The 66752-nt window shown below is 39.7% G+C and overlaps 5 protein-coding genes and 1 non-coding gene across 9 annotated transcripts; 5 read left to right on the top strand and 1 right to left on the bottom strand.

Annotated features, from left to right (window-relative positions):
- Positions 1-4980: 4980 nt before the first annotated feature.
- trnae-cuc (transfer RNA glutamic acid (anticodon CUC)) lies at positions 4981-5052 on the bottom strand. The gene has a single exon. It is a non-coding gene; the product is annotated as a tRNA-Glu (tRNA).
- Positions 5053-5303: 251 nt separating this feature from the next.
- On the top strand, positions 5304-22709 carry LOC128376697 (nuclear receptor coactivator 7). 3 transcript variants are annotated; one of them, XM_053336487.1, is made up of 17 exons: positions 5304-5315; positions 6276-6465; positions 12275-12423; positions 14366-14427; positions 14519-14626; positions 14710-14811; positions 15788-15913; positions 16149-16333; positions 16785-16939; positions 17722-18318; positions 18453-18624; positions 18774-18921; positions 19057-19182; positions 19301-19453; positions 19932-20027; positions 20161-20234; positions 20694-22709. In XM_053336487.1, the coding sequence occupies exons 2-17, from the start codon at positions 6428-6430 to the stop codon at positions 20827-20829; spliced, it is 2427 nt and encodes an 808-aa protein (XP_053192462.1). In that variant the 5' UTR covers positions 5304-5315; positions 6276-6427; the 3' UTR covers positions 20830-22709. The 3 variants fall into 3 exon arrangements, with proteins under 3 accessions (XP_053192462.1, XP_053192461.1, XP_053192460.1); XM_053336486.1 differs by lacking the exon at positions 5304-5315 and adding an exon at positions 5474-5724; XM_053336485.1 differs by lacking the exon at positions 5304-5315 and adding an exon at positions 5474-5771.
- Positions 22710-24762: 2053 nt separating this feature from the next.
- On the top strand, positions 24763-26551 carry LOC128376699 (adenosine 5'-monophosphoramidase HINT3-like). The gene is made up of 4 exons (XM_053336489.1): positions 24763-24848; positions 25342-25459; positions 25808-25877; positions 26222-26551. Exons 1-4 carry the CDS (start codon positions 24780-24782, stop codon positions 26373-26375), a joined length of 411 nt encoding a protein of 136 aa, XP_053192464.1. The 5' UTR covers positions 24763-24779; the 3' UTR covers positions 26376-26551.
- Positions 26552-28214: 1663 nt separating this feature from the next.
- On the top strand, positions 28215-30380 carry LOC128377222 (adenosine 5'-monophosphoramidase HINT3-like). Its single transcript, XM_053337132.1, has 5 exons — positions 28215-28350; positions 28475-28592; positions 29363-29432; positions 29658-29784; positions 29897-30380. Exons 1-5 carry the CDS (start codon positions 28264-28266, stop codon positions 29942-29944), a joined length of 450 nt encoding a protein of 149 aa, XP_053193107.1. The 5' UTR covers positions 28215-28263; the 3' UTR covers positions 29945-30380.
- A 5858-nt stretch (positions 30381-36238) lies between these two features.
- Positions 36239-60500, top strand: ppp1r13bb (protein phosphatase 1, regulatory subunit 13Bb). Of its 2 annotated transcripts, none has more exons than XM_053336548.1 (18): positions 36239-36533; positions 36792-36955; positions 45166-45313; positions 46288-46407; positions 47185-47255; positions 50923-51024; positions 52407-52581; positions 52739-52938; positions 53063-53203; positions 53384-53576; positions 56152-56282; positions 56405-56849; positions 57562-58364; positions 58454-58591; positions 58686-58819; positions 58937-59103; positions 59252-59451; positions 60089-60500. In XM_053336548.1, exons 2-18 carry the CDS (start codon positions 36947-36949, stop codon positions 60128-60130), a joined length of 3219 nt encoding a protein of 1072 aa, XP_053192523.1. In that variant the 5' UTR covers positions 36239-36533; positions 36792-36946; the 3' UTR covers positions 60131-60500. The 2 variants fall into 2 exon arrangements, with proteins under 2 accessions (XP_053192523.1, XP_053192522.1); XM_053336547.1 differs by having other exon boundaries at positions 53063-53227.
- A 3902-nt stretch (positions 60501-64402) lies between these two features.
- Positions 64403-66544, top strand: LOC128376669 (tubulin alpha-1B chain-like). Its single transcript, XM_053336449.1, has 3 exons — positions 64403-64538; positions 64627-64775; positions 65501-66544. The coding sequence occupies exons 1-3, from the start codon at positions 64418-64420 to the stop codon at positions 66479-66481; spliced, it is 1251 nt and encodes a 416-aa protein (XP_053192424.1). The 5' UTR covers positions 64403-64417; the 3' UTR covers positions 66482-66544.
- Positions 66545-66752: the final 208 nt, after the last annotated feature.

Here is a 66752-nt window from a genome sequence, read left to right as displayed (position 1 = left end):
GTGGCCATCACTGAGGGGCATCGCTCGTATATGAACCTACAGAGAATTACCACCAGACTCTGCAGTTTTTCTCATCTTTACGGCGCTTTATAGTGAATTTCAGCTCTTTGTGATCTGCCCAGCTGCAATTTTACTGTTTTGCTTCAGTCTCACTGCTCTCTTAGCGTGGTTTTTGGCCGCACTGTGCAGCTGTTTTTCAAGGAAAAGCTCTAAATACCCACTGTACACTACACGCACAGCAGAAACGGTTAGCAGCTAGCTAGTGACCATATACAGTGTCAGTACCAGTCAAAATGTTGACACACATTCCCACACTTTAGACTGCTACGTACCGTACTGGAGCATTTCATGGCTAAAGAGCTAGATATTTCCCTCAGGACTCAAAAGAGAGCAAAAACAGAGGTAAAGGAGAGTGATACTGGGCTAAAATTCACGACTGCAGATAAACGATAATGTTGCTCCGTAACTGTTGGATGTTTATGTAAGCAACTGTTTGCTAACTAGTTCAATTATCAACTTGAAAGGTTGTTGTTTGTCTGTGTAACTCAGTTAATGCAGGTTTAAGGAATGTCCTTGCTGGTGAAGACCTTAGTAATGTGTAAATGAGTTCATAGCAAACAGTTAATAGCACTGTCAAAAGCAACAAACAATGTAGCTAAATATGTGTCACTCAAACTGTAACATCAAAAATAACTGTCTTTGTAAATGTTGTAATGTTTATCTATATTTGCATACACAGAGTTAGTAGTATTGAAACTGTTTTGAATGATGAAGTGATTATGCTAACCTAACATTAGCAAAGTGCAACCATGTCACACTATGCGCCCAAAACAAATTCCCCTTAGGGGACTAATAAAGTTTATCTTATCTTATCTTAACTTATCTTATCTTATCTTATCTTATCTTAAGATGTAACTTATTCTTTAATTTGATGTATATTGTATTCTTTTGGTCAAATGTAATTTTAAAAATACTGTTCAATTTGATTTAAACAGCATTTTGTTAGGTCTAATGTATTGACCATATAATCTTCATGCATGTCTCTACATAATTAATATTTTGTCTGGTGTCACTCATTTTATCTAATGTGTAAATCTCCACTTAGCAACTCAGTATGTATGTATGTGTCATGTATGTGGAGGTCATGGCACCCTGCCAGGTATTTGCACTAATTAGTGGCCCTAATTCTGTATTAGTCCATTTTGAGTTATGATTCATGATTCAAACATTTAGCCATTACTGGTCAAATCATATGTATCTGTTTATCTTCAGCTCTGACATTCGCTCCAACAATAGAAACAATTTAAAATCAACCAATATCAATGAAACATAAAAGTGGAACAAGCCAACCATAAAGATCAGAAAATAAGTGAAATCATTTCACATATGGAAAAGGTAACAAAACATTTATAGGAGATTTATCATATTTTATTTCAGCTACCTTTTGAAAGAAAATTGACCTTTCTACCTATTTTGTGCCTTTCCCTTTGATGCAAAGGCTTGTAAATCTGTCAGCGCAGATAGCTGTTGCAGGTTATAAGTGGGACTCTCAATCCTGATGGGAATTCATGTAAGCAGTTGCTGTCATTAGCTCTATTAATAACAAAACTCTCAAAGATTTTGTGTCCTAATTGGCTGGTTGCACAACATCTGTCAGCATTTATGCGTCTTCTTATAAACAAAGAGATAAAATAAATGTCTTATGGAAGATTTTTCTCATATAGCCACATTTCTTTAGCAGGTTTGGTTCATTAGAATGAGCTCATATTTCCTATCAATTATTATTTGTGTGACATATCCGTTTTCAGTGTTTAGGTTTGCAGCTTCTTGCTGCCACGGCGTACTTGACGTTATCAGTGGTTGTAGTCTAAGCCAGAAGTGTATGACGTCTAAGGAAAATGATTTTAGATCTTTCCAAGGCCTGTCCTGGGTCAGACCTTTGTGACTACAACTGTTTAAAAAGATATAAGCATGATAACAGCTTTGTTTTCTTAGCAAAACAAGTTAATGAACAAAACGAGGAAGGAGTTGAACTGCTGTTATCTCTTTAATGTCTCATTCAAACCTCTTAGTTAAAATGTCATCATGAAAATCAACTGATTATTAATGAAAAAGTCCTGAAAATGAGCCTCATCCTTTCTTTTGTTCCTATCCTCTTTTTGCTTTTCTGCTTAGCGTCTACAACACAAATTCCTCTGTGTGTTTCTGTGTGTGTGTAACTTTGAACTCAAACTGAATAGCATTGTAGCAGTGATATTAACATAAGAAACAGCCAATCTAATGCTACCAGGCTGTTTGTGGGCCCTGAAAGGACAGTTCCATAAAAACTCTAATATCAGAGTCTGAAATTAGACTAGCTGTACACAGATCTTATATGACAGCGAGACCAGAGACACTACAGATTTGATGGACTATTATTATAGTGCTGTCTGAGAGCCACATCTTGAAAACATTACATAGTAAAAAGTCAAAAGGTTACTGGAGCTCATCCTTGGCTTTTTTAGCACTTTGCTTTTTCGGGCAGCCTCAATGTGATTTTCTTTTCTCTGTTTATGTGTTAAAAGAAATTTTCAAACTTTCATTCAAAACTGGTAGAAAAAATATTTGCAATCAGGAAAGGGAAGCGTAAAAGGTGACATTTGGGAGGCAGTCATGGCTGTCCTGCTGCTGAGCCACATGGTTATTTTGATGGTCATGAAGGGGGACGATGATACCCAGAACCACGGGGTCCCTGCCAACACAAACCCCACTCCCAACCAAACAGTCCCCCACAATCCTTTGCTTCAAATAGGGCAGGGAAAGGACGGGGGTGGAGCGGTTGATGAGAGTCTGAACAGGCTGGAGGAGGGACACACCGGCGCCATGGCGATCCCTTAGACAACTTATCTCCTCTCTCACAATGATAGCGCCTGTCAAAATAAATGCCAAGATACATAGCCAGCCAGGAACTGGTTAACTCCTGCTCCGTCCAATCAGAGGGCCTGCTGCTGCCGGCGTCTGTCTTTCCCCACCTTGGAGGGGCTCACCGAGAGACCCAAGTTCCACAAATACACATTATCTCTCATTGCACTTTATCTCAAACAACTTCAGTTCAAATAGGCCTACAAAACAGTTTCTACATTACATTTTTGACATTAAATTACGTTCAGGTCAATGCTACAGATTTGTAGTGGAGAGTAGACTAGTAGACTAGTGTGTGCAAACTGAAGAAACATTACAATATAAATGTTAAAAAACACTTAACAGTCTTTCACTCATTAACCTTAACTCAGCGTGAAATGCCACAGTGACAATGACATCACAGACACAGTTTTGGCCACAGTTTGTTGGTGTTTTCTCCTAAATTGTGAAGGAAATTTGATAGATATTACACATTTCTTGTGATGGACACTGTTTTAATGTGCAGTATCCTTTATGTATGGACTCCTTCTGTGTGCTTGATACAACAAACCCACTTACACAATTTGTCAACCTATTCGTTTCACCATGTGTTGTAAAATGACGCCACCTAGTGATACAATTAAAAGCAAAGTCAAGTGAAGCATTTATTATCTCATACAGTACCAGTCAAAAGTTTGGGCACACTCTCATTCAAGAGACTGGGAAGGACTTTTAACTGTATCTTGTGTCTTTGCACCATTAGCAGCGACAGCCCATAGCTGACAAAAACTTAAGGAAAACCTTTGTGAGTGCAATAAAATGTCAAATGAGACAGAGCTTCTGTTCCTAAATGCAGCAATTATACTGACTTATAAACAATGCTTCTATGAGTCAGTATCATATTTCCAGATACCCCCCCCCCCCTAATGTAAACAAGGGTGAACTTACCTACATGTTGGACTATCAGCAAACAGCATGTCTACCAAATATGTGCAGTATCTGTATGCAATAAGAGAAAACACATTAAACTAAATCATTTTCCACTTAGCTGTATGTTCTTAAAGATTGCACTGATTTTGCCTCCTTGTGATTATCTATGTATGCGTTCAAACGAAGTGTGAGGGACACTTATGTAATGGCCATTTTAATTATTTTCTTTGTCACAAAACAAAACAAGTGAGTATTTTTTTCTATAACTTTTTGTCAGTCTTTTGAAAATATGACTAAATCTGGTGGGTCGAAACTGTACACACAGCAACTACAGTGCAAACTAATACATCATCAGGAAAGAGAAACTGTAATTTAACTTGGTGAGATTGCCCCTTACATCTTGTCAGTGCTTATGGTTTACTACAGATGGTAACTTGTCTGTGCCTACATTTATGAGATATATGGAGGAGATTTTGGAGGTCAGACATAACAAAGATGGAGTTATTTGGCCACAATGACAAGAAGTGGGTTTGGAGGAGACAGGATGAGGCATTTAACCCTATGATCAGTGTGCCTACTGTCAGATATTTCATTCTCTGGGCTTCAGTGCATTCAGAAAGTGGACAGCTGTAAGAAAAAGGAAGATTACCTCTGAATTCATTGGAAAAACACCAGACCATCAGAAAGAGCAATCGTTTTCAACAGGACAACCATCAAAAGTATATCTGGGATGGCAAGATCAAGCTAAAATTATGATTTTGAATTTACCTTACCCAAGACCTGACCTCACTGAAAATATGTGATTATTATATGCAATTTTTTTTTAATTCTGTGATGGAAAAAATACAGATGCAGAATCATCTCAAGGCAGATATAATACAGGCCTACCACATTTCCGTATTGACACCTTCAGGTCGCAAATGCTGGCCTACATTAAAACAAAGTTAAACGATGAGAATGTGGTTTAACCTTGTAGAAACGAAAGCGAAAACTTCAATTGTATGCTACTTTGCCTGAAGGGCACCACACGGCTGGTTTGTAGCACGACGGTCACAAGAGGTGAGGCCAATGTTGGCGTATTAATATTTCACCCGTCTGTTGTTCGGTCCGATTAATTGCGCCAGATTTTAGGGATAAGTACAATTGACAGCAAGAAGAGAAAAACAGTAGTTCCCTGACCGGGAATCGAACCCGGGCCGCGGCGGTGAGAGCGCCGAATCCTAACCACTAGACCACCAGGGAAGGATGTCAATATATTGAAGTCAAAGGTATTTAAAATAAACTCAATATGTCAATATATTAAATTGTATACTATAATGCTTTTTATCGACCAAGCTAACGAATTTTAAACTTGGCTAACGTAGCTTACGTAATGTAGCTACATTTCTATCTTACAATTAAGCTAGAGCTCATTTGTGTTTTTACAGTGCACATGACACCAGAGGGCGTAGTAAAGGGAGGTTTCATTTCCATGTTAACACTAGCAGGCTGAGGATGCACGCAAGGTAACGTTATGTGGGAAAATGTATTTTAGTTACCTGTTTTTTAATGTCAAATTGGGCGTTTAAGTGCATCGTTACACTTGTGGTGTTTGGCATAGCGTCAAGCCCGAGAGCAGGCAGCTGAAATACCATAGTGTAAGAGAAGGGACTAATGAGATTTCCTTACCATCTCCGCCAGGTTGCCATTGTCTTGTAAACAAAGTGGCTAGCTAGCACGGTTAGCGTCATCTGAGAGACTGGACCTTGGTCAGTGTGTTTGTTTCGACCTGACGGCAGCACAGAGAGGTTTAATATTATATCGTGTCGTCTCCAAACGCTGCACCTCAACAAGACGCTGAAAGCTGCGTTGTGCTCTGGTTCATGGAGGAGTTCCCACAGAGCAAGCTTCTGAAAAACTGAAGAGTGTAGCTAGGTGGGGGTAACGTTGCTTTAGGATATGTGAGCCTTTCCTCTGTGGTGGTGAGGCATACCTATTATATAACACTTTCACTTCATATGTGGATTAACCACAGTACCTTCATTTCTGTTCATTCTTCTGTGCGACATGCGTGTAATTGATTGTTTCGTTTCCCCTAATCCAGGGATGGTACAGCTAGCTGGTAGTGTAGCCATGATGGTCTATATGTTTACATCAGATGTTTTACTCAAAAATGATGCTGCTAATATTAGACTGCACTATTTTGACAGAGCATCATTACATAATGAAGCACATATTTACTGGAGCAGCATTAACTATGAGCAGATGTGTCTTTGCTTTGCAGCAGAATGGTGCATTTCCATCCTGTTGGTCTGCCATTGTCAGCTGAGTGGCCTCACATGCTTATTATAGGATGCTTTCATCACCATCCATTTAGGCTGATGAGGCTTCACCATCGGTCATTGGGTTTTTTGCAGTCCTAGTGAGTGTTGTTGAGTGAGGCACCCACGGTGAACCAGCTAATCCCTTCTCTATTTCCTCTGCAGGACAAGAAAGAAGTGCCAGAGCGCAGCGTGAGACCTGATCTTCACTAAGTTGTGTCTGCTGGCTTAGACACACTGAGTGAGTCGGTGGGAGTGTGTGTGTGGATGTTTATATGGGTGTGCTTGACTGCACGCAGATTTAGGACCCTGGCCTGATGGAAAAGAGAGACAGGAAGCCGGGATATTTTGCCAGGTAAGGGACTGAGCACTCTGAATTTGTGTCATTTGATTTTGTTATTTGTCATGCTTGGAACTGATATTTAACTCCAATGAATCGTTTTCTTTTTAATCAGCATTTTGTGAGCTTAGGCGCGTTTCCACTGCAGGAACTGTGCCTCCATGGACCGCACATATAACTATTGAGTAAATTAACTGAAAACACATATAGATTATGGATGGACTTTCCAGCTGCTAGGTCATATTCTGACAAAGATCATTTATCAGCAGCACTCTAATACTGTTGTAGGATTTGCCATCATATCCCATTTTCAGTCTGAATTGATATTACAGAGCAATTACAGTGTCTGGTTTCTCTTCAATGATTTTTTTGACTGTATTAGCTGATATGACAGCTTCAGTTAACTCACATCCCATTACCATGCAGTTCAGTGAATGGCATCAACTAGTCAGTTTAACAGGTGATTTTCCAACAGATATTGTTACATATATCTGTTGGAAGGAGTGTTTTGGTTGTTTTAATGTGCCTTTCTTTTTTTAATCTCTCAGCACACGGATCACATATTGCATCAAAGTCCAAAATCTTTTTTATGAGAGAGGTTTACTCGTGCGTTGCTTGTTAAAAGTCATATTTTAGTTTTTCAATTATGGTGAATGCTCATTTTTGCTCGTGACAATCTGCTGACAAGGTGCATTAACTAATTATTTTTTCCAACCGTTTTTTTTTTTAAATCAGAGACAAGCACTCTGAAGTCACCTTTCTCTGCACTGCAACCCTGTGACACAGCTTCGTATAACATGGGTCATGAGTGACGGGGATGATGTTGACTTTTAAATTGGACTGTGAAACATGATAGCAGGAAATGTGTGGAAATAAGCTTGTCACAGCTACGGTGCTTAAACTAAAAATCTGCAGGTTGTGAACAAAGAGCAGCCTCCTCTCTCCCTTTCTTTGACGTCAACCCAGATGGGGTGTGTCATAGTACTGAATGATTGACTTATTAATAACCGCTGGCAGGTGTTCATTTGTGAATAATGAAAGTGGATAAACAAGATTAAGGAGTGTACTACTGTGTAGTCTGGATGGAATGTATCTAAAAAGCATAAATGACAATTCAGAAAAAGTGTTAAGGCATAATGCTTTCAAAACCTGAAGAAATATTTAACATAGGACCATAGCCATATATACACACTAGCTGTAGATTTATGAGTGCTACTGTTCCAGTCAAACATAAAGGATTCTAGCCTGGATTTAAAGGTTGTCAAAGTTGGAGCAAAGACAAACAAAATCTCTGTGGAAGTTTGATCCAGGTCTGTGGTGTACAGTAGTATAACAGATTATCAGAAATGTATTTAAGATGCTGACAGATTTATAGACAAGTAGCTTGCAAGATAGTGCCCACACCTGAGATCTGGTGCAATGTGTTCAGTTTTCTTGGTCTTTTTCAGGACTTACGCAGCAGTAATCTAAATGAGCTGAAGTTTTTTTTTGAATGTTAAAGTGATATAACCAGCAGGATATGAAACCATGTGTTAGTTTTTCTTAATCCTGTTTGAATTTGGACACAGTGGTCAACATTGCAAATCAGTGACCAGGGATTTGCTATTAAACGAAACTAAGTCAAACCCAGGATATGGCTTGACCATGCGGTTGATATGTGGAATTGTGGCCAAGGTGTGATAGGAGGGTCAGTTAGTGGTTTAAATGTTCATCTGCAATCCTTCTGTAGTGGTCCCAATAATATTTACTGGTAAAGTGTATTGAAGTAGCATTACATGACATGGTTAAAATACATTTAACTCAAAGGAAAGAGTATAAATGCAGCTACAAAAACAAGACTTTGCACTCATATCATGTTTTATCTGAAAGAAAACTTATTTTTAATTTTAATTCTAACTATTCTAATTATCTCTTAACTTCCTCTATTCTTTCATCTATTTCACTGTGGACATCTCTTGTTTTTCACTCTGCATTGAGTGTTTTGTCAGGGTGATGTTATTTAGGGTGAATTAACTGTGCACTCTTCCTCGTGCCTCTCTGAACCTTTTTTCTACCTCTTTTTCCTGCTCAATGATCATGGAGGTTGTGGATGAAATTGTAAATTTAAGGTTTGAAAGCAGTTTGGGTGCAAATTCAGGAGGTTCATCTCTGCGTGGTTACCGCAATTGTGGTCAAATCAAGCGCACCTGCAGAGCAGCTGCCCCACTCTACACTGACATAACAGCTACATGAGTCACATGTTTACCAGCGAGAGTTGTTTGTTAATGCTGTTCTTCATATTCTGTGATGTGAAAACATCAGAGAAATAAAAAGCTTGCGTCCTGGTATTAATTCAATTATAAAACCCAAACACACACTTCATAGTATGGGAGTATCCTGTCAGGTTAATTTATATATAAAGTTGATTTACTACATCAAGATATATATCCATATCATGATGTAGAGTTGTATACACTGTGATAGAAGGTTTTTATACATATAGCACTGAGTCCTAATAACACCAGACACAAACATGTTTAGATTTTGTAACTGAAAATTGGTCAACGATTGCTTTTGTACAGATCAGCCCCCCACCCCCACCCCCACCCCAGGTACCTTTTTATAATCTGAGTTGCATGAACCCACTCAAAACCAGATAAATGAGTTGAATTATTATCACTTGATAAGTGCTGCTAATGACAAATATGGACTTGTGATGGATGTGAGATAATGCAGTGAAGCCTAATGGGCATGTCTCAGCTTACTTGCTCAGGATGTGCTTAACAGCCAGGCACAAACCTGCAATTATCTTGTTTTTTGTTGATTTGATCAGCTTATGTTGGAAGCATAAACTGGAGAAAGAAATGACTTGCTAATGGCATCGCATTTCAGTAACTCTCTAATTATAAGGCAGGCAGTACATTATGTTTAATGGGATGCAGGCTTTGGGCTGAGCTAGGGAATGTTTTGGTGCAAAGGTAGTGTGCAAACGTGGGAATGAGCAGCTAGACAACAGTGGAAAAGGTGCAAGATAAATAAAGAAGGCAGATTTAAACATCTACCAAAGACTGACAGCCACAATATACCTTTTTTATGGAGAGAAAGTGAACATGTCAGGAAGGAAAATTAGCCTTATCTCCCAACACAGCTACTGCTGCACAACATGGAGCTCTCCTGCTTCTTGCACCACATGCTGCGTTGCTTCCTGACAAATAAAGCAAAGGTCACTGTGCAGCACTCACATGTAGTGTCATGCTTTTTATTTTTTTATAGCAGTGAATCACAGTAAATTTAATTAAGATTTTCTGACACTGATTAACAGGAAATACTTTTTATGTCAAAGGGAAAACAAATCTTCCCAATAAATTGAGCACAAATAAAAGACTAACGTGTAAAAGCATTCACTCCTTTTATTTTGACACATCTGAACAATCACTGATGCAGCCAGTTGTTTTTAGAAGTCGTATAATAAATTGAAGATGAGTCACCGAATAGTCCCAAGACACTAAAATTACAGCAAATACAGTGAAATTACAAACAATATAGCACAGCTGTAAATTAGCTGGTGGTGCACAAACACTCATGTGAGAAGGGTAACAGAGCGAGAGGCCATTAACAGGTGTGTGTAGCAACTCTTAAGGAGCTCAAGGGCTCCATGGCAGAGATGGAAAGACACTGCTCATGAAGCTGCTGTTGCCTTAGTGAACCACCATTCACAGTTTTATGGCTGTTTTTAATAAGAAAACGTACATGATATGATAGAAGTGTTTGCTAGAAGATATGGGGGAGACTCTGAAACACTGTGGGAAAATGTTCTCTGGTTCTCTGGTCTAGCAGATCTTACACAATTTAACAGGGAGGAGTTGTAGTGTTCACATACGGACATGGCTCAAAATTAGCCAAGGGTTAGGGTTAGGGTTAGGGTTCGTAGGTTTGTTTCACTCACCAGCCAAAAAAGCAATAGTAATATATTGAGTGATAGGTAACATTTGAATATTCTCTGTTCATTTGGCCAGTGCACAGAGTTAAATGTGTTCATTTTGAACCACAGACAGTCAAGGTACCTGCTGCCAACCCTTTATATCAGTTTGATGTGATCTATTTTCAAAAAGCCTACTAGCACCCACTATGATCCAAAGTTCTAAAATGTAAACGTTATTAAACACAATAAAACATAAGAACTGTTGGTGGTAGAGCTGCAATGACTGGTCGATTAATCAATTAGTTGATTTGACGAAAATGAATCTGCAGCTATTTTGATAATCGAATAATCGTTTTAGTTTTAGTTTTTTTGTTTCTCTAATGTAATGATTTAATACTATTCTTTGCCGTGCTTCATATTAAACTGATTTATCTTTGATTTTTTTTTTTTTTTTTTTTTTTACTGTTGGCCGGCCAAAACAAGACATGGTAAAATATCACGTTTGACTCTTGTAAATTGTAACAGTCATTCTTCTCTACTGTCTGACATTTTACAGACCCATCGATTGATCGAGAAAATAATGTGCAGATTCATTGCTAGTGACAGGAATATTTATTTGCAGCCTTCAATGACCAATATAATTACTACACTAAAATCACCATGGTCATTTGTCTGATCATGGCACTACCTCTTATCTTTTTTTCTCAAGCACACACTGTTGTCAGCACTGTTTTGGTAAAAAATACAATAAAGCCAAATCTTGTAGAGGAAGAGCAGTTCAGCAATTTTTATTCTCTTGTTACTCCCGTCTTCTCTGTAATTGTGCCAGGAAAAGATGCACTGGCTACAAACTGAAGGATCAAACAGAGGAGATGAAGGGAAAAAGTGGAGAAAGTGATTGGGAGACCCTGAAAAAAAGCCCCAGAGTGAAATAGACAATGTTGTTGAGAATGTGTCTGCAGATTCCTGAGCTCACTAACAGATGTGCGCTGCATCAGTTGAAGAAGGAGCGTGACTTGAGGCTGTGGGAGAGGCCTGAGCTCTGTCTGTCTGCAGCGTTATCGTCCCACTCTTGCCCTTTTCCATTAAGGCACTTGAACACTTAAAGGGGTTTTTTCTTTTCGTTTCCTCCTTTTTCTGCCAACGCTACCCATATCCATCGCTGCGTTTGATAAATCAATTTGACCTTATCTTTTCTTAACATACTCACACACACTCTTAAGGTTTCAGTGTTACTCAGTGAGCATGCATAATGTAAGTGCACCACTAACCTGTAGGTCCACTGCACTGTGGCACCTCAGCTTAGTTTGCTGCAACACCCCCCCCCCCCCTTTAATGAACCCCAGCAGGGTCTGGAGACACTATTACATCATTGTCTTACCTATCAATTATTAAACAAGAGGTGGAGCACAGAGAGGACAGGAGCCCTCTGCCCACTCAGCAAGGTTAAGGGAGAAAAAAGTTCATGCTCAATGTGCTAACATGGAGCACCTGGACAAAAGGTCAGTCTGTTGCACTTTTGATGCTGTTAGACAACAAACAGACATGAATCAATCAGTCAGTCTTTATTGAGGAACTGGTTTGGTTGAGAGCGAGACAGTGTGTGAGAGAGAGAGGGAGAGAAGAGGGAAGTAAGAGTAAATAGCATCAAAAATAATAGGATGTGTGCTATCTGGTGTTTGTTTGTAGTCCTGGATTGAGAAATACATGTTTATTGGTGAAAACACTGTCTATCATTTCTTTTACAATAAAAAGCCAATTCTGAACAGTCTGTTGTAAAATGTACATGACATCCTGCAGGAAGTTAATGACATTTTATGGTAAAGTGTTATCTGTAGCATTAACACAAGTTTAATTGTGTACATGTTCACCCTTCTTAACGAACAAGTGTTCACAAATGGTTCTCCTCTGGCATCCCATCAGGCTGAAGAGGCGGAGACAGCTCAAGCAGAGCCAATCAGAGAGGAATGTGAATGAGCAGAACGCGGCAATCATCTCGTGTCCAGACGACAGCGACCCCAACAAGAAGACAGACCTGCAGAGAATAACAGCAAAGACACCTGCAGGCTCAGGTAAGCCCTGCATGAAAATATATAGCAGTTGCTTTTCTTCCATTAAAAACGTATTACTGCAAGTTAGAACCTTATTTTATTGATTTACACAAAGAAATACCATCATAATGACCCAACGTTTAATAAAATACCCAATTTTGTTCAACCAACATTTGATAAGGTAATACTGGGAGGTCTCAAATCTAGAATCTAATTAGAAGCTAGAAAGCATCACATATCTGTGGTTCTTGCTCTACAAAATGACTCGTTATCAGAATGGTTTCAGATAAACTTTTCCCCCTGACTCGGGGGTCCTCTGTTTTTGGACCCATTTGCAGTGAAACGACCTCAGCAGCTTTAAACAGGAAGTTGCATAACCCTTTATCCTGTACTGTTTTACAGTTGAGGAAATTTCAGCTGCTGTAGGCGCAAAGATTGGGAATACCAACAGCTGGGACTGGTTTTAAATCACAGCAGAAAAGACTATGAAGCTTTCAATTAAATACTCTTAAGCTAGAATACAACAACATCTTTGGTATTAATATAACTCTTCAAGGTGGATTTCTCTTAAACACACAGAAAATGTGTTGTTGGAAGCCAATAATAGTGGATTCATATTGACTGAATTGTATTGTTAAACAGTTCATCAGTTCATCAGCACACACATAAAGTTCACATCAACCTTGAAAACATTTGGAACAACTCATTTAATCTGACACTTACAAAAAGGTCACCCTGGTGAACATGCACAATTTCACCATGAAAAATGTGAGTTATCTTATTATAAATAGTTAATAAACCTACAATTGAATTTAAATATTCCCTTTAAAGAAAATGTCCAAAAATGTTTGTGTATACTGTCCATTATAGTTATTAGAAACAAAGGAAATATATGAATAAAGAAAGAAAATCTGAGTCAGCAGGTCATATTTTTAAGAAATGAAGTCGGCCAAGGAAATTGCAATCTGTGCATCTAAAAAAACAAAAGAGATCATCATACCTAGCAGCAAGGTTAGCCACACCTCTGATAAAAAACCTGATCCACCCTGCAAGTCATCTTCGTCGTACGCTACATTATGTGAGTTCAGTTCATTGTATCACGCTGTCATGTGTCACTGGGTTTGTTTGCAGCATATTGACAGTGATAATCATCTCTCATCACAGTGTGTGCAGTGGGTCAGCCAGCTGTTTAAACTCTGCATTTTAATAAGACCACACTATTGTTGCTCATAGCTCATCATATAAAACATGATGTTGTGCAGTGTAATAATTATAATTCACATAAAGATATTGCTGTCTTTCCTTTTTATAATGATGTTGTGTCGTAGCCAGACAAACAACACATAACTCTCCATGTTGTGTGTACTTTGAGATAAAAGACCGTAGCCTGCAATCCCTGAAAGTAAATTACCTTTCACAGCCTCGTACAAGCTCATTGAATTAGCTCCGGCGTTCATAAACATGACAGTGGTCTCGTCTTTGATGCAGAGTACAGTAAAGAGCGGACAGAGCTGGAGTCTGGCTGTCTGATGCTTTGTCATGCTCTCCGTTTCCATGGAGGAGGCTGCGGTGTAATGAACCAGTTAGGGAGTGGTGCGCTAATAGCTTCTGTGTTCTTGGCAAGAAGAAAATGCTGACTGCGGATCTTGTCTACTACAAGGGCCAGACTGCGAGTGTGTGTGTTTGTGTGTATTATAACCACGTCTATATGTGTGGGACAGTGTATTTCAGTTGACATAATAACAGGGGCCAAACAATCACTGGCGCTGAATCACAAGGCAATTAACTGCAGGATATTTATAAGATCCTCTCTGTCGCTTGATAAGATGTACACATTTGATGTCTGAATCATTATGTTAATACAATTTAAACAGTATTTTCATTTACCAAATATTCACTTTATCTTATAATAGAGATGATGAGATTGTTGTACTATTTTTCTCATGTATTGTTTTTCTCTCAGATGATGGATGTAAAGAAGTTAAGAAGGAGAAGAAGAGGCCACCGGGCACAGTGGAGTTCATTGTGAGTAACGATACCTTGCTGCTGACTAATTAGCAGAGAGGTGGTGGTTGCATCATGTAGTATTTTTAAGGACACATCTATTATGCTACAGGTGGGACCTAATGATTCCCTCAACAGCATCGCACTCAAGTTCAACATCACCCCAAACAAACTGGTCCAGCTGAACAAGCTCTTCTCCCGCAGCGTCTACCCCGGTCAGGTGAGAGCACTGTCCCAGCCGCATTATGCTGTTTCACCGTCATCACTATTCATCTGACAGCTGGCTCTACATCACTGTTACAGAAACTGTTTGTGCCTGATGTGAGCCAGTCAGAAACAGACTTAAAGTCTCCCAGTTCCTCTGGTCCCGCCTTCACTAATGGTTTGTCTGAGGAGGCATCACATGTAAGTCAAGGAACACACACACACACACACACACACACACACACACACACACACACACACACACACACACACACAAGTCTGTCACCATTATCTCTTCAAAACTGCTCTTGACTGTGAGGCAATTATGTAAAGTGAAGCAGAAGCATTTTTTAATTCCACTTTTGATTTAAATTCTGCTCTCTTCCTTGCTGAATTACACATCATCCACTGTATGAGTTTGCAGTTTTTAACATTTATTTGTTATTATTTTTTATATATTTCATTTAGAGCCCAACTACTGAAGGATTTTTGGTGCTAATTCCAATATTAGGGAGTAAAACATTCCAATGATCATTGCACATGGGATGACATATATCTGTGATAGGCCGATTTAGGTTGATAATATTAACTGACCAACATATCAGCCAAGCTTTTCACATAAAATTGACAATTGCACATTTACAATTCAGGATAAGGAAAATGTATATACACAATTTTAAATAACTGAAGAACAAAAGAGCTGAATGAAAAATTAAAGAGGGGAATATAATCATTTTTTTGTAAAAGTTTGACAAACAGGCTGGATATTGCACACAATTTTGTTCACTTACATTCACTTACATATATACCATTACCCACACATATACAGTGTGTTACGTGTGTGTGTGTGTGTGTGTGTGTGTGTGTGTGTGTGTGTGTGTGTGTGTGTGTGTGTGTGTGTGTGTGTGTGTGTGTGTGTGCGTGCTTGCGTGAATGTACATGCTAATTACAGAAAGCAGTCACATATTATGTTACCAGTCGGTGCATGAATATATTTGCTTGAGATTGTTTGCAGTTATTTGATTCATGTTTTTTTTAATTAGTTAAGGCCAAACACTGACAAGAACTAAAACAATTCAATTTATATTTTAAACTTACAACAAGCTATACTAAAGACATAATCAATAAACCAATAAACATTGTCACTTTTCTGATCTGTCTTTGTGTCTTCTTTCAGGATGGTATTCCAAACTGCAGGTCAGCAAGGTCGATTCGGCGTGAGCTCTCCCCGAACTCAGAGGACGAGAGCCCGGCAACGGTTAAATTCATCAAGATGAGTTGTAAATACTTCACTGATGGAATGGTGAGGAACTTTGAAGATACGATGTTTGTCCAGGATAGTTTAAATTAAAGCTGTTAAACCTGTTGTTTAATGAGAGATAGGAAAGTCATTTATTTTAGTATGATATTAACAGTCTATAAATGACTGAATGATGAATGGTGACCTATTTGTATCGAACAGGTACCAGTCTTTATGCAGTGTGTGTGTTTACCCTCTCATCACTTCTTCCTCTCTGTGTGTTATTTTAATCTTGCAGGGAGTGGTGGGAGGCGTGCTGATCGTCACCCCCAACAACATCATGTTTGACCCCCACAAGTCAGACCCCCTGGTCATTGAACACGGCTGTGAGGAGTACGGCCTGATCTGTCCCATGGAGGAGGTCATGTCGGTGGCGCTATATGATGACGTGTCCCGCATGAAGCTCAAAGACGCTCTGCCGTCGTAAGAGCTTCTAACCTTTTGACTTTTCTCACTTCCTGCTTTTGTAACTGTTCTCCTCACTCGGCTCCTCTTATTCCTCTTTTCTTGTTCCTCCTTCCAGTTTCTAGCTATCATGTTCATGTCTTATAAACAATCAATTCTTTATAACAACTCGTTTCAATTTCAGGAACTTTACACATTTGTCTCTTTACCACTTCCATCATTTTATGCAGCACATCTTTTAAAAAATGATTATTTTTCATTTAAAGTTTTTTGTTTGTTCCTCATCGTTCTTTCTGTTTTAAATCATTTTGTTGTTTTGACAACACATTTGTTGTTGTGTTTTTTGAGTTGTGTATCATTCTGTACATTTATCATTTATTTTGGACCTTTTTCTTTTTTTCCCCCCCTTTCTTTTTCATTTTCATCCTCATTTTCGGTGCGATATGTGTGGTACTTCATGACCACACAGAGACCTACCCCAGGATCTGTGTCCTGTATACAGGCCCGGTGAGTGGGAGCAGCTGCCATCAGAGCGAGACCTCAACCGCTTCAGTCGCTATGAAGCTCTGGATCCAAAGCGACCCATCGTTCTGGACGAGATGGAATCAACGCTCTGTGAAACTGGTAAGATGTCCAATAGTGACACCTACTGTACGAAGTTCAAAATGATGCACCTCCAAATGGTGGCAAATCTGTGTTATTAGACATAACACAGATTTGAGTCCATCCACAACCAGCTGAAACAACCAACACTTTTTGGATGGTTTTTGGTTTTTATGTGTCTGGTTAATGGCTGATTTTTAATTTTCTTTTTTCACTTTACATCTCTATCACTGATTCTCAGTCATCCATGTTTATCTTTGGCAGATTTAAAAGCTTTTTTTCCCACATTCCAGTGTATTTATCCACATCGATTGACCCACAATTGATTATAAAATAAATCTGAAAAAATTAAACAGCAACTAATGTGATAAATAATTAATTAATCAATTGTTGAAGTAAGTTTTCTAATGGAAATACATCAAATATTCACTGGTTCCAGCTTCTTCAATATTAATATTTGTTGGTTTTCTCTATCTTCTCTCATAATAACCAGAATAACTTATGAACTGTCGTTTGGACAAAACAAGCAATTTGACAGATTACTAGTTAATTGACTGAAAAAATAATAAAATAATTAGGGCACAAAATTTACCAAATGCTGGCAAAATATACAAGTGGCTGATAGTTTTTCTTCACTGCCAAAAAACAATGGTAATTTATTGAGTGGCTGGAAAAATGTTAACATTCACTAGTCATTTGGCTCATAAACAAAAATGTAATTTTGCAGCCTGAATATTGGGGGTAAAAGGAATGAAAATAAAATTTTCTGTGCTGTTTTATGTTCCTAATGTCACGAAACACAGTGGGTGAGCAGACAGAAAAGTCTCCGTCAGATGAAGGATTCACAGAATTGGAGTCGACAGTGACTGGAAGCACTGAAGAGGCAGAGGGAACATCCTCAAAAACACCCAACATTGTCAGCGGGGACCAACAGGACCAACGAGGACCAAGCTGCTCAGGCCGGGGAGACCTCCAGTACAAGTCGGCACTTTGTCAAACTAAAGGGAAGCTGGATGACGATGAGGATGAAGGCGTAGCTCAGAACAGCTCCATAGAGGACGGAGAGTCAATCCAATCATCCTCAGAGACTGAAAAACAGAGTGACTTGCATGATAAACCTACAACCCAAGAGGTCACTGAAACCAAAGATATCAAAACGAAAGGGACCCAAGAGCTGCTAAATGGTGTAGATGATAAAATAATCTGCGCACCAGTGGACCAAAACAAGACGTTGAGTCTGAAGGAGGCTTCGGAGGTTTGTGGGGAATCAAGTCCTAAGAGGCAGAGTCCAGACAGACCAGCAGAGGGGGGTGAACTCAGTGAAGAGGAGAGACGGAAGAAAAGCTACGAGGCAGAGATGAAGTCATGGCTGTTGGAGAGGATGCAGGCTCCAATTGAAGGTTGGAATACTTAATTTATTAAAAAACAAGATTGTACTTCATATTTTAGATTTGGAGCCACTGTTGGAGGCTATAATAAAGGAATACAGCATTAAATGAATCAAACTCTCTGTTTTTCCCCCAACTCTGTATAGACATGCTTTTCTCATCAGAGGAGAAGAGTAAAAACCCACCCATGTTCCTCTGCTTCAAAGTGGGAAAGCCAATGAGGAAGTCCTTTGCCACGGGGATAACCTCAAGTCCCGCCCACTCATTCGGGGCGCGGGGAAAACAGCCGGAGTACTGGTTTGCTGTGCCACAGGAAAGGTGAGATAAAACAAATGCATACTTAGACACACAGCAGTTTTTTTTGATGCGTACGAAAAATCAGATTCCAAACAGGAAATCCACAAGACTCCTGGTTGTCTGCTCTTTATGCTTTTAACCTCTCTGATGTGTGTGTGTGTGTGTTGCAGGGTGGACCATCTGTATGCTTTTTTCGTCCAGTGGTCTCCCGATGTGTATGGAAAGGAGGCAAGAGAGCAGGGCTTCATCGTGGTGGAGAAAGATGAGCTGGACATGATCGACAACTTTTTCAGTGACCCGGCGTCTTGCAGCTGGGAGGTGAGTTCAGTAGAAAATCAGGTGACATCATACAATAAACACTGCAAGGTGTGTTTTGCTTACATTTCTAATGCCTCTTACATTGTAAAGTATCTCTTATCTTAATTTGTTCTTATATCCTTGTTGTGCTTCTAGATTATCACCATTGACGAGGCAAAGCGTAGGCAGAGTTTTGGCAGCTGTGATGGAGACTTGTCTGTAGATGCACTGCCTGTACTCAGTGACACCAGTGATCTGATGCAGGACACACACATTGAGAAGGTGAAATTTTAAACACACTTACAAGCAGTATGTTCCTAATCACATAAAACAAGTCATTTACTGATGATGACGAGTTATACCAAATGCTTCTTAATCTGATCATCTGTTTGTTCTCCAGCTGGCCTATCGCCTGCCAGCCCGTGTGCAGGGTTACCCGTGGAGACTGGCGTACAGCACTGTGAAACATGGCACCAGCCTCAAGACGTTGTACAGGTCCCTGGTAGATTTAGACAGCCCTGTGCTGCTGGTCGTCAAAGACATGGATAACCAGGTAGATGCTGTTCAAATGAAAGTACTCTGTAGCCGTCAATGAAAACCAGAATATGAGTTAGATGAGTTAAAACTTCATTGTTTTATCATTTTTTATAAACAAATAGATTTCCCTGCATCCTAGAAGGTTATAATCAGATGCAATAGGAATCACAAGTTACATAGTTGTGGTGTTTCTCATTTGCAGGATTTAAAGTAAATTAAAATCTCTGATAAATCTCCCTTTCAAAAACAGGAAGTAAACAACATAATCCAACATGTCTGTCACTGTGGGTCCTGGATCCTTGATTTACTCCCTAATTATTTATTTTGAACACATAGTAGCATGTTTCAATGATGAGCAGCTTTACTCCTGCACCTCCTTGACCCCGACCAAGTCGCATAACAACAATGATATCAGAATAATTTGAATATTCCTGTAACCATAAAAACAGTACAGGACTCGTTCATCCCAAAACTGAATCTGACTCTTTCCACAGATATTTGGGGGGTTCTCGACTCATCCCTTCAGAGTGAGCGAACACTGCTACGGCACAGGAGAGACGTTCCTCTTCAGCTTCTGTCCCGAGATCAATGTTTGTGTTTTCATTGTTTTAGAGCTCAGTGTTTAAAAGTTACCATGATCCCAGAGAATGTACTGAGATATGCAACTTTATTCTCACATGACTGGCTTAGTTAATCCAGACATTGTTTTCTGCCTGTTTTCAGGTTTACCGCTGGACAGGGGAGAATTCGTACTTTGTGAAAGGCAACACTGACTCTTTGCAGATGGGGGGAGGAGGGTGAGTAGATTGATCAGCTTGTTTATTGTGTTTTTTTTATGACCATGTTCAGAGTTATTTCAATCATTTAAAACCTTTTGATAAGTAGACTCAGGTTTCCCATCCAGTACTGCACACATTCTTGTGTATACTCACACTAAGGAAGATCTCTGAGATTTCATTGTTAAAACTTGGTGGAAACAATTAGAGAGAAAAAAAGCTGAATTGCAGAACCACTCCAATGAGTCACGACAGAGGACAATGAGGGCAGAGTGTAATTTCTGGTAAAGTGAGCCATTGACAAAATGAGTGAAGGTTGGTTAGCAGCCATTCTCGCCGATTTAACAATTTCCGTGCATCTACAAATCCCCAGGCTTCAGTAAGTGGAGGTCTGCCATTGTCTGGTATTGTGAGACTACTTCTTATCCAAACTTCCTGTTCTATCCCCCCCCCCCCGACACCTTCCACTCTTCTCTGCAGTGGTCATCTGGGTCTGTGGCTGGATGCCGAGCTGTACCGAGGCACCACCACCAAATGCGCCACCTTCAACAACCAGCCGCTCTCCGCCCAGCAGGACTTCAACATCCACAGTGTGGAAGTCTGGACCTTCGAGTAGCGCCACCAGCTTCAGCTACTTACTCTATATCCACTCTCTGCAACCACAATCCTAAACCTTCAAACACCCCCCCCCAAGTCTATTATGCACCACTTGGAGGCAAGCGTAGCTACCCGAAATTACACTAAATGTTGTGTGAGAGAAGACAAGAAAGCAGCCTGTCAAGTTTTTACTTGACTGCAAAACAGGAGGGAAAAGTAATCACTCACATTTGGAAGGTGTGATTGTTTTCTGTGATTGTTGACTGCTTTGTCTGCCTATCACAATAAGGGTTTGACCCACTGGTATGTTTGCCAGTTCATGTCTGGTTCGTCATCCCTACAAAAGGTGGAAATGTGAGAAAATGTCGCTCTCAGTTCATTGGCTGCCTTAGACACCCGACAACACCTCCAGCTTTTCCAGCATGCAGACTGCCTTACCACCATAAGCTTATGAGAAGAGGAGGGATGAAGAGGAGGGACAAAGAGGGAAGGCTGCTTTTTGACCTCATGGCTGTGAGGGCTTAAAAAAAAAAGTCAGTCTGCTGATGTAACTGTCTTGAGTTAATCCCCCAAAAAGTGCTGGTTTTAAGTGTGTATGAAAGAACAAGGGGTCCCACGATGCTGTCAGTGTATTTGTGCGGAAGTAACAGTCGATGTAATTTGTATGTTTGGGAATGTACAAGATCATGTACTGATATCCGTACAGAAGAATATCTTTTTATATCACGCAATGACCTTGAAACTTGAAAGAGGTTTGAAATCGCCAGGGAGGATTTTAAAAGTAGCGAGTTTGAGGTCGTCAAACTTTAATCCTCCACCATTTAAATCAAGTTTAAAAATGCGGGGGAAACTTAATCGTTTACAAGTGTCGCACTTCCTCCGAAGGCCATCTCGTTTTTTTATTTTGAGTTCTAGACTAAATGAATGAATAACTATGTCTCTCCATAACCTCATCATGTTTTCATTCCACGTCCCACCACTATCCAAAACAAACGGTGAAGCCAGGAAACACGCAAGCAGAAAAGTTTGCAATGACCAAATATGTTTATATATGTTGTGATCATATTTTTAGATATTATTTTAGATTTGTTTTTAATTTTTACATTTTTATTTTTACATTTCTGTTTTTTTTACAAAGAGGGTCCATTTTTTTTTTTTTTTTTTTTTAATGGTTGTACTTTTTATAGATATGTTTTGCGTCAAGAGACAGACGCTTTCCAACAAGCACTAGAAATGACTGATGTCGTCAGGATTGAATTCATTTCTGACGCTCTTCTGACTCGTTTTTAATCTCTTTTTGTTCATTTGTCCTCATCAGAGTTACAGCCAGTAAAAACAAAAACAAGATGTCACTTTGCACTACATAATTAACAGACAGTTCACGCTGTGTTGCCGCCCCCGCGTAATTTGAGCATTTTTAAAATAGTTACTGAATGTTTACATCACCACTATAAGAGGGAAGCTGCCTGTCCAACCACAGGTCAGCCTCTGCATCACTTTAAATGGGTGGAAAAAGGGATAATCTGTTGGTCTTTATTGCACTCTGATATGCCACTAACTAAGAAAATTCAGTTCTACTAACATGGAAAAAGAAATGTTCCTGTATGTCCTTTGTATCTGATACAGGCTTTGAAGCGCATGAATATGACATTCTGCAACTGTTTGACACCATTGTTATGATACCTGCCATACTGTTCACTAATGCCAGTTATCATTAGCTTCATGTGAAAACGAGCTCTGTTGTCTTTAGCTATTCAGTGTTGTAACTGTGAATGCTCCCTAAGTATTATTTCATGTGAATCCAAAACTGCTGTGTTCTGTGATATCACTAAGGATCTATTTATTGTTGTTATTGCAACCACATTTAAACCTAAATAAATGTTCAGTATATACATGTGTAAAAATGGACAGTGTTGTGTATATTCAGCTTTCATTTTTAAGCCTTAAATGGGGTTTAATATCCAGATGATCCAGTTTACTATTCAGACTTTTAATATTACTATTACCATTACATAATGATGTTATTGTAGGGTAGGGTGGGGTGGGGGTGGGTGGGGGGTGTCATCACTCCTTCCGAGGCTCTTTGTTGAGAGATGAAATAGCCTACTACATGTTATCTCAAAGGGCTCGCAAAGATGATATACAGTAACTGACTCACTTCCAGCTTTATATTAATTTAAAATAATACAGCAGACTGCATGCAAGGAGAAATTGGCGAAGAGGTGTTGCTCTCTTTAATCTGTTTTCAGGCATCGCACAAGCATTTTGGTGCCAATGAATTACTGAAAAGGATTGAAACTATCAGGAGCCTTTCACTCTGTGTATTAGATTTCACTTTAATGTCAGATTTCTGTGGGTTTTGCATCCCAATGTAAACATAAATTCACACACAGCAAAAGCCAAAACAATATAAACATTTATTTTAATCAATTATTATTAAGGCAAACTAAACAGATTATGTATTTTTTCTGAAATGCCAATTTGACTGACAAGTCTCTTCTGTCCACTGTGTTTGGTGAGGGGGCATTTAGGAAAGCAACAAGTAGCTCTTCAGAAACAGAAGCTCTTTATCAGGTTTACAGGAACAGGTGTTGTCCAGGTCTGATTCATTGTCAATAATATGTGTTTCCTCTTAACTTGACCTGCAGCTCACCTTGTTCCTCACCCAGCCTGTTATATCTGCTGCCAGAGGTGGAAAGTAAGTGTATTTACTCAAATACTGTAATTCAGTGTCATTTTGAGGAACCACTGGACTAAACTAGAAGTATATAAAAGAGTTCAAACTAGCTCCACTTCCAGCAGTTACACAGTAACATGCAGCTTATACACTGGTGCTTCAGTAATGATCTATAATCACATCACATAGTAGCCTAATATCAGCCAGACCTTATAAGATAATAAGATCTACATGTACAAATTATTTTTTCTGTGTGTTATCTTCCATGAGATCAAACAATACATTCTTCTAAATTAAATGAAAACTTTCATCAAATTTAACAATAAAATCACAAAGGTTTTGCCAGAATATCTTCACAAATGGGCAATGCCAAAATAAATGCACAATAGTTTCTGGACATTTGTGACAAAAACAACAACTCACATCAATGTCTCCTTTAAATCTCTTTTTAAGCTCATTTTAGCTGGAAAGACTTTATGAGTTTAAAGGAAGTATCTTTATTGGTGATTAAGTCAATTAGAAGCCAGGCCTTATTCCACAACATGTCATCCACACATTGATTCCAATATGAGTTCTCATATGGTAATGTAGTAATATCTGTTTGGAACAGAGCTGTTATAAATGTGTTGTTTTGACTACAATAACTGGAAAAACAAGTTTTGCCTATGGGAGTGTATGTTGGAGATAACCATGACACTTGTTGCACAGCATACAGACTCCAGACTAGAAGGTATTGCATCAAAGACTTCTGCATCATCCCCATGTGTTACAGGGATATATACTGACAGAACTTCTTCATAAGTAAAGAGAAGTATTAAATAACTGATCAACAAGCACAATATTATTTTTGAAATCAATATTCCAGAAAGAGAGATTTGTGTTAAAATGTCGTCGTTATTCCATATAAAATAGACCTCTCCCCTGACCCTCCCACCAGGTCAGGGGAGAGGAAACAGCTGATGAAACATGCGGTAAAGTTTGATGAGTCAACCGGCTGTCATAACATTTCAGGGAATAACAGATCAGAGCTATAAAAAAAGACTATATAACTGGTTAGTAGCTAACGTTTAACGCTGTCTGTCTTATGATAATGTGTTGTACTTGTACCTAAATTTAACCATAACCTAAAACCTGATCTCAGCTGTGGAGGAGGAGGAGGAGGAGGAGTTACGGGAAACACCCGACAGACTAACCGGAACACTAACTAATAGACTCAACACAACACGAGCCGGCAGAAGAAGAAGAAGATGGCCAAAAACAAGATCGCAAACATGAGAAGAAGCAAATCAGACATGGTTCCATCGTGTATGTTCTGTTTAATTGCGCATGGCTATGACAAAAAACCGGAAATCGTCCAAAAGGTAAAGTTTGATAAATGTATTGTGTCAAGATGCGAGTTTAAGGTAGCCTATAAAGTAAATGTAACGGGATAGGTTTGTTCGGTTTGGTTGAGGTTAGACTAGCAGATATACGTTTCACAAAAAAAAACTGAATAACAAAATTGGTTTTACATGACTAAACTTAACGGTACACTTTCTATTTCACTCCATTATTGTGTTCAACTCGGGGGGAGTTTAATAGTGGACAGCTTAATAACAATGTCATAACAATAAACCCTTACTGAAAGTTGTCCATTATGTTAGAAATTCAACAAAAAGGCATTTAAATGACCATTATCATATAACAGTGTGGTAGTCAGGGGTAACGGGGTTTCAACAATGCTGAGTTCAGGGACCTATCGTTTAAGTGAATGCCTGTGTGTGTTTATATGTGTGGACTATCATAGGCTACTTTAGGGGACATATTTCATTTTCTGTGTGTGTGTGTTCTAATCATTTCTGTCCCCTCCAACAGAATAATGAGCTGGTGTGTTTCCGGGATATTAACCCTGCTGCCCCTCATCACTACCTGGTTATTCCCAAAGAGCACATATGGAGCTGTTTCTCAATGCACAGAGGACACATCGACCTCGGTCAGTCGGGCTATCAGAGATGAGTACCAGCTACTGCAACCACTACTGGTACTACCAACTGCCAGTCTTGCTACTGCTGCTTTTTGCTATTTCTAATTTCTAATTTATACTAACCTTTTACTACTGCTGATATTATTGCAACTGCTTTTACCTCTGTTTACAACTACAAAAATACATCTGCCACATTTTCTCATGATGTTTCTTAATTACTTATTACTTACTACTGCTACTGTTTCAATCTGATAAAACGACATTTACAGTACCTCATGTTGCCTATGTAAATGTACATATTTCATTTCTTTATATAAAAGTATTTATTGAGGAATAATGGAGTCATGTATTCCACAGTTGAAAGGATGGTTGAAATGGGGAAAGCTGTGCTGCGCGACCAAGGGATCACTGAAATGAAGGACATAAGGTAGAAACAGGAAGTGTCTGTATGTGTTTGTCTTTAAATGAGCAGATGTGCATATTGATATTTCCCTCAGATACTTGACAAATTAGACAATTGTTCAAAACCGTTTTTAACTGTCAGGGGAGGATGGGGGAGGAGGGGGGGGGGGTTCCTTCCTGAATGTGTGATGTGTCTGGAAGTGTATAACTAATGTAAACTATCTGAGTAGAGCTTGATGGTAGAGGAACACAATCACTTTGTCAATAATCAGAGGTTGTTTTATGCTGACAATGTGATTCCCTTCTCCACAAATTTCTAAAACTACACTGTGGCTCGGTTGTCTTGTCGTCTTGTGTTATTCTCCTCAGGCTGGGGTTCCACCAACCTCCCTATATCTCTGTAAATCATCTCCACCTCCATGTGATCGCCCCCGCCAGCCAAATCTCAAAGTCCCTGGAGTATAAATTCATTCCAGAGACAGACAGTTTTGTCACCGTGAGTGCTGAGGATTTTCCTTATTAATTCTTTTATACAAATGACATTAAAGGTACTATAGTATTATCTTTGCAAAGGCTTTGACATTTTTTATGACAATGTAGAAATTCAAAGTCATTCTTCTGTTGGTGCCAACAAGCTAAACATCATGTTAATGTGATAAAGTGACTTCCTTGTGCATCTTACTTTCATCTTGACAGTGTCTGTGTGCCCCATGCTATCTTACATTTCTATAAATGTTTTATCTTTGTAGGAAAGTCGTCTACGGGATCGACTAAAACATATTCCTCCTTCAACCCACTCCTTTCTGGGACGCTGTGTGCAGAGCTCTCACAAGAGTCTTTGAATTGGAGACACTACAGTGATGACCGTATTATAAACAGACATTTGAAAGAGGAGAAAATATATCCGGAAAATGAAATCCTGCCAAAAGATGGACACTTATTATTGCACTACATCATATTTTGAGCAATTTGTATTTATTTGTGGAAAGTATGCATTTAGAAATAATAGTGTGTGTGTGTGTGTGTGTGTGTGTGTGTGTGTATAGGCCCATGTGGGTATGAATGTGGACAAAGTGTTATAACAGAATAATGAAATGATTGCATTGTGCATCACGATGGTGTGTTCAATGGTTTGGAAATCTTGTAAAATAAAACACATTATTTTGCTATAGAGTTTTGTGTATTTTTGTGCATAGATTGAAGAGATTTTTTGTTTATTGCTCCAAAACATGTTTTAAATATTCAGACATAGAAAGTGTACAGGAACTAAAATACACAGATCTTAGCTAAAACAAAACCGCTACAATTTACAGGTCTGATACACAATTTCTTTACACTGCTGCTGCAAGTTAAAGATTTTCTTCTCAATCGGTTTCTGAAACAAACCAAAAGCCATAACTCAGTTCTTAGTGTTTTATTATTATGTTGGACCAAAAGCATGTGTAATTTCCATTTCAACACAGGTCGGAGCTGAAATTTCAAACATCTGAGAGTTGGGTAGGGCTGGTAAACCAACTAATGGACTGTGGGACAAAAAGTTGTTGGGCCCCATTATCCACCCAACTAATTAGGCTCCTACACTGGGACACACATTTATTTAAGAATATGTACACATACCTTAATATACTGAAACTATAAATGTGTTAAAACAAGATTTGACACAGGACCCCTCTCAGAATCACGGCTTCAAGATTAGGTTACAATTATCACCTTCAGACCCATATTGTGTCAGTTTCTGTGGGTCTTCAGTCGTGCATATTACCAAAAGAAATTAAATGGGGAGGATATTTTGGGGCTCTATTTGTGCAAAAAGGGTTGAAAAGTTGATCTGAATTTGATATGAACTTCAGCAGCCCGAGTTAGTCATCAAGTGGATATCTGCCACATTTACAGGCTTTATAACATCAAATTCCCTCTTTGTGTTTTCTCGGACAGTGTTTGCCTGTTCAGCTGTGGTAGTAATAAAAAAGGACTTTGGCACTAAGAAGACTGAAATGTGGAAATAGCCTATAGCTATCGACTTAATTTGACTCATTTGGACAGCTGAAGCTTCATGTTAGCTTCAGATAACCTTAAATTGACTTTTGCACTGCAGGGCCGTTGATGTTGTCCCATCACTTGAATTGTGAGTCAATTATGAAGGGAATTTGTAATGGTAAGTATGCACAAGATGAATGATCATGGCAAGGAAAACCTAATTCGTTAATCTTTAATTGTGAACCCGTCCCTTTAAGTCAATATCTGAGTTTCGAGCTGTAAAACTTGGACATAGGAAGTTACGAGGATCCCATGAACGCAGCAGTAGAGCGGCTCGATGAGCTCTGTCTCCGGCTGGTTGTCCTTCATTCCTGTCCGGAGACACGCCCAGGTAGTAACAAGCTCTTGTAATAGACACACTTATTAAAACACTTATGTCGAGTCACGACGCTTCTGAGACTGAAGACTGCCTTTTCTGTCAAATAGCGAACAACCAGAGTGATACAGAAATCCTGCTGAGTGTAAGTAGAGACTCGAGTCCTCACTGTTATCAGCTGTAAACCTCTGCTTCTCACCCTGCTGTCTGTCTGTCTGTGTGTGTGTGTGTGTGTGTGTGTGTGTGTGTGTGTGTGTGTGTGTGTACAGGATGGTGAACTGGTTTGCTTTCGTGACGTGAAGCCTGGTGCCACACATCATTACCTTGTTATACCCAGGACGCACATTGACAACTGCACAATTCTCCAGAGGGACAACATACCTTTAGGTAAGAGAGTCCCAAACTCAAACTTAACTAAACCTAACTTCTTCTTTTTTTTTTAAATTATTGGGCTACTTGTCTGTCAGTGTGCCTGAGTGCTCAGACCTTCATGTTTCCCAGTAACCTGAGAAGAGATGAGTCAACACTTTTTTATTGATTAGGGGAAAATACCATCCACTCTGAGAGGTTACATTAGGCTATTTCAAAATTGTATTTCATATTTTTCACTGAATGAGGCAACACATGGACATCAACTTTACTGGTTGGGCACAGTCTTGCCCTGGTGGGCATATTCCCACATCTTACCCTAACCCTTAGTTTTTTAAAAATGTTACTGTTAACTGTATTGTAAATTGGTGTGATAATGGCACCTTTAAGCCATTCTTTATCTCTTGAGAGGTTACCATACATCTTATACATAATGCAGTGACATTAGAAGGCGTTGTCTCTGCTTTCAACAGTTTGCACAAAATGATCTGAGTAAACTGACCCAGGAAACAGGAATAAGCTGAACTCTTCTTCTCTCACATAACTGATACAGTGAATGGCACCATCCAGTAATTATTATATAATAACAGTATCAATAAATATTACTCTCCCTGAGACAATTGAAAACAGATTTCCAACCAAATGTTTACCTGTCTTTTATGGACTTGAAAGAATGAATAATAATCTATCCTTTGATATTTTTACACAGTGTACTCTTGTTTTGTTTTTTTAAAGAAGTTTTTAGGCAGTATTAATGGACCACATTGATGTGAATTGTTTGTTGACAGTGGAGCGGATGGAAGATATGGGAAGGAGGATACTGGAGAAGCATAAAGTGACCGACTTCAAAGATGTCAGGTGAATCAATTTACTGCCATGAGATCACCCAAGTGGTGATTCATGCCATTTCAAATGCAGCAGATAGAATCATAAAATGAATGTTCTGTTTTTTTGCTTCACAGGTCTTTAATGGGTCATTTTTATAATTTAAAAAAATCATTTATTTTCAATTTTTTTGTTGATAAGTTGTAATCCTCTAGTCTTCAACAGTTCTTCATTGTCTGTGTGCGTGTGTTTGTGCAGGATGGGGTTTCATCTGCCTCCTTTCACATCTGTTCCGCATCTTCACCTCCATGCTTTGGCTCCAGCCAGCAAGATGAACCTCAAGGCAGAGCTTCGCTATGGGCCGCGGTCATGCTGGTTCATCACAGTGAGTGATACAGTTTGATACAGTCACCTTTCTATAAAATTCATTTCTTGTCACTTATATATTACTGTCTCCTTTGTGAATACTGAACGAATACTTGTTTGATCTGTTTCAGGTAGACAAAGTGCTTTCTCAGTTGAGGACTCACAACAAGGTCAAATGAGAAGATACAAAGTGTCTGAAGGTGCTTGTTGGCTGTTATCTGCCTCACTCAGTGCAATTTTGACTTTACTTGGAATTTTTGATGGAAGCTGTAAAAGTACAACCTTCCAAAGAACTACTTGAAATTATTTAAACATGCTTTAGGGTCCTGTCAAGTGTCGTGATGTGTCATCGGACCACCAATGAGTTGAGAATTACAGCACTCAGGATACTTATTTTTCATTGGAAATATAAACTTTTATGACTACCTGATCACACAAATCTGTATAGTTTGAAAACCTCATGAAATGAAGCCATCAATAGGTACATTTTAACTATGTTATATCTAGTATTCATCAGGAAAGATAATTTGCACATTTATGCACAAATCTCATAAACCTGTTTACACGCAGGGATAATTTTTATTGTATTTGCACTTCTTTGTTTGTATGTATGACATGAATTAATTAACCTATTGGTATACAATAAGGTCATATATGTACATTGAATAATATAATATGTATGAATAAATATGAATAAAAGATCTTCATAAACTCAAAACAATAATCTCTGACAAATTTTTAAGGGTTGCTTCATTATTTTTTTGCCTTTAGTAATCACAGGGAGCAATGGATCCTAATGTACACAGAATTCATTATGAGAGCACAAAAAACCCAAACATTAGGTTAGAAAACCTTGTATGATTATGTTAGCTGTGTTAGGACCTGAATACAACAAACAATAATATATATTGTAATTCAATTATTTACTTTATTACCCTCAGGATTTGCATAGTTTCCATTTCATTATTTTACTCTGGTTAGTAGACTTACATCTGCAATAACTGTTTTTGGCCACTTGGGGGCAGCAGAGACTAGCTGTGAACACAAAACTGACATCATCGCTTAACTTTCATTTCAACGCATGTTTCTGGTTAGCTGGAGATTTCCAAAAACTCCTGAAGGCAATAGTTGGCCCTTAAGCTGCTAAAGTAAGTATAGATAAATTGCAACTGGAAAACCAAAGCAATGAGCAGAAAGTCTGAAATACTCTATCTGGGATTTTTATTTATATATTTATTTTACAATTTTTCATGTCTGTCGTAAAACATCAGTGAGCTGCCCAAATGAACACTGAAATAAATGTTTGTTTCTGTTCATACTGACCCATCAGACGGTCCCTTCATAATGCACTTACAATAAAAGTGATGGGGGCCAAAACCCACAACCTTAAGTTAATCTGAAGCTAATATGAAGCCTCAGCTATTTAAATGAGTCAAATCAATACTATACTTTTCAAATAAATAAATTTATTTCTTGCCAAAGTTCCCCCTTTTTAATTTTTTTAACTATACATCCAATGCAGCTCACCAGGAAAACACTGTCCGAAGAAACAAAAAGAGAGAATGTGATGCTAAAAGACTGTAAATGTGACAGGTAAACTTTTAAATACATTTTTGCACAAAATGACTGTGTAGACACACTGTGGATTTTGTCCACCATCACTTTCAATGAAATCACATTGCAAGGAGATCTTCTTATAGCCAGTATGAACAGGAAGAATAATTACAGACAGGAAACCTCTTTCTGGTTATATGGGCACCTCACAGACTTGATTTTTTCCCTATTAAATCACTCCCTAACAATTTCAGCCACTTGATGTCACTAGTGTAACTTGCAACTCTGACAGTAGCAAGTTCGATGGAGGTAGCAGAGTAGAGGACTACATGACCCACACACACCAAGCGCAACCTTTAGCTCTTTGCCAAGAATCACTGGATCATTTTTCTTACTCATTTAAAAACGACAATGCAGGAAACATGATAAAACTTAAACATGATGACATTTCCTAACAGCTTTGTCCTCTACTTCCCTGCTCTGCTGAGTTTCTTAAAATCTGCAAAGTTTATTTCTGTCTATTACGTGTTATTTTCTGACCCATTATTACATTATAACAGGGAGGTTATAACTGTAACTGTTAGCCACTTCTGTTCAGTTACAACAAACTCAACCAGATACCACAAAGACAAAGGAGCTACTGCATGATTTCCTCTAAAGCAGTTGTTCATAAACATTCATATTTGCAATTTCACAAGATTAGTAACCAAAAAAAAGTTGGTAAATATATGTCTTACATCAGAATAATTTTTTAATAATCTACAGCATTAATATTGATAATTAGTAATATTGATGATAATTATATACGTGCTTAAATGTTCACAACATCCAATCAAACAGTAAAATTCTCTGTAAAAAGAAGAGAGAAACTGAGCTAAACTGGGCGCAAACCCCACTGAGCTGGAACGAGGCAATAATCTCAGTCTATCTGTTCCTAATGTAGATTACAGATTATTTACTTCCATCATGGCCAGGCGATTAGATGAGTTCTTACCCACATTGATACATAATGATCAGACAGATTTTATGCAACAACAAACACGCATATATACAATCAACACGATACATTATGGATCAGATGCAAAAAAATAATGAAAATGCATTTGATTTGGTGAATAGGAATTTTCTTACATAGTTATTTGGTTTAAATGACACAATTATTCAAGCTATACAGGCAACACATGAAAATCCCACTGCCAGTTTAAAAGTAAATGGATATCTATCGCATTTGTCACTTTTAAAAGAAAATACATTCTAAAGAGATGTAACACACAACATTACAATATGGAAATTATGGAAAAGGGCTGGTATTTAAGCAGCAATCTTATGTTCTATATCTCTGTGTACAGTGCATGCTTATATGTTGCCAGGAAAAAAAAGTTCTTTTGTTATCATGTGATGGTGGTGACAATGCAGGAGATTGAAAAATAAAATCTTCAAAGCCTTGTTTCATCATGAATTTTCTAAAATGATGAAGAGGGTTCCCAAAACTATATAGAGTCATCAACAGCACATCTGATCCTGGAAGAAGTTGTCATTCAGCATTCATAGCAAAGAACAACATTTCTCAGAACAAGTGCTTCTCCAGCTTGCCTTAATTGAAATTTATCCAACTACTACTATTTAGCCGCTGATTTATGTTAGTCTTGTCTCATCAAACCTCTGTCATTCTCAGGGATAAAATCTCTGTAAGGGGGGGGGTCCAAGAATGTCAGGCGATGCTGGGTGTTGTATGAGCCAATAATGGGAACATGTCTACTTATACCATTCTCAGATATTACAGCACACATTGTTGTATTGCCACAACATTGTAACCTGTAATATTTGGCCATGTCTCCTGCCTTTCACTAGATTGAAACCAGATCCATCCACACAACACAAGGGGGCTTTAACTTCCTTACAGTTCCATCACTGTCTAAAAATATCAAATCAATTTTACTGCAAAGTATAAAGTAAAAGTTTCTTCTCTGAAACTTCAATAAGTATATACAGCCATATATAGTGTAAGTATATACAGGCCATAATAAAAGAATACCCAACACTGGACAATATATTGTACAGTTGTTTTATGGTCATCTAATGTCTCTTTAACACTCTATCTATTGCAGAGATGCTGACAGTGTTGATCTTTTAAAAAGACACCATTGTCCTCTAAAATTACACTCTGGGTCTTTCTCAGTCTGATACTATTATTTGATGTCACAATGCCGCAGAGCTCTTGCTCTTGCTGAGGTGTAAAACCTGCTCTTCTGTCAGCAGCACAGGTAGTCGTCTAGTCTGACACACTGGAACTCAGAAATAGATCATATTACTGTATTTGTACTGTACTGTAATGCAGTGTACTGTGTGCCTCATGTATTTCTTACAGCTTGAGTTTCAGACATGCATTGACTTTTAGTTACTGTATTGCTGTAACTGGAATACTGCAACATGAATAATTACAGTACTAAGTGAGTACATACCTTTTTTCGCCCACTGAATGTTTGGATAATTAAAGACACTGTTATGTTTTCATTACGCTACACTCAGCGACCTCTCGCACCTCTGCCATTGTAAGGCCATGGTTAATTACATGGTCCTCAAACATAAGGACTAGCTTTCTCAACTCACAGTCTTAAGAGAGTAATGGGTGCCAACTCAAAAAGCAGAAAGGATTTTGCTGCCCTGCATCATTAAATAAGTGATGTACACTTATCTGGAGTGCTGACTTCTCCATCTGTTATTTTTGTAATTACATGGTCCACAATTGTGGTCATATTTAATCTGGGAGCGCTCTAAGTCCTTGTACACTTTTGCCTCTTCATCTGTTTTGCTGTCTACCACTCACCATGCATCCTTACTCCTCTTCCCCTTCCTCCTCTTCCATGAGGAGGCAGTTGCATCTGTTCATTGTTTACTTGGCCAGGTTCCTCCATGTTCAAGGACTGCAGTGATTCTGTTGCGGTCAAGCTCTGTAAATAATTTTAACAATATCCACGCTCAAGAGTAGCACTTGTCACCTAACTTTACAGGATGTGTGATTTGGTTGATGTAAGCTCTGAGAACAATCCCCTTCGTTAGTGATGTTCAAGTTTCATCTAACAGGCAATTTACCAATAGCAGATGTTACAAAACTTCCATGTCAGTGCTAGTTATGGAATATATGCCTGACATATTTTGACAATAGAGTGGATTATTGTGCATGTAACGACCTACTGAAAGAATTGCTACATGATTTGAAGGGCACAGCTATTCAACTGAGAAGCACAGAAGCAATTTGGTAATTGGTGGTGCAAATTGCAGACAATTGTAGTTATTGGTTTGCATAGATGTGCTACAACATTTGCAATTTTAGCACTTAAAATCTGTTGTGAACAAGTGACTGGCACGTGGAGCTTCTCACATGCTTTGAAAATATGAATTATCATTTGAGAATTGGGCCAAAACTATTGATAAAAACTGCGATAGTAATTATAATTTTGATGTGAACAGTTTTTTCCCCCAGAAACTTTCTTTACTCACAACAAAGAGGTACAACAAACAATTGTCATGTAAAAAAGAGAAAGAAAAACTGTATTAACAAGAATCGTAATTGAGTAATAAAATGCACTTTCTTTAATATACCAAAAATCTTCTAAACTTTTTTATTCACATCTTCAGTTGAGGTGCTATGCTTCTTGGGTTCAACAATAAACCGATGGAAGCAGGTTTGGAGCCAAATCATTTTGATTTGTGGATGTATAAATGTACCGAGAATGATCCAAAGCTGAATTGCTGGGTAACATTGTTATTCATCCTACTGAACACAAAAATCATATCAAATATATCTTTAGTACTATTTTTTTATTTATAAAAAAACATATATTTTTGTTATATATTGTAATAAGGGTTAGGAAGCTTACTTTGGAAATGTAATAGGTTACGGATTACGAGTTACTCTATTTAAAATGTAATAAGTAATTTAACTGTTTCAATTACTTAATCAAAGTAATATAACTAACTATATTTGATTACTTTTTGATTACTTTTCTAATTTTCTAACACATTTTTTCAACTGTTGGGGTAAGTGTACCCATTAAGAACACCAAAATCTAAGTTCAGGTGTTTTTCATGGATACTAACATGATTTATCAGGGAGATCATTTCTTATAAAGCAAGATTTATCTCTCATTTGAATATGTATTCATTAGTTCATGTAGATTTTGGAATATAAAATAAAGATATTTTATGAAAAAGGTCAAAAGTCTGACATGGGCTTTATTGGTACTGTGACACCATTTAAGCCCATGTGTGCTCAAAATAAACCCATGTCATGATTTATTTACAAAATATAAACAACATATTGTTTCCAAAGAATTAAAAACAACAATTCAGTAACATGTTAAATATCTAATAATGAGGAAAAAACCCTACTGAGGAAAATCTTCCAGGTCTGACTTCAGATGTACCCCATTTGTAATCTACATTTTCATAGGCTATGTTACTGTAATTGAACTACACATTTCTTCTCAGTAAATGTAACAGAGTGAAGCTACAGAGAAATACAGAACTACTTAACACTGGTTACACAGTTTAAAGCATTTCTTTCTGAAGTGTCTGTACCTGCATGTTTTATTCTAATGATGATCAACATCTCCAATAAAAATGTGAGATGACAGTCCATTAAAAGCTAAAGTGAACCTGTGGTAGCTGCATTAAACACGGCAGTATATTGTGTATGGGGTGCAGGTTGATGAGCTGCTGTCCTAACCATCCTAACATAGTAACAGCGGGCGGGGACGTTGGATTCTTCACATTCTACGTTGATGTGACACTCTCCCTGCTGTGGTGTAACCCCGCCCATCCCGCTGTGTAACCCCGCCCTTCCCTCCGTCAACAACTGGATTCCAGATATTTGTATTTTCCAGCCTGGTTAGCTAGCCAACGATGAATCGCTGTGTTCGTAGATAAAACACGTTTATCAACCTGGATGGACACTTACTCACTTTCATTTTCCTGAGAAACACTCCATCGACAGCTTGTGCACATGTACAACCCATGCAAGCTCAAGAAAGGACCGACGAGAGCGGAGAGATCGCCCTTTAGCCGCCTCTGAAAGCAGCTAACACGGCTAACAGCTCACCGAGAGGACGCTAGCTGGCTGGCTGGTTGACAGTTGCTTCGGTCAGCTACGTGCCTTTAACTGTACAGTAGCTGCTATTTAGACGGTGAAACAATGAGTCGCCTCTGACATTGGTGAGTATAATAAGTATGTCGTTGTTCAGTAATAGAGAGCCACAGCATTTCATTTTGTTTTGACTCGTTTCGGCGTTGCTTTGCGAGCAGCACTGGAGCTGGCTAACCATCGGCTTGTTTGTATCAGCAGAGAGCCACGCCTGGGCCATTTAAACCCAACACTCATTTGTAGCTTGATAACAGAACATGTTACTTTGGCGACGCTCATAGTGTTCAGTTTTATAGCCCTCTGATGAATTTCTCTGTTTTGGTTCACAGAGAGCACTGAGGCCCAGTTGGTTGTCACATTAGAGTAACCAGAGCCCATCACTAGCAAGGTGGGTCTCTGTTGACTCTGCCATTGAAGATTAGCGGGGGAGCCGTGAGCCAGCTTGCCGATGCACCCCTAGTTTTGACCTGTCAGAGCTGCCAATATGATGCCGGTAAGTGCACACTAATCCACCCCTTGTTCTATCTTAAGCAGATGTCATCACTCGTATCATTGAGGTTGGGTTAATCTAGATTATAAATCCACCCTCCCATGTCTAAAGGTCAGTTCCTTCACTTTCACTCATTGGACTGAACAGTGTCTCCACAATCAAACTTCTAAATAGGTATTTTCTCCTTTTTAAAACGGTAAACTACACCTCCTCTTTTCATCCACACTTGTTGGAGTTCCTCATTCGCATGTGATGGTTCAGGAAAGATTGATGCACTTGAACGCTTCCTTCACATCTAATCTGTACAAATCTATTCAGCTGTAGTTGATTCCCCTCAAGAAATGTAGAGATTTGCTTTATCTGGTTGTACAGTATCTCTGTGACATGAGTATGTAGCTGGAGGACTTAAATTTTTCACGTTGATGATTGCTCTGACAGAAATGTCAGGAAGGCAAAATATAAACAGTGCCTGTCAAAGCTTGATGGGGGAGGATCTGAAGTCTAAATGCTATTAATGCACAGGACAATATTATAACATAAAGATAATATGTGTGTGTCACCGGTTGAAGATGTAATCCTTGTTACAGTAGCACATTTGCAGTATTGAGCAAGTAAAATGGGACATTTCTGTTGAAGTTGCCATAATGAATAATGAATTTCTGTTTTAAAAGACATCATTTGGAAATAGAATGATTTCTACCCGAGTAGGTCCAGCAGGTATTGGGTCATTTCTATATCAAGAACACATATTTTCATCCTGTTGTTTACCCTGTTGTTATTGTTCAAGACGCACAACGTTGCAGAGAATAGAAAACCTGAATGGTAACCCTGTCCCAATAGCGCTTTGTTGGGACCGCTTTTGTTAACGTTCATGCTGAGAATGCAGTGATGAATTGTGGGAACGTGATAACCCCTTTGGCCTTCAGGGAGGGGAACATGTAATTCAGACGCAGGGTGAGTTTACAGTGGGTTCAGTTAGGTGTCGTCATAAGCGGAGGTGAGTCATTCTTAGCTAGTTATTTCTCCAGATGATCGTGCGTTGTTTAGAAATGCAGCATAACATTTAAGTTGTACCTTTTCAGTCCTGCAAACTGCTTCGTAAGCACGTCTTCAGAGTGGCTTTAAGTTCCCGGCAGCACAAAGTAACAGCATATTTGCTGCGGCCGTGGACTCCACGGGATTGACTGCGACGGTGGCCTCAGTGGACGTTTGTACCCCGTGGCACCAACAAGGCTATCAGAGTCAAAGAGCCAGTGGAGCAGAGAGCAGCCCCGTGCTGGGTTCTCGCGTGACTCCAGTAGCCAATGAGACCTTGGCAGATCTAGGTCTGTGTGGCTGCGTCGACTAATGCCCTGTTGTTAAGGGGAACTTTTGAGCTGAGTAGATTGTCAAGTGGCATTAATCTCACACAGTGGAGCTGGGCAGAACGTGACTTACAGGAGAATTAAACATTTGCATCTTATTGTTGCTTTCCCATTTTCGGAAGTGGTTCAAAACGACACGCAGTTATAGCATAAAGCACTCAGCCATTAAAAAAAGGAAAATGTCAGAAATTGAATGGATTTGACTGTTAGTGTTGAGCCCTTTTCTGAAACTCACTGTAAACAGATGAAAAGAGTCCGTTATTGATTTATTTAAGAACTCCCACCTGTTCAAGCTTGCTAGATCTCCTCCTGTTATGGGTTGAACAAGTATACATTATTAATAAGACTTTCTTAATGCCTTCCTCTAATGCTTTAGTCAGCTTTCAGTCAAAGGGACATATGTTTCCTTTAGGCAGCAGATGATTCCCATGGTTCTCTCCATAACAGTTTATTTGTTTCTGTTAGTAATAAATAAGAATAACTTGGGACATTCAACAACATTTCAGCATTTCTTATTCAGCTTTGGGAAAGTCGGGCTGATTGGACTTTTCAGTTTGTTCCACATCATTTGTCACACCATTTCCTCATCTTTCCTCTGTATGGTTCACTGCCGTTTTTACCCAGATGGGCAGTTATTTGGCATATTTGAGCTGCATCAAGAATGTCAAAGACAACCTCATCATGTCCCAGTGAACGTTAGCCGTAGATTTAGCTGCTGCTGTACGGTCGTCGCTCTCCAGCCGCTTTGTATGTTTGTCTCTGAACAGACAAAACAAAATGAGATCATGAGTCATCAGATTGTTTACCTGGAAGCTGCACACATTTGAGCTCGTCTTGGGTTTTAATGAGTTTACTGTTCATTAGACCTGCAACGATCAATCAGTTAGATGGCAACTATTAAATTAATCACCAACTATTTTGATGATGGATTAAACGTTTTGAGTCATTTTTCTCTCATTCCAGCTTCTCAGATGTTCTCTTTTTCTAGTTTCTTTAGTCTTTTAAAACAGTAAACGGAATATATTTGGTTTTAGACTGTTGTGATCGACATTTTTCACCATTTTCTTGACAAAACAACATTCATTAATCAAGAAAATAAAAACAGATGAATCGATAATAAAAATATAGTCGTTATTATGTTTATATGCATTTTTGTTATGTTATGAGTGCAGAGCTCGTCTCTTAAGCTCGTCTTATACCACTGACTTAAATTTAGTAGGGCTGAAATGACTAGTTGATTAATACAAAAATATAGGCAACTGATGATTGATTGATTTACTTAATTGATTTTATAAAGTAATGCCAAATGCTAAAATTTCACTGGTTGTGGCATCTTTGGGATTTGTACAAAACAATTTAAATATGTCGACTTTGGGGCGTATTTACAAAATTGCGGGAAGTTGTGAGGGTCACTTTTCTTTTGTGTTCTCGGGTAGAAATATTCTACTAAATCTTTTTTCCTTCATCATGGATACCTCTTTGTGAGTAAATGAGTGACTGGATTTGTGAGAAGAAATGACAGTTTGAGTCATCCCGCCAGGCATCAGGCCAGCCCAGCATCTCTCTTCCTCTTAGAAGTAAAGTGATGAATGCTCCATCTCCAGATGTACCCGTCGTAGCGTTATGCATCACCCAAAAAAGACACATTCTATGTCTCTGGCCATGTATGTGTTTTCCACATCCACCTTCTTGACTCTGCATAAGAGCGGCCTGACCCGCCAGTCACAGCTGTGGCCAAACTCCTCTCATTAGAAGGGACTCATTGGTGTTTCAGCTGGCAGCACAACCCAGAGACACTTACCAATAGAGAGACTTGACGGCACCCTCCTCCACTCACACCCACTACCCTGTGTCTCTCTCTCTCTCTCTCTCTCTCTCTCTCTCTCTCTCTCTCTCTCTCTCTCTCTCTCTCTCTCTCTCTCTCTCTCTCTAGCTGTTTGTTTCTGTCTAGCTCTCTCCCTCCTCCCTCCCCGAATTATACACACAGCAAGTGTTTTTTCCTCCCAAGTCTCCTCTGCAGCACTTTTTCCAACGCACACACCACCGTCGGTTTCAGAGGTTTGCTCGGGATGGCGTAACGATTCAGTCTCATGCCTGCAAAAGCAGGAGCGCTATGATGAAGAGGTTTGTGACTATAGTCTTACGTGGCCTTGTTAGCCTCTCCAAGGAGAATCCCATTTGGGCGAAGGAGCACCACCGGCCACCAAAGAAGGAGATCAGGAGGAAACGGAGGGCGGTCAAAAGAGTCAAGAACATGGGCAGACGCACCTTAGTGAGGGCGGTTGGTATTTCTCCAATGGTCGGTCAGCTGGACTGCTGGAGTTTCTCTTTTCTTTGCTGTCACACATGATTAGTTTGTGTTGATGTGAAGGTTTATTTGACAGTATTCTATGTTGGTCTACTGTGGTCAGAAACCAAATTTGATTGTTTAAACCTGACACTTAGATGATCTCAGTGTCTGGATTATTCAAGAGTAGCATGTGAAGGTTTGTTTTGCTCTAGAGGTCATTTAGTATTATGTTGGCAGTGATAAATTACTAAATTATAAAATTGGAGTTTACGACAGACCAATTATTCAACTTTATTTAAATTTTCTTACATGTTTTCCTTTTCTTAAGCACTACTGTCAAACCCCCGACAGAGTGCCAGAGTGATCTCCACTGGAGCAAATTCAAATAATGGCACCAGTCTTATCAGCGTTCAGACTGATGTTGCTGCTGAACATACTGGGCTGTTTTGTGCCCACTATTTTTTATTCCTGTACTATGTTGTATCTTATTATGCAGCTTGTTGCTCTCCAGTATCCCTTGGGGATTAGCAAAGCAATTATCTGTCAGTAAAATGTGGACATAACTAGTCTCCAGCAGACCCACCACAATGTTCTTCCCACTTTTTTTATTTCTCTTGGGTTAATGCTCTTGCACATCAGCTCACAGAGACGACATTCATTACTAGTGCATCTCTGCATTGGACCAGAAAAGGCAGAAGCATGAGCGTATAGATGGATGATGAGCTCTGTGAGTGTCTGAATGGTCCAGGTAGTTAAGTGTATAATCGGCTGAGTGAAGTCTCAGAGGCTCCCGAGCACAAATAATCACATTGTTTCAGAGGCTGCTGCAGAAAATGTCAATGAATCACATAGTTGCATCATTAAAACGATGAGTCACTTTGTCTCCAGGAAACTCCTGGAGTAATGATCTATAGCTTGCTCAGTGAGTAAACCTCGATTTTTATATGTCAGGGGCATAACTCTGACAGTTATTGAAGCAATACAAAATGCAGCCCGGGGCCACATGTGTAGTTGATGTGCTGGTGGGACTTCACTACATCCAAGTGTCTACTAAAATGTGCACATGTGAACTATTTAAGCTGATAAGTCATTAAACACATGCAACTGTGTGGCAAGGTTGGTGTGTTTCAGTTTTCAGGTGTTGCTTTATTGTAGTCATGTTGTAATAGACTGTAGCTCAACGTACCGAAGTGGTGGAGTTGTCGCTTGTCAGTCATTTGTCCTTGTGATAGTGTAAATAATGTGCCATTAAATTCTTGATAATTTAGATCGTTCATTATCTTCACATTTCACGACTTGTATTGTTGAAGGCTGTAAAGATTATTTTCACGATGAATTAATCTTCCAAATATGTTATGGATTCATCATTTTGTCTATTAAAATTGTCAGTTTGAATTTTCCACAGCCCACGTCGAATACTTCAAGTGTTTTGTTCTTTCCTTCTTTTGTCAATCAACCAATCAATTAATCACTGAAGCTCAAATGTTGATTGATTGGCTGAACGTCATCTCTGTAACTGAATATTCATCCAGTTTTTAAGGAGTGTAGAAAAGTAAAATGTAAAATATTGAGCAGGTTAGAAATAAGGAACCCAGATTGACCTCTACCACTCTTTACTGACAGCTTGCTGAGCTTGAATCTAACTTGCATGAAGACCATGATAGACATTTTTACCACATTTTGAACGTCCTTCAAACGCTCCTGGCTTTTGGTATATGTATATTTTTCCATTTTGGTTCCCTCTCTGACCTCTTCTCGGTTCTGTTTTTATTTTATAACATAAAAAAAACCTGTCACATGAAACAGGAAGGCACACCTCAGCCCCCTGGAACGCTTTGTGCCACACACACACATACACACACACACACACACACACACGCACACGCACACACACACACACGAAAAAAACAATAAAAATCTGTCTGCCACTGCAGAGGGAAATAAATATCCTGTAGAGATGCTGTTCCATTTCAATCCTTTTTGGCATGTTCTCACCTCTCCAAACACGAATGACACGAGCAGAGAAGTAAAAGCTTATTTAACTCTCCTGGCCAGAACAAGGCAGATAGGACACATCATTTCAATCTGTTTAAATTGAATTTTCTGGTTCAACATAATGATGAAAGAGAGAGTGTAACTTTTTTTTTTGTCAAAATGAAAAGATCAGAGTGTAGAGAGAGCGAGCACCTCATCCTGCATGAGAGGCTTTATTCAACCAAAATTTAGATTAATCTCATTATAAGAACCAGGAAGTTGTTTATCCAGAATCCAGTCATCACATGATTTTTGAAAATGTTTTTGTATGTTTTCACATTTTACAACCAAAATTCAGAATGGATTATCAGTAGTTTTTTTTTTTTTTTTTATGCCTTGCAGAAGTATTTAAACCAGTGAGTCAGTACTTTGTAGTGACTGAATCTTCTTAGATATGTTTTATCAGCTCATCTGGATTTTAGGATTTTCTTTTGTGTGCGTGTCTTCTTCCTCTCTTCTTTCCTTTTTTTATGCATGAGGATTTGCGTTTGTTTGTGTGTGTGCGTGCCTGTGTGTGTGTGCATGTGTGTGTTTTACTTTGAGATAATTGTTGATATTACTGTAAATTGTCTTCCAGTTCCAGATAATGTCTGAATTAAAGGTGCAGTTTGTAAACATTTGAGGCATTTAGCAGAATGGACTTGGCAGAAATGGAATATAATATTTATTGGTATGTTTTAGCTGAGAATAAGAATTGTTGTGTTTTCGTTACCATAGTATGAGCCCTTTATGTCTACAGAGGGAGCGGGTCGTCTTCCACAGAGCCCGCCATGTTGCACCGCCATGTTTCTACAGTAGCCCAGAACGGACAAACCAAACATTGGCTCTAGACAAAGCTTTTCGTGTTTTTCATGAGTCCTGTGGCCACCGTAGGTTTCTTCTACATGTTTTGAAGGGGATGAGGAGGCATATTCACTTTGTTGCAATCTGCAACCTCACTGCTAGATGCTGCCAGGCTTATGGGCATGATTTGTGACATCACAGATAGTTTTGAAGTTAAAGCGATCCTTACCTTTGCTACATTTTTACGCATTTTCTTGTTTAGGTTAAAATGCTATTAATAAGGTAATGGCACTCTAAAATGTTGGATAGATCCACCAGGCATAGAAACTAATCATTATTCCATTCTCATATGGTTCTGTGAAAACTCTGACCAATCATGGTGGAGGGAAAGGGAGTGCGGGGGTGGGATATAGGAGGGAGGAAGGGTTGGTGCTGTTCAAGTGTTGTGTGAAATGCAAGAAAGGTAAGAGTTGCTTTAATAGTGGTCCAGTACACAACTTACACAAGTGTGATGTGGAAACTTGAAGTCTCCAGTGCACAAACACTAAGAATGGACTTTACATTGAAGTAGGAGACATCTCAAATCCAACAGTGAAACTGTTGAAATAAAAAAATATTTGCATATTTATCGATTTTTCAATTAGGTAAATTGGACTTTTTTTAATGGAAACAACATATTAGCTTATATTATTATTCTAAGCACAGCATTTTTATATATATCACAACAAATCTGGAGGGAGTCTTTAATGATAAATGCCCAAGTTATACATTCTCTGGGCCCAAAGTTTAAAAAAAGCTTATTTTGACTAAATAACACAAGAAAACTAGAAAACACAAGGTAGTCAATTGACAATCATGTAACAGAAAAGGTATTTGTTGCTTTTGATAATCTATCACACCTTAATGATAAATTGATCATCACAATTCCATTATTTATGAGACGGCTCATTGATAAATTGGTCAGTTATTTAATTTCTACTTTTCAAGCTATAGACTATCAGTACCTTTTGATAGATCAGTTCAAAGGTCACAAGTACATACGCAGAAACTTTCCTATGTCAGCCTTCTACTGTGCTGTCTGATAGTTGTGGGTACAAATGAGCACTTGAAGACACATCTACAGCAGTAACCCCCCCCTTTGTTTTTTAACCATCACACATGAAGAAAGGCCAACATTTTGGATTGGGCGTGCACAGATTCGACATGTCTTGAATGTTGTTTGTTAAGAGCTTAAAAAGCTATGTGTGATCTTTGCTTGTATTGCTTCTATATGAGTACAGACATAAGCATGTGGGGGCACGTACTGCTGTGTCTTCACCTCCCAGTCCAGGCTGTGTATGTTTAACGCCGTGATGGGCCCTAATCACAGTAAACAGTGCTGTGGCAGGCACAGGCACGAGTCCACCAGCAGCTCAAACTAACAGTCGAGGCTGGTGGACAACGAAATGTGGCGTCAGCACACTGGGCTTTGTACAACGCCAGAGCGGGTTAAGCTTCGCCCTCAAATTACACCGTCAGTTAAATTACACTTTCTCATTTCTATCACTACACTATCTGCAAGTCATCTTAATTTCTGTCAGCGTGATCTGCCATTTTTCATTCCTGTCAAATCCTTTTTTTTTTTTTTTTTTTTTTACTGTGCTGTTTTATACAAACTAACAACAGCTCAATTTCCAACAGAATCATTAAATCTACTCTCCTGTCACTCTCCTCCTGACTGTTATCCTTCTTCTCCTCTTCAGATGATACTGACGGTGTACCTCAGCGATGGGGAACAGGCTGTGACTGAGGTGCCCATCACTCCTGAGACGACGTGCCGCGATGTCGTCGAGTTCTGCAAAGAGCCCGGCGAGAGCGGCTGCCACCTGGCCGAGGTCTGGAGAGGCAACGGTAAGACGTGGTTGAAGTTGAGCTACCTGTTATAGAGTGTGAGAGACTGATTATTTGTGGCAGTGCACAAAATGCCCCATATTTCAGAATGGTGAGTGCTGATTTCATGGTGGGGAACATGCCACATATAAGAGGAAAGAAGGAGTTAAAGGTATTAATCCGTGAAGGTGATATAAGAACATTTTAGCTTTCCTTGCTGATCTAAAAACAAGCACTCTATCAAAGTTATGTTCAGGTGCTGAGCAGGGCCATGCGTGACTACCTGAGCGGAGAGAAATCAGTCATGGATAGTCCAGAAAGTAATTTTCACACTGTCAAAAGAAGAAATACATGTTCCCCATTCCCAACCAGGTTAGAATAATTCACTTCAAGTACAAATTAGTATGACGGAAAAAGGTTACGTGCCGGTTCAGTCCACAGCACTGTCACAACAGATTCCACATGGTCGAAACGATTCGCTCTCATCACCATCCTCGTACTGACACACCCGGTGTTATCAGCATTTTTGCTGAGGGGCCACTCCCCTGTTGAAAACAACATCCCAGCCGAGGGCTTTATTAACCCGCGTTATGCAATCATGTTCGGCTAGTGCCTGACAATGCAGCCGTCTGCCCCCCCAAACCTCCTAAAACCTCTCTGTCTTTGTCTACGTCTCTTTGTCTCTTGTTCTCTTTTTGCCCACTGAGTACCATCCTCTTGAAACATAAAAACTATTCAGCCTGTAGTTATCACAGTTTTCCTGAAGATCTAAAGGCTTATTTTAATTTTGGAAACCTAAAGCAATACACTCGCTGTTAACAGATAAACAGATGAAAGCAAGAAGTGCTCAGATCTGTTTTTTTGTGATGTTTTTGCAACGTTTTCCATTGTTGAGTTTTTATCTTTCATTCTTGATTGAATTTGCCTTTAACTGATACAAATTTTTGCTGTTGAAAGTCTTAACATCTAAATCTTGTTTTCATGACTCTCTGCAGAACGAGCGATCCCCTTCGAGCACATGATGTATGAACATCTGCAGAAATGGGGACCACGGAAACAAGAGGTCAAGTTTTTCCTTCGGCACGAAGATTCGCCGACTGAGGGCAGCGATCAAGGTGAGCATCGTCAGAGTGTCTCAGCTCTCTGCGTAGTCTCTCCACCCTGCAGGAGGATGGAGTCGAGGGACGTCAGAGACACTGACACCAGCATCTATAGCTGAGCAGCCCTCCAGTAGAGGTGCCGGGAAATCCCTGTGTCCTTTATAACAGCACAAATAGTTTCAAAGACTCTGTAGGATACTTGATGAGGCATGCTGAAGGAATGAATCACCCACACACAGCATTAATATTAATCTTGTGTTATTGTTTTGATGGAACATGGCCACTTAAAATGCCAGGCGTAAAATGCCAGCCCAAGCACAAAATCAGAGACTCACTGAGACACAGTACCAATGTTTAAATGTCACTGTAAAGGGGTCTATTATATATATATATATATATATATATATATATATATATATATATATATATATATGTACTGTATATGTAAAGGGGAAATACACACAAAGGTAACAGGTGGTAGGTATTTAAGAAACTCACTGACTATGATTCAGATGAGACAAAAAAAAAGGCATAAAGAAAGTGTGAAGTTTAAATTAATTTATTCTCCTCTATCCATCAAGCCTTTCTTATTTAAAAAAAACCCATCAACTTTGTGTCAGGTGGCTTTAGTCAGCAGTCCTCGTCCCAGTTCTTAAATCCGTTCTGTCGTGTGCAATCATGTCAGTGAATTTTCAAACTATTCCTGACAATGCTTGCTGCCTCTGAATGTGCACTGCTCTCGTCTGTCCGCACTTGTGTGAATTGTGACGGCGAATGTCTCTTTTTTTGCAGGGAGTCAGCAGACTCAGGAGCAGACGAGCCGTAGAAGTGGAAACACTGGAGAGAAGCACAACGAGAATGGGGTGAGACTTAATTAGTGTCATGTAAATGATGTTAAAATAGAAATGCGCTCACGAAATAGCCTGTTGTAATTCAGTGGATGAATTGGGGTTAAAAAGGAAAACTATTTTGGAGTTTATACAACAGGGAAGCCATTCGTCCTGTGAGCCCTGATGATTTCACTTTGCTGTGTCTACACTACATAAGACAAGCTCAGAGGAGACTTTAATCTACTCACGTGAGGTAAAAGTTCACGATCTGTGGTTATGTGTGGATTTGGATATTAAGCCAGTGTTGAAGAGCCAGACACACTGATGATATTGATGGGGAAATACTGGCAATGTGTCTGGAAATAGAGCAGTAAAACTAGCAGTATTGTTGTATACCCGTCGCTGTGTACGTTCAGCTCTAGCTTCAGGATGTGTGTGGTTGGAGATGTGAATTGGTCTGATAAAAGCAGCCTCTGGCGTGGCATCCTCTTTCTCTCCCCGTCTCACTCCGACCATCTGTCCCAGATTTCACAATAGGAAAGTGTTGCGGTCAAGGAATCAAAACTAATTCAACCTTAAGGGTGGAGGGAAGCATCCAGCGCAGCAGGAGATGAAGGGATTGTGGTTTTTGTTTCCCAAAAAAAAAAAAAAAAAGATTATAGCAGCATTGCACAAGAGCACCCAGAATATCCTGATAATCGACATTTTACTGTTTGTGTCTACGGGTTATATATGTTTATGGGTCTGTAAAGTTCAATTATTGATTGACTTTTCTTTTTTTCACGCTATAATATGCAACAATCAAAGAATCTTTTATCATTGCAAATTGTTCTTTTTAAAGAGGAAAGCATGATCAGCTGGGCGGCTTGCTCTGCTTAACCTCCTAAGTGCCGAGGCTCATTTGTGTCCGACTTTCTTCCTAATATCTGATTTAGAGGATTATATCAGTCAGGCCGCTGGATGATATAACGGTACCTAAGAGGATCATTGCTTTGGCTTTTCCACGGGCTGCTGCCCAAAGCCTGCAGGCTTTCTCTCCACCAAGCAGAGCTACTCGTCCTGTGAGTAGGAACACTGCTTGGTAAAGAGCAGAGGTGCCCCAGGGGAACGCGGCGATCATTGCTACTCATTTCCTTCTCATTTTTATAGCATGATTTTAGCTTCTGTAATTAAAGATGACAGCTTATTGACAGTATTGAAACATTTAGTGTAACTTGTCCATTTCAAATACAAAATACTTGTATCCATAAGATGTTTTGGCATTAATAATCATTATAAAAAAAACAGGTTCTTTAAACATTATCCTGCTGATCGTTTTAGCTATAATCATGCATCACTATCAGCTTCTCACAATCAGATATGTACAGATTCATACATGATGTAGAGGGTGATGTAGCACTGTGATAAGATTACAACCCTCATGAGTGATGCTCTCTCTGCCCGGTGGTCGGCTGCTCAGTAGGGTGTTTCTCCAACTCCCTCTTCATCACTGTCTGAGGGCGTGCGTGTGTGTGTGTGTGTGTGCGTGTGTGTGTGTGTGTGTGTGTGTGTGTGTGTGTGTGTGTGTGTGTGTCGGTTTGTCCCTCCGGTGAATTGTCACTGATGCAGTGTTGCCTGAGTGCATTTGAGCGTGCCTGTTGTGTGCCAGTGGCCTCCCCCGCTTTCCTCATTTCATCCTCGGTTGAGTCACCTCGTCCTCCCATACCCCGAGTCTTCCTAGGCAACCTTATATTTAAATGCCTTAACAAATGCCAGGTAGGGAAACATAGTTTGAGCAAGATGGGCAGTATCCCTGTCAGAGATGAAATGATGTATGTAAGGCTTGTGTTGCCTCACTTCACAATCATTCCTGGGAATGTTTATTTCGGGCAAGATGAGTCGTAAAAATTCTTCCTCATAGAATTGAAGAGGAGCAGTGTATACGGTATTCTTTCCTTTTGCATGTCATGTTTATTTAACCTGGACTTTATCGTATCAGTATGCTGTTTTATTGAAGAATAGTCTGCCAGTGTGTTGACTGTAGAAACTGCTTTTAGGAAATTCTGAAGAGTGTACAAAAGCCAGTTTTGGGGTAAAAAAACAGGACTGAATGTGATAGCCAGACTTCTTTATTCTGTGAACTCTTATATAACACATGGTTGCTGATATCTGGCTCCAGAAGGGGGGAATTCAGTTTCTGGCAGTGAAACATTTTTTTGGCCTTGATGAGTTTTAAAAACTTTGACCACCTGACTTCTTACGGAGGGCTATCAAGTCAAAATTTCAGTTTGTCCAATACTTTAGATTTTTGACTAAATGGCTAAATATCTTCCTTACAAACAACATTCCCAACAGCCTCAGGTGTACCCTTTTTCTTTTAGGCATGGTAAATATTATAACTTCTGAAGAGGAAAAAACTCCAGCAGCTTAGTCTGAGCTACATTTTATAAACCCTTAACTTTAAAGTTTTTTGTTGTGTGAAGTTTTAATATGAGAATAATTTGCATCTATTTTGGTAATTGATTGATTTTTTTTAGATAAAAACACAAAACAAACATTCTCAGTTTTATGAGGACTTGCAGCTTTCATTTCTCTTTTGTGTCAGTAAAGTGAATATCTTTTAGGTTTTGGACTTTTCATTGGGAAAAGAGAGCAATGTCATGACATAATCTTGTGCTTTTTTAAAACTTTAATAAGTATTTAAATGTATTTTTTGACATTGTATAGGCCGAATGATAAATCAATGAATAGAGAATAATCAGCAGATTGATCCAATAATGAAAACAACCATTTTCAACTGGTAGCTTTACTTACTACAGTGAAATGACAGTAATAACAGTGTTCTGCTTTATTTCATCCCTTCTGGATCAAAAGGCTACCAAAGAGGAATTCAGATGGATTTTGCTGGAAATCCAACCTGATATTAAACGCTGTAAAGCGATATTAAACCATTATAAAACTATATTAAATGCTGTAACAGAACAGTCTTGTGGTGTTTTATGTGCTCTTTTTGGTGAAAGATTCATTTCTACAGCTCAGTATTTTCCTCTCCATGTGATGTGAAGCCTATGCTATGTGTACTAACAGAGAATAACATATTGTCCCCTGAGCCTTGCAAATCCTCACAATTAAAATCATAATGATGTTCAAGGCCTTGTTGTGGAGGAAGGAGAGCCCAAATCTCACTGCTCTCTGTAAAGTGTCCTGCTGTTTGACCCTCAGGCTGCCAAACCCAGACATCTTTTTAAATCATTCCTGCAAATGGCTTTTTACGGAGTACTTCTTTGTACTTTGTTTTTGGGTTATATTCGTATGCAATGTTTTATCTTACGCAACTTTTTAATGCCTATTATATTTTTCCTCTCCGTTTTAAAAGTGCTATAAAAACAACATTCAGGTACTTATTAGTAACATCAATGACATACACAGATACATGACAATGCAGGGGCGCCCATGGCAGACTTCTCAAGGCTTTAGGCATCACAAAACCAAATTTAACTATTCGTCTTTTAGTTTTTACTCAGAGCAGCTAAATGCAGATTTTTGTATCCCTTGAAAGTATCATCATGGTTTCAGCTCCCATGGAGGGGAAAAATAAAGGTCAGGTTCTTTGAAGATGATAAGGAAGCACCTGTAACAAAGCAACTGGTGTCAATATCAATGTGTTGACCTGTTATCCTTGTGTGTGTGTGTGTGTGTGTGTGTGTGTGTGTGTGTGTAGGTTGGGAATCAGCGTGTGGAGCTCACGCTTTCAGAGCTGCAGGAGATGGCCACTCGACAGCAGCAGCAAATCGAGGCTCAGCAGCAGATGCTTGTTGCAAAGGTAGCATCCCGTCTTCATATTATTGTTTCTTTCATTTTTTAAGGCACTACTCTTAGCAGTGGGACGCACAGGTAACTCAGCATAGGAAGCTCACAACAAGCTAGACTACTGTTTAATTGTACAGCTGATATTGTTTATAAATGTCAAATTAAAAACAGAATTCTGAAGAAATTGTGTCAGTAAATGCTGTATCCCATGAAACCTAAATTTTGTATCTCTCACTAAAGAATTTTATTTAAGGCAAACAGACCAAATCTCCTCTATTAATTTCATACAGCTTTAAATAATATTTCTCATCATCTAAAGTGTTTCCATGAGCTGTATGTGAACTTGCTCTGACATTAAAGGTCAAGTGTGTTTGTGCTACAGTCTTGAGGCTTTCAGTCTGAGAGAGAATAGACTACTGTTGATTCAACGAGCCCCACCATGACCTGAAATAACAAACAGTTATGTAAGAAAGGAGATGGGGGCAGCATGAGTCGACGGGTGCTGGGATTGCCTGGTCAGAATTCATACTTCAGTCACTCACAGGTTTACTCAAGCTTATAAAATTGGGGATACTACATCTCACTAACCATTTAGAGGAGTCCTCCTTAAGCGTCACCTTCTTATCAGTAATCATTAAAGAATCTTTTTATGTAGGTTTTTTTTTAGTCCACCATCACTTTTGAGTGTTTGTAAAGTCAATATTTCCTCTTCTAATGGAAGGAACATGAGCACTTGGCAACAAATGTCAACAAAACCAGTCTACCTCGTCACTCTGTGTGACCTTTCACTACACTAACACAGTCTGACTGCTGTGCCGATTGGTCATGCAAGAAGAAGCCCACTGTAGACCGGCAGATAGAAAGACCATGTATTGGCTTTGTTGTAGTATCTAGAAAGTAGGCCCACTCGAAGCCCCGCGGTCATTTGGAAACCTGGGCCTGTCATTTCCTATTTTAGAACCTAAACTGGAGCAGTTCTCAGTTGGGTAGAGATATGAAGTCATCTGACCCTTTTTTTTCAGCCTTCAGACAGTCTTGACACAGTGTAGCATTTAATTTAACACGTACAGTAGGAGGATTTAGCCTACATTAAATGTTTGTCTGCCACATGGATATCTGTAGTTGTGGAAGCTGTGATGTGGTTTTGTATTCATGTGTGCTTCGGACTGAAGAATAGCAAAAGAGTAGAGCAGCTAATGGTGTACTTAATGATCACCAAATAATTAATCACCGGTTCTGTCATTTTTAAAGAGTTTTTAACAGTATTTGTCCTGTTTTTTCAAACTTGAAAAAGCAGCATTGTTGACTTTTTGCATTGTTACCGAAGTTAGAACTCATAATTCACTTCTTTACCCATGAAATCTCTGTCTCTCTTTGTTCTCTCTCTCTCTGAAGGAGCAACGCTTGCGTTACCTGAAGCAGCAGGAGCGGCGTCAGCAACAAACTGTTTCGGAAAGTGAGAAGCTGCAGAGGCTCAAGGAACGTGTGGAGAGCCAGGAGGCAAAGCTCAAGAAGATTCGAGCAATGAGAGGCCAGGTGGACTACAGCAAGGTCATCAATGGCAACCTGTGTATGTATAAATACAATATTATGGTGACACTGTTGATGAGAATAAGGTTTCTAATTTTTGGGAAGGATAACAAAATAGATCCAGTTAACCTGCTAATTAAATCAAGTGTTACCAAACCAAGAGATTATGAGTGAGCTGATTGGTTTTTCACACGCAGCGGCAGAGATTGAGCAGGTCAGCGGCCTGTTCCAAGAGAAGCAGGCAGAGTTACAGACGGCCATGCTGAGGGTGGAACAGCTCAGCCTGCAGCTGGAGGACCTGCGGAGGGGAAAGCTTAACGGCATACAGACAGCCCTGGGTGGCCAAGTAACTGGCGCTGCAGCCTTGGAACTCCGCAAACTCTACCAGGAGCTTCAGGTACAGCTTAGTGCAAATATAAGAGATGTGTGACAGATGCTTTTATAGTGTTCACTTTGTGTTTACGTCACTCCTGAGCGCTAGTGGATCTGTGTTTACGCCCGCTTCTCTTCGTCATTCTCAGATCCGGAACAAGTTGAACCACGAGCAAAACAGCAAACTGCAGCAACAGAAGGAGCTTCTGAACAAGCGCAACATGGAAGTCACGCTCATGGACAAGCGCATCAGCGAGCTCCGGGAACGCCTCTACAAGAAAAAAGCTGAGGCACGTCAAAAAGAGAACCTTCCTGTAAGACTAGGACCACTCAACATATCTCCCCATTAAGACTCTTTTTGTTAAAATGGTTCTGACGAAGGCTGCTGTGAACATACTTGAGATCCGTACTCCTTCATACCTCTGACCATGAATACTTTTAAAATTAAAAACTATTCTCTCCTCTTACAGCTAAACAGAGCCAACGGGCCTCCCTCTCCACAGCCAGCTCCTGGGACTCTGGGCCGCGTGGCTGCTGTCGGGCCGTACATCCAAGTTCCTGTGCCAGGCCGACAGGATGGGGGCTACGCCATACCACCCGACCCACTGAAGCCTCAGACTCTGGGTGTCAATAATCAAGCCAACCACGGCCGTGCCAAGTCAGGTTGGTCAACAAAAAAACATCTGTGTGTATTTGTTCTCAAAATGCAACAAGTAGGTAGGTGAAGCATAAGTGTAGTTAGTAGTGAATATCCTTACCTTTAAAGAAAATTCAGTCATTTTTTTCTTTTTTTGAAGGTGCAGGAAAAGTTTTCTTACCTTTATTCTCTCATTAAAACAGCAAGAACATGAAGAGTTGGTAGTGAAGTAGATGGAGGTTGTTGCTAGTTTCAGTTACGGGGTAGCTTGAAGACATGGAGTCTACACTACTACACATTTAACACATCTTGCATGAAAAGCTTTGGACTGAAATCCCCTTGTGGGCCCTACTGTTACACTGTCTCCTTCATACCTGACTTCTCTGCCTGGACTTGATTTCTGTGATTTCATTTTTTCCCTCCTGTCTAACCTCACTCTCTTCCTGTGTCGTGTGTGCTGTGATTACCTCCCTTTTTCTCTCCTTTCATGTCTTTGTAATGTCTCTGTTTCACTGGGTGTGGGGTGGGGTCAACGTTCGCTGGGGCAGACGGTGTGCGAAAGCCTCCCGGCCCTTGGAAGGTGTCTGATTTAGACATCGTTGTGGACCCGGTACCCCCGTCCCTCCCAGAATCACACCCGGGCCCTGGAGCCTCCTCTGGCTCTGACGGCACGTCCCGTGAGTGCACAGTGCTGCATAAAGCAGAGGGATGGCACCTTCTGAACCTTCTCTCTCAATTAAAGCACAGGGTCCTCAGCATGCTGCGGAGATTTTTCTCCAAACTACAGCTGTAATGTATCAGAGTCAGGCCTAGAATCTTATTTAAATCTTTAAAAATTGCTTATTTCTTTAATTGGCTGAGAATTTCAGTTTCCAAAGAATGGGTTATGCCTAATCACACTGAATCTCCATACATCTGCGGATGTTTTCATACTCCACAAAAGTGATCATCTGTATAAGTGATGGGACTGATATTCTCCTCTAGTTTCAGACAAAATAAAGCTTACATGAACAGCTGTAGAATCTGAGGAGGAGATGAGCATCTGTGCCTGCTTAACTCGAACAATCGCTGACTGGCAGAAGCAGCCTTGTTTGGCGTCATTAAGCTTTCCTGCCAGTACAGTACTGAGCCTGTTTTTTCATAATCTGGCATGAGTACATGTTGACATTTCATTTAAAGTGTTTCCTTTGTGGATTGGCTGATGACGTCAAAGCTAGTGTGCTGCCATCTTGAAACCCTTTGCTGCCATCTGCAGAAATTTTACACTCGTAATCCCAATTGACATGGTGCCTCCTATGAAGAAAATGTCACTAATGAAGCACTGCTGATCCCGTGTGCGGTTGTGCACTTCTGAGAAGGTTCAATGAGTCAAGTGCCTCAAGAATTTACTCATACAAAGTAGTCCAAAATATTTGGGCTTGGTGCTTTTGTAACACCCCCCCACCCCCACCCCCGACAAACTTTAACCCTCACGCCATTGTCTCACAGCGACCAAGCACTTTACATGACAAGGTATTAAACTTGTTCATGTCAAAGTATCATTGGATTCACTTAGCAACTGTTACTGATACCTTTCAGACTCTGGTTAGAGTTTGACAAGAAGTCATTCAGTGAACTGTGTATGTTTTCTTATTAACATCAAAATATAGGTAGTAGAGAAAATGTTGGAAAATTTGCCACAGACACCTTTGGATTGAAACTGATTTCTGTTGAAATGTACGACACCTATTACTGTTGTTTTGCTGTCTTTCTTTTTCCATTCTCTTTCTTTTCACCCTTTCTTTGCTGTTTGATGTGCATTTCTTAATTATGCACATATTCTTAGTTTTTTAGAAATCAGTTAAGACTTAAAAATAAACACAGACATTAGTTACTTGTTGCCCATCCCAGAATTGTATGTTTGTTAATAAAATAACTAAATTAAGACAATACATGACTAAACACAAGCACAGTAGTAAAATACTAATGCAGGTACATTCATTTCCATCATCGCTGTGAAGTGAAGGCTCAGGATTTTGTCCTATTGATCAATAGCCCCTCTTGAAACGTTTCATTTGTGGTGGTTTCGATAAATTGACAACCTGCAAAATCCAATTTCAAGAGCTCATGTTTAAAATTGCACAGACCTCCAACATAGTTTTTCAAAAGATTGAAAAATTGACCTGACCATCAACTGACACGAATATTTGTTTGTGTTATTGACAGAGATATAGAGCTTTGTGCAGGAATTTGTGATTAACTGCCTTGATTCCTTCATTATTTTTGCTTTGAGTGTGTTTGAATGTCTCAGTGGTTTCTGGTTAATAGGATACGCTTCTCAAAATCCTGAACCCTCCATTTAATACCAATGCTAGGTCAAAATGTTAGAAATGTACATGCAGTGCATGTATTAAATGTGATGCATACTCCAATTCCAATTGTTTCACTTGATGCAGTGAATGAGAAACACTTGAATTATTAAAGATATGGAAATTAAACCATTTTGACCTAGATCTGGTGGACATGCTTTGTTACTACCCAGAGATGTAAAAGAGACTTATTCTGTTCATACCACTTTGTTACCCTCTGCAACACACTTACTGTGTCCTGTTTATGTCGTAGCTAATGATACTGGTTGGCCTACTGTAGGCAAGACCAGTACTCTAAAGCCTCCTGAGAGAAGAGATTCAGGGACTGACACCCAGGGCAAGAGCCCTCCCACAGGCTCCCCTGTTGCTCCAAATGCAGAAAAGGTGAGGGTTCTTTCTTCAAATCCCCTTTAATGTGTACAAGGATGTTCATTGTGTTTATAGCTGTTAACGTCCTGGTGTAATTGGGAAAGAAAAATAATGTGTTTTTTTATGTTTTTTCATAGGTGCTAGACTCCAAAATGGCCTCCCCTGCCATACCCAAGCCACAGCCACCTCCCTATGGCTCCCACCTCACCTCCGCAACCTCAGCCAGCTCTTTGGACCGTCGCAAGGACGCACCACCTCCTCGCCCGCTCCCAAACCCGCCGGCTCCTGCCTGGCCCCGTGTCCCCCCCACCACAGGCTCGTCCTCCCAGCAGATCCAGCAGCGGATCTCAGTGCCGCCGAGCCCCACTTTCCAGCCGAATGCCCCGCTATTTCCTCCTGGGCTGAGTGAGCGACTGGATCCCCCACCAGCTGTGGCAGTACGCCCCTTCATCCCAGACAGAGGATCACGGCCTCAGTCGCCACGCAAAGGCCCAGCTACCATGAACTCCAGCTCCATCTATCACATGTACCTTCAGCAGGCGGCACCAAAGAGCCAGCCACCCAAGCCTGCTCTCAAAGCAGGTAAGAGCCAAGAAGAAAGAGGCTGCTTTCATAATGAGACAGTTTGATTGTTGAAAGAATCATTGGATTATGTTTTTTACTGCGAAAAAGTCTCTTTTGTATCGCTGCCACTTAGAAGATCCCATTTTGCCCTCTTAAATAAAAATTGGTAAAGTGGTTAACATGAGCTTTTTATGAAGTTACAGCAGACAGTATTTTCCACATCTACCATGCGTCTTAAACTATGACAGTTATTGCAGAAACAACTAGTTGATTTATCTTTTAGACTTTAAGACTTTTCTCTATTCTACAAGGACTCCTGAAGGAGGTTTCTGGACATAGTTACACATAATAAACAAAACAAACATATAAAGTGGACAGCGACATTTGTAGCCCAGTAATGAGAAAATACAAGATGGTATAAAAAGAACATTAGATAAAGTAGATCAATTTAAAAATACATACGACTCAGCAAAAAAGCACACACTGGTAAATATACTGTAGTTATTCAAAAGTCACTTTTAGTCAGGTTGCAAAAATTGTGTGCTAATAAAAATAAGTGTCAAGCAAACATCTTAATGAAACTTCTACTTTTCACTGATTCATTGTATATTGGGTTCACAAAACATCAATAAAATTAAAATATATTGAGGTCTGGAAATTTCTGATAAACAATTTTCATTTCTTTTGTTTTTTCACATTCCTCACAAACTTTTTTTCATATTGTCTCTAGTGTATGGGAAACCTGTTCTCCCGCCAAGCTCGACACCTCCCTCGCCCCTGCCTTTCGTCCAGGCTGGAGGGGCCTTCCCGCTGCTCCAAGGCCCACCTTGTGTCGAGGATATGTTTGACGGTGACTTTGATGATCATGATGGTTTCCAGCACCTTGAACCCTCTGCGCCTCCTCCCAGTGTGGAGAACATTCCTCGACCACTCAGCCCCACTAAACTAACACCCATGGTACACTCCCCGCTGCGCTACCAAAGTGATGCCGACCTTGAGGTGCTCCGCAAAAAGCTGGCCAATGCTCCGAGACCCCTAAAGAAGCGCAGCTCCATCACAGAGCCAGAGGGCCCCAGTGGGCCCAACATCCAGAAACTGCTCTACCAGAGATTCAACACTCTTGCAGGAGGTATAGAGGGAAACGGAGTCAGTGGATCAGGAGGTGGTAATGGTGCGGGTAATGGAACACCATTTTATCAGCCAGCCAATCCTCCTGGCTATCTGGGAGGTGACTCTGTGGCTGATACAGACAATGGCAACCTTCCATCTGAGACACTGCTGCTGCCGCCACCACCCAGGGCAGACGAGCTGGGCTCTGAGGCTCCACCTCCATCTACTGACACTAATGACAACCAGCCGCTGCCCTCACCACCAGAAGGACTTGAAGACCCAGCTGAGGCAGAGGGACCAGAGGAGGAGGAGGAGGAGGACGACAACAACAACAATGTAGGAAGCTCTGAGGCTTTGCTGCCCAGCCCTGTGCCCGAGGTCAGCACTCCAGAGGAGAGCGGCACAGTGCTGTCACAGCCCCTGGTGAGAGGCACATACACATGAACTTTATTAAAGGTTACATCTGAAGTATTAAATGACTAAAGTCTGGTTTCTTCTCTCCATTATTACAGGAGAAGCGCACAAACCTGAAGAAGCCCGACTCTGACCGCACCGGCCACGGCTTCAGAGTAAAGTTTAACCCTTTGGCTCTCCTGCTGGATGCCTCATTGGAGGGAGAGTTCGACCTCGTCCAGAGGATCATCTATGAGGTATGCTGATCCTATTTACGTATCATTTAATTTATTGCACACATGCATTTTGGATAAGCCTTCATCTTTTCAACTGGGTCCTTCTCTTTTCCAGGTGGATAATCCAAGCACTCCCAATGATGAGGGCATCACACCCCTGCACAACGCTGTGTGTGCAGGACATCACCACATAGTCAAGTTCCTGCTGGATTTTGGTGTGAACGTTAACGCAGCAGACAGTGATGGATGGTGAGTCCAAGCTCTCTGAAACCAAGAGTTTTGAGTGATTGGTTTAAAGACATTTTACCCAGTTTGTCTCGCTGTGTTCTTGTCTCTGAGTTTTCCTGCTTGTCTTTGTTTGAATAGGACTCCACTTCACTGCGCTGCCTCCTGCAACAGTGTTCATCTCTGCAAGTTGTTGGTTGAGTCAGGGGCAGCCATCTTTGCCACCACCATCAGTGATGTGGAGACAGCTGCAGATAAATGTGAAGAAATGGAAGAGGGCTACATCCAGTGTTCCCAGTTCCTATATGGTAACTACCAACACTACCAGGACTCTACTCGTTCACTCCAGAATAAAAATAACAATTCAACCCTAAATGGTTATTGCAAAAAAAGAAAATAATGACTTTTAGGATACATGCACTCTGTGTTGACAGTCTGGTTTTGACTCTTGTGCAGGTGTTCAGGAGAAGTTGGGCGTAATGAACAAAGGGACGGTGTATGTTCTGTGGAATTACGAAGCTCAGAACGCAGACGAGCTGTCCTTCAGTGAGGGCGATGCCATCACCATTCTGCGACGACAGGATGACAGTGAAACGGATTGGTGGTGGGCAAGGCACGAGGACAACGAGGGCTACGTACCCCGCAACCTGCTGGGGGTAACAACGAAGTTTTAATCAGTTTACCTGTAGGGAAATAATATACGTTATTTGAAGGACAACCTGGAAATTGTCACGTTTACATTACTGACTATCAATGTAATATGGATTCTTTTTTAATCTTTTAGTGTGTGACATTTTTTTCCCATTTTTTTTATTTGTTTAGCCTGAAGTAAATCAGAAAAGTAATTGTTCTGTGTGTCTCATTGTAAATGAAATTTCTTAACGTATCCATCCTCGGACTGGTGGTAACACAAAACACATTTGATGAAGTCACTATGACCATTTTTTTAGTACTTGGCCCAATAGCATTAGGACTGTTGGGTCAGTCATATTAATCCGAATGTTCTTAAATTTTATTGACAAAACAATTAATTGAGGCAGTAATTGGCAAAATAAAAGATTTATTTAGATTCTGGAAAATTATCAAGTAATAATTGCAATATGAGTACATTCTGGTTGGCGAAAGATTGATAATATTGCAAAGTCATTGTAATTGATTTATTGTGTAGCTGTAGTCATAGCTGTAACAATTGAAAGAAAATTGAAATAGGTCAGTGACAAGTAAAGCCTAAAAAATCTAATTCAAATCATTCATATTAAAAGTTTCTCTTCTTTCTCTTTGAATCCTTTGCAGCTCTATCCTAGGATCAAGCCTCGTCAGCGCTCCCTGGCATAGTGTCCCGCTCCGCTGACCTCTGGCTAACAGCTGGACTAGTGACAAACCCAAGAGCCGAGAACAAAGGAGCCTGGTGCTCCATCTTCTCCCCATGGCCATAATCTCCCCAGGCCTCATGCTTCTTACAAAATCCTTTTTTTTTCTGAAGCAGAGGGCATCGAACTCTTGACACAGTTATTTACACACATACATAGACGCACACACAGTGAAACACTCCAAATGCGAAAATCTCTTAAACCACTCCATCCTGACCCCCACCCCTCCTTCAACCTGTTGCTGTCATTGCCCCAACTTGATTTTACCCCAATTCAATGTCCATTATGTAACAGACAACAACTTGACCAACTTGAAGAATAAAACACTAACCTTGTCTTAGTATTTCTTGCACACCTATTCAGCCATCTCCATCCTGTAATGGTGGCACTGGTTTACATGACACTATAAAGTAACTGGAAACTATCAAAAAATCTTTTTCTTGTTTTTTTAATTACCAATTTGAACCCTGCTCTAGTGAGATTTTTGTGTTTGATTTTTTACTGTACTTTAACCACCAAAGATGAATATAGATTCAACAATTTAAATTATATTACTCTATAAGACCTTGCAGAAATGTTGAGTGAGATAATCAATTGATTTGCTGCTATCAGTAATGATTAACAGCTCCAGTTGATTTTTAAAGTCTTTCTAGACATTCTCGAGGAGCAGAAGGTGTTTTAAATCCTCAGTATTCACTACACAGCCCAGTCAGAACAAAGCAAATGTATTAAAGAAAAGATTAATATTGGTTGACTTACAAATTCACAATTTATTATAACTTGTATTTCATGAACACTACTGCAAGACTTTGTTAATTCAGTGTCTTCTGTTCAAAACTCTAAATCTGGATGCAGGAGTGTTGTGTGTTATGAAGATAAATAAACTTAAAGCGTCTACCAATTTTAAGTAAGGCTTCCAACAGTAATCCATTTTTTTTCTATAACATGGGATTTAAAGATCTGTCAAGCTGTTTTAAACACTGTTTGAATGGGCAATTCATATTACGTTGAGTTTATATTTTTGTAATCTAATTAAGCCTGAAATTAATAGCTCACAGGCTGCAGTTTCCAAAAGGTGTGATGCAATTGGGTAACAAACAAGTGTTTTTGTTTTAACAGAAATGGTTGCCAAATTGTCTACAACATCTGTAAAGTACGTACAAAGATGCAAAGGAGAAAGATCTCACTTGAATTTGAAAGTAAAAATGAGATATTGTCATTTCCACAGTGCTGAGGGTCAGATGTGTTGTTGAAAGTGTCATAGGGGCCAACTGAGCTATTTTAATTGAATTTGCTCAAGTAATTTACAGTATTATCATGTTTTAAATGAGTCCTGGCTTTAAACAGTGTTGGATCTTATTTCTAAGGTCTGTCTGCATTTGTATTAATATTTTTAAGAAGATCTGTGAGCAGGATCTCTTCATGAAAAGGCACTGGAAATCATCAGCCAAACCATCTTACTGACTGTTTACCCCATTAGAAATGAATTTTCTAATAACTTGCATATTCATAGACTCACAAACCTTTTTTTTTTCTTCTCCTAGCTCTCAAATGACCTAACATGCCAGTTATTGTGAAGTGGCTGTGACAAACTCCACCTGAAACACTTAATCTCAGGACCAGCATGGTGCTGCTGACGAACTAGTGATCATTATTCTACAAAAACATCATCTTCATTTTTTCAAAAACAAACCAAACAAAGACACAGTCCAAAGTCAAAATTGTATCAGTGAAATTATTGATAAATGAGGCAGTTATTGTGTCTGAAAATGGAAAGGTTCAGATTCAAACTTCAGATTCGCTTCAGACAATCCTGAATTTACCCATTCTCCCCTCATTAGCTGCCCTCTCTGTGGTAAACACCATTCTGGTAACAACAATACAGTACATGTACAGTACTGTTATCTATCACATTACTGAACATCTAGAGTCCATCAGCTTGTCATGAACTGTGAGTCACTGAGTATTATGCCAAGTGTGCAAGTGGCCTGGGCTTTATCATGGCTTCAACCTGTATATAGTGTGAGGAGATGTGTTATATGTCTGTTTGCTGTATGGACAAGTAGGCTTTCTGTATAAACGCTGTACTCACACATTCAATTCTGTAAATGTGAACAATAAAACAGAAGCTGTGGCATGACTAATGGTTTTCAGTGTTGTAACACCATGAAGGAGGATAAACCTGCTTGAAACAGTGTTTGCTGATGTGACTGAAATGAGAGTAACGGTCATCCACTTTTAACTTTATGAAGATGTGTTGGAGGCGGTTGGAGAGTAAGAAGAATGGTTGTCATAGCAACAGAAACAGTTAGGCTTGATAGATAGACTGTTTTAATCTAGCCAATAGGAAAATAGCTCTTGTAACTGCCAGCCAATCAGATCCATCAGCGCCTTTTCAGAGGATCTGACTATAAAAACCTCGGCCGGTGTAAAAAAAAAAAAAACGACCAAAAACCATTATTCAAGCTAACCGGCGTTAGCAGCGACTAGAGTCAGATCAAATTCCCGACAAATAACGGTTTTCCTTATCTTCACAGATCGTTGAGAAACATGGTGAGTATATAAAGTGGTCTTAAGTAGTCCTAAATCTTAACAGAAGTCCACATTAATTTTAACCTAACTATCAATTCACTAAATTAGTAGGGTTTTATTTGAAGAACCTTTGGCATTAAAGTTAAAGCTAACGGTAGGTTAGCACATAGAGTTAACACACTGTGACGTTAACCGAAAGAAACGTAAAGCGAAGTCAAAGAATACAGCAGTTTTATGTTCGCTGAATTTAAAAATTAAGCATAGCTTGATGGTGTTTTTGGTTTTTCAGTGTTAATTATGTTATATGTAAATTACTGGCTTTAAAGTTAGACGTCACTCAAATAACGCATCCTCAGCGGCGGGAATATGGTTAAAACCGGTTTCATGGCTATTACGTCAGTCTTCGTTATCTTCACACCTCACAGCCAAAAGAAACATGGTAGCCAAGTAATGTGAGGTTGTCTTTGTATTGATTGAAACAGGTCTAAAGAATGAAAATACATAGCAGCCCTCATTAGTATTAATTGTCACATTTTGGTTTAGGTTAACTGGAGAGTTATAGAGCATAAAACCAAGTTTAATTTCTGATCAATTAAGCCTAGCTTGGACCTGTTTTTGGTGTTTAAAGGGAAGGTATAGCTTAAAAAATGTACCTTTAAAGCTGCTTTAAAGGGACATTTTTGGTATTTTTCAACATCAGTTTTTTTTGCATCTAAAGTTAAGTGACTTGAAGGCTAAGCTCCCTCTCTCAGTACAGTATCAATTAGTCACTTAGACCCAAAATCAATTAATCAATCAATCAGACATAGCACCTTTGATAAAGGCTACTGTAGTTCAAAGTGTTTTAAAGTTGACTGACAAGCAGATGACAAGACAGAAGTGACAACATAAAGAAAAATAATTCAAACGATGGGAGGACAAATTAAAAGACAAAAATTGAGACCAATTCATGCAGGAGAAAAGAAAAAGATAATAGTGTTTAGTTAAGTTAGATAAATTAAATTAACAATTAAAATAAGATATAATAAGAGAAAAGATGTATTAAAAGTTACAATAAAAGACAAGGTTAAACATTTTTTATACATACAAAAGAAAAAAAAATGAAATAACCAAGATGAAGTTTAATAAAAGTTTGACTTAAAACTATGTTAAGAAGATATAAGATAAGAAAATAAAACTGATAGAATAATAAATGAAAGTAGAAAAAAACACAGATCCTTCCTCTGTTGTTCTTCTTGAGGTTTAGGGAGTTTTTCTTGATTCAAATCCAGGGGCTAATTGTTAAGTCCCCTGAGGCAGATTTGTGATATTTGTAGCATTAAGGAAAAAACAAACACATCTACTCACTGTTTCACAAAAAAACACAAATAAGAACCAGATGTGGCCATTGAAGTAAAATGATTTTCAGTATCCACTAACATCTGCCAAGTTGTCTTAAGTCTACCTCTGTTTATTTAGAGTGTAAATTAATTAATGTGCAGCATTTATCAGGTTATTTAATCATAATGTTATTTACTTAAGATCCACTGTTAGTCGCTGTTTTTCAATATGTTTAGAAATCTGAGCATCTGATCAGTATGAACTAGCCTGAAGTCATAAATGTCCTGTTTTCCTCCAGCGTGAGTGTATCTCAGTGCACGTGGGCCAGGCTGGTGTCCAGATTGGCAATGCCTGCTGGGAGCTTTACTGCTTGGAGCATGGGATCCAGCCTGACGGACAGATGCCCAGCGACAAGACCATTGGAGGAGGAGACGATTCCTTCAGTACCTTCTTCAGTGAGACTGGTGCTGGAAAGCATGTCCCCAGAGCTGTTTTTGTGGACCTGGAGCCCACCGTCATCGGTAAACTCCTGATTAAATACCACAGTTACTGTTTGATTTCAGTAAGTCAAAACCACTGAATAATTTAAGAATGAACCTTTCTCTTCAGACGAGGTGCGGACTGGTACCTACCGCCAGCTCTTTCACCCTGAGCAGTTGATCACTGGTAAGGAGGATGCTGCCAACAACTACGCCCGTGGACACTACACCATCGGCAAAGAGATCATTGACCTGGTGCTTGACAGGATCCGCAAGCTGGTGGGTAAATTCAGAGCAGAGGGGGGTCACAGAAATCCTGGGGACAACAATTACCAAGAAGTGGTGTATCAAGAAAGTGACAGCTGTATATGATTTATATCATCTCACACTCATACAATCTCATTATGCAGTTCACCTTTGCACCACCAGAGGGCACACAATTATTATCTATAAATGCTAAGATTTTCTTTTTTTTCAAATGATGTGAGCATCATAAATCCCTTTCTCCTCTACCTAACTTTTATCCCTGATCTGCAAACAGAACTGTCAAGCTAGCAGAATGTTGTTCATCACTTGAAGGCATTGTCTTTGATATAACATTATAGACAACGATGAACAGGAAGTTTAATGTTACCAAACAACCGCAAAGCTTCATTTTGTATTTTGGCCAGCTCACAGAATAAGTGCCTACTTTACACGGCTGCTAAAATCTGCTAGCAACATTTGTCTTTTCAAATATAAAAGACAAGCCTGATAATGTTATTTTAAGTTAGAATAAGATCTGGCCACACCAAACGCCATGTTCATGTTCACACTCATAGTCATGAATACATTGATCTAAGCGTTGATTGAGGTTTGGGTCAGGTCAAATAAAATTGTATTTCTATGTTTTAATTACTGATAAATTGATTGGTCCCTGCTCTATTTTACACTCCAGGTTTCAGTCATCTAAATTATATCACTGTGTTTCTAATGTGGATCAATGTCTGCTCCTCTGTCCTCAGGCTGACCAGTGTACCGGCCTTCAGGGCTTCCTGGTCTTCCACAGCTTCGGAGGTGGTACCGGCTCGGGTTTCACCTCCCTGCTGATGGAGCGTCTCTCTGTCGACTACGGCAAGAAGTCCAAGCTGGAGTACTCCATCTACCCTGCCCCTCAGGTGTCCACTGCTGTGGTGGAGCCCTACAACTCCATCCTAACCACCCACACCACCTTAGAGCACTCTGACTGCGCCTTCATGGTGGATAACGAGGCCATCTATGATATCTGTCGTAGGAACCTGGATATCGAGCGTCCCACCTACACCAACCTGAACAGGCTCATGAGTCAGATTGTGTCCTCCATCACTGCCTCCCTTCGTTTCGACGGCGCTCTTAACGTTGATCTTGCGGAGTTCCAGACCAACCTGGTGCCATATCCCCGTATCCACTTCCCTCTGGCCACATACGCTCCCGTCATCTCTGCGGAGAAGGCATACCACGAGCAGTTAACGGTGGCAGAGATTACCAACGCCTGCTTTGAGCCGTCTAACCAGATGGTGAAATGTGATCCTCGCCACGGCAAATATATGGCGTGCTGCCTCTTGTACCGTGGTGATGTGGTGCCCAAAGATGTCAACGCTGCCATCGCTACCATTAAGACCAAGCGCACCATCCAGTTTGTAGACTGGTGCCCTACTGGTTTCAAGGTGGGTATCAACTACCAGGCGCCCACTGTAGTCCCCGGTGGAGACCTGGCTAAAGTCCAGAGGGCTGTGTGCATGCTGAGCAACACCACCGCCATCGCAGAGGCGTGGGCTCGACTTGACCACAAGTTTGACCTGATGTACGCCAAGCGCGCCTTCGTTCACTGGTATGTGGGTGAGGGGATGGAGGAGGGGGAGTTCTCCGAGGCCAGAGAGGACATGGCGGCTCTGGAAAAGGATTATGAGGAGGTGGGAATGGACTCTGTTGAGGGTGAGGGAGAGGAGGAGGGTGAAGAGTTTTAAGAACAAATAAAAGCACTGCCTGAACAGCAAGCTGTGTATTTTAGTGTGTTCATAAGTTTGTTCAGAAGAACTTAAAACATCAAACTGTGGAGGTTCAGAGAGATGTATTTTTAAATAAAACTATTGTTACGTGAAGTTTAGTGTCTGTTTATATTTCTGTATGAGGGATGTGGAAATCGTTTCCATTAGTCCTTCAAATTCTTCAAAACATTCATGTTTTACAGCGTTAACATTTACTAAGTAGTTATATAGATATCATAAACTGAATGCT

The sequence above is a fragment of the Scomber japonicus genome, chromosome 17, assembly GCF_027409825.1.
Source record: "Scomber japonicus isolate fScoJap1 chromosome 17, fScoJap1.pri, whole genome shotgun sequence".
NCBI lineage: Eukaryota > Metazoa > Chordata > Actinopteri > Scombriformes > Scombridae > Scomber > Scomber japonicus.
The sequence above is the reverse complement of the archived record's forward strand: the minus strand, read 5'-3'. Positions and strand labels throughout refer to the sequence as shown.

Bases quoted from the DNA above. Each gene is read 5' to 3' on its own strand.
- LOC128376697 (XM_053336487.1), top strand. From the start codon at position 6,428: ATGGAAAAGAGAGACAGGAAGCCGGGATATTTTGCCAG. The intron at 12,424-14,365 runs GTAAGCCCTGCA...TTTTTCTCTCAG, and splicing joins AAAGACACCTGCAGGCTCAG to ATGATGGATGTAAAGAAGTT. The intron at 15,914-16,148 runs GTGAGGAACTTT...TTAATCTTGCAG, and splicing joins AATACTTCACTGATGGAATG to GGAGTGGTGGGAGGCGTGCT.
- LOC128376699 (XM_053336489.1), top strand. From the start codon at position 24,780: ATGGTTCCATCGTGTATGTTCTGTTTAATTGCGCATGGCTATGACAAA. The intron at 24,849-25,341 runs GTAAAGTTTGAT...CCCCTCCAACAG, and splicing joins AACCGGAAATCGTCCAAAAG to AATAATGAGCTGGTGTGTTT. The intron at 25,878-26,221 runs GTAGAAACAGGA...TATTCTCCTCAG, and splicing joins ACTGAAATGAAGGACATAAG to GCTGGGGTTCCACCAACCTC.
- LOC128377222 (XM_053337132.1), top strand. From the start codon at position 28,264: ATGTCGAGTCACGACGCTTCTGAGACTGAAGACTGCCTTTTCTGTCAA. The intron at 28,593-29,362 runs GTAAGAGAGTCC...GTTTGTTGACAG, and splicing joins GAGGGACAACATACCTTTAG to TGGAGCGGATGGAAGATATG. The intron at 29,433-29,657 runs GTGAATCAATTT...GTGTTTGTGCAG, and splicing joins ACCGACTTCAAAGATGTCAG to GATGGGGTTTCATCTGCCTC.
- ppp1r13bb (XM_053336547.1), top strand. The intron at 45,314-46,287 runs GTAAGACGTGGT...GACTCTCTGCAG, and splicing joins CGAGGTCTGGAGAGGCAACG to AACGAGCGATCCCCTTCGAG. The intron at 53,228-53,383 runs GTAAGACTAGGA...CTCCTCTTACAG, and splicing joins GTCAAAAAGAGAACCTTCCT to CTAAACAGAGCCAACGGGCC.
- LOC128376669 (XM_053336449.1), top strand. From the start codon at position 64,418: ATGCCCAGCGACAAGACCATTGGAGGAGGAGACGATTCCTTCAGTACC. The intron at 64,539-64,626 runs GTAAACTCCTGA...CTTTCTCTTCAG, and splicing joins CCTGGAGCCCACCGTCATCG to ACGAGGTGCGGACTGGTACC. The intron at 64,776-65,500 runs GTGGGTAAATTC...CTCTGTCCTCAG, and splicing joins TTGACAGGATCCGCAAGCTG to GCTGACCAGTGTACCGGCCT.